The sequence below is a fragment of the Lolium perenne genome, chromosome 1 (assembly GCF_019359855.2).
Source record: "Lolium perenne isolate Kyuss_39 chromosome 1, Kyuss_2.0, whole genome shotgun sequence".
Lineage (NCBI taxonomy): Eukaryota > Viridiplantae > Streptophyta > Magnoliopsida > Poales > Poaceae > Lolium > Lolium perenne.
Genome location: NC_067244.2, coordinates 78218418 through 78290506, shown reverse-complemented (window position 1 = coordinate 78290506; position 72089 = coordinate 78218418). Strand labels below are relative to the sequence as shown.

At 45.2% G+C, this 72089-nt stretch overlaps 3 protein-coding genes across 3 annotated transcripts; 1 reads left to right on the top strand and 2 right to left on the bottom strand.

Moving 5' to 3' along the window:
• The first annotated feature begins 14324 nt into the window (after positions 1-14324).
• Positions 14325-19324, top strand: LOC127294041 (uncharacterized). Its single transcript, XM_051323787.1, has 12 exons — positions 14325-14501; positions 14859-14953; positions 16738-16795; positions 16944-17138; positions 17491-17567; positions 17877-17959; positions 18079-18130; positions 18216-18284; positions 18374-18460; positions 18529-18590; positions 18729-18865; positions 18993-19324. Exons 1-12 carry the CDS (start codon positions 14378-14380, stop codon positions 19064-19066), a joined length of 1113 nt encoding a protein of 370 aa, XP_051179747.1. The 5' UTR covers positions 14325-14377; the 3' UTR covers positions 19067-19324.
• A 167-nt stretch (positions 19325-19491) lies between these two features.
• LOC127294048 (zinc finger AN1 domain-containing stress-associated protein 15-like) lies at positions 19492-22022 on the bottom strand. The gene is made up of 2 exons (XM_051323797.2): positions 20643-22022; positions 19492-19938 (listed from the first exon to the last, which is right to left on the bottom strand). The coding sequence occupies exon 1, from the start codon at positions 21154-21156 to the stop codon at positions 20644-20646; it is 513 nt and encodes a 170-aa protein (XP_051179757.1). The 5' UTR covers positions 21157-22022; the 3' UTR covers positions 19492-19938; position 20643.
• A 33998-nt stretch (positions 22023-56020) lies between these two features.
• On the bottom strand, positions 56021-61713 carry LOC127294032 (lysine-specific demethylase JMJ18). The gene is given in 12 exon segments (XM_051323778.2): positions 56021-56378; positions 56380-56679; positions 56784-56981; positions 57076-57179; positions 57260-58145; positions 58239-58607; positions 58993-59154; positions 59269-59490; positions 59580-60080; positions 60167-60244; positions 60361-60411; positions 61442-61713. Coding segments are annotated over 12 exon segments (3060 nt in total). The 5' UTR covers positions 61583-61713; the 3' UTR covers positions 56021-56330.
• Between the last annotated feature and the right edge of the window lie 10376 nt (positions 61714-72089).

Here is a 72089-nt window from a genome sequence, read left to right as displayed (position 1 = left end):
GCCTCGCAGAGGCGGCTGTGACTCTTCGCGACCTATCCCCTGGAGCTTAGGTTTTCGGGACGAAGGCGTTCGCGAAGAAAAGGAGGCGAGAGGGGGCTGTGGGCCCCCTCCTCACAGGGATATGAGGTGGGCCCACCTCGGGTCCCCTCGGCTCCCCCTTCTGGCTCCCTTCGTCATCTGGAAAAATAGGATTTTTCATATAATTTCCGTCAACTGTTGATCTTCCGAAATATTGCATTCTGACGGTGCTTTTTCCAGCAGAATCCTGACTCCGGTGCGCGATCCTCCAATAATCATGAATCATGCAAAATAGATGAAATAACATAAGTATTATCCCCAAATATGAAATATATCAATGAATAACAGCAAATTATGATATAAAATAGTGATGCAAATTGGACGTATCAAAGATGTATTGCATTCAATATCCAAGACAACAAAATCAACGGGGACAAGGTTATTGTTAATCGTAATGTGAACATTATCAACTCTCCCCAAAGGTTTCTTTGTAGAATTATCAGCAAGATTAACATCCAAATAACAATTTTTCAATGGTGGCAAGTCAAGCATATTATAGATTTTCTTAGGCATAACAGAAATACTTGCACCAAGATCACATAAAGCATTACAATCAAAGTCATTGACCTTCATGTTAATGATGGGCTCCCAACCATCCTCTAACTTCCTAGGAATAGAAGTTCCAAGTTTTAGTTTCTCTTCTCTAGCTTTTATGAGAGCATTTGTAATATGTTTTGTAAAGGCCAAATTTATAGCACTAGCATTAGGACTTTTAGCAAGTTTTTGTAAGAACTTTATAACTTCAGAGATGTGACAATCATCAAAATCTAAACCATTATAATCTAAAGCAATGGGATCATTATCCCCAACATTAGAAAAAAATTCAGCAGTTTTATCACAGGCAGTTTCAACAGTTTTAGCAGTTTCAGGCAGTTTTTCACGCTTTGCATTAGAAGTGGAAACATTGCCAACACCAATTCTTTTACCATTAATAGTAGGAGGTGCAGCAACATGTGAAGCATTAGCATTACTAGTGGTGGTAATAGTCCAAACTTTAGCTACATTATTATCTTTAGTATTTTCTTCTTTTTCCCACCTAGCACGCAATTCGGCCATTAATCTTATATTCTCATTAATTCTAACTTGGATGGCATTTGCTGTAGCAAATGACTTAATATCATTATTTTCATTAGGCATAACTTTCGATTTCAAAAGATCAACATCAGCAGCAAGACTATCGACTTTAGAAGCAAGTATATCAATTTTCCCAAGCTTTTCTTCAACAGATTTGTTAAAAGCAGTTTGTGTACTAATAAATTCTTTAAGCATGGCTTCAAGTCCAGGGGGTGTATTCCTATTATTGTTGTAAGAATTCCCATAAGAATTACCATAACCGTTACCATTATTATAAGGATATGGCCTATAGTTGTTACTAGAATTGTTCCGATAAGCATTATTGTTGAAATTATTATTTTTAATGAAGTTCACATCAACATGTTCTTCTTGAGCAACCAATGAATCTAACGGAACATTATTAGGATCAACATTAGTCCTACCATTCACAACCATAGATATAATAGCATCAATCTTATCACTCAAGGAGGAGGTTTCTTCGACAGAATTTACCTTCTTACCTTGTGGAGCTCTTTCCGTGTGCCATTAAGAGTAATTAATCATCATATTATCAAGAAGCTTTGTTGCGTCGCCTAGAGTGATGGACATAAAGGTACCTCCAGCAGCTGAATCCAATAGGTTCCGTGAAGAAAAATTCAATCCTGCATAAAAGGTTTGGATGATCATCCAAGTAGTCAGTCCATGGGTTGGGCAATTTTTAACCAAAGATTTCATTCTTTCCCATGCTTGGGCAACATGCTCATTATCCAATTGTTTAAAATTTATTATGCTACTTCTCAAAGATATAATTTTAGCAGGAGGATAATATCTACCAATAAAAGCATCCTTGCATTTAGTCCATGAATCAATACTATTCTTAGGCAGAGATAGCAACCAATCTTTAGCTCTTCCTCTTAATGAGAAAGGAAACAATTTTAATTTTATAATGTAACCATCTACATCCTTATACTTTTGCATTTCACATAATTCAACAAAATTATTGAGATGGGCAGCAGCATCATCAGAACTAACACCAGAAAATTGCTCTCTCATAACAAGATTCAGTAAAGCAGGTTTAATTTCAAAGAATTCTGCTGTAGTAGCAGGTGGAGCAATAGGTGTGCATAAGAAATCATTATTATTTGTGGTTGTGAAGTCACACAACTTAGTATTTTCAGGAGTACCCATTTTAGCAACAGTAAATAAAGCAAACTAGATAAAGTAAATGCAAGTAACTAATTTTTTTGTGTTTTTAATATGGCAAACAAGATAGCAAATAAAGTAAAACTAACAACTAATTTTTTTGTGTTTTGTTTTAGTGCAGCAAACAAAGAAGTAAATAAAAGTAAAGCAAGACAAAAACAAAGTAAAGAGATTGGAGGTGGAGACTCCCCTTGCAGCGTGTCTTGATCTCCCCGGCAACGGCGCTTTAAAAGTCTTGATCTTTGGCCTTGTGCGATTAACGTGCCCGTTGGGAACCCCAAGAGGAAGGTGTGATGCATACAACGGCAAGTTTTCCCTCAGTAAGAAACCAAGGTTTATCGAACCAGTAGGAGCCAAGAAGCACGTTGAAGGTTGATGGCGGCGGAGTGTAGTGCGGCGCAACACCAGGGATTCCGGCGCCAACGTGGAACCTGCACAACACAACCAAGATACTTTGTCCCAACGTAACAGTGAGGTTGTCAATCTCACCGGCTTGTTGTAACAAAGGATTAGATGTATAGTGTGGATGATGATGTTTGCAGAGAACAGTAGAACGAGTATTGCAGTAGATTGTATTCGATGTAAAAGAATGGACCGGGGTCCACAGTTCACTAGTGGTGTCTCTCCCATAAGAATAAGCATGTTGGGTGAACAAGTTACAGTTGGACAATTGACAAATAAAGAGGGCATGACCATGCACATACATGTTATGATGAGTAGTGTGAGATTTAATTGGGCATTACGACAAAGTACATAGACCGCTATCCAGCATGCATCTATGCCTAAAAAGTCCACCTTCAGGTTATCATCCGAACCCCCTCCAGTATTAAGTTGCAAACAACAGACAATTGCATTAAGTATGGTGCGTAATGTAATCAACAAATATATCCTTAGACATAGCATTGATGTTTTATCCCTAGTGGCAATAGCACATCCACAACCTTAGAACTTTCTCACATCGTCCCTGCATTTAATGGAGGCATGAACCCACCATCGAGCATAAATACTCCCTCTTGGAGTTACAAGCAAAAACTTGGCCAGAGCCTCTACTAGCAATGGAGAGCATGCAAGATCATAAACAACACATAGATGATAGATTGATAATCAACATAACATAGCATTCACTATTCATCGGATCCCAACAAACGCAACATGTAGCATTACAGATAGATGATCTTGATCATGTTAGGCAGCTCACAAGATCCAACAATGATAGCACAATTAGGAGAAGACGACCATCTAGCTACTGCTATGGACCCATAGTCCAGGGGTGAACTACTCACACATCACTCCGGAGGCGACCATGGCGGTGAAGAGTCCTCCGGGAGATGATTCTCCTCTCCGGCAGGGTGCCGGAGGCGATCTCCTGAATCCCCCGAGATGGGATTGGCGGCGGCGGCGTCTCTGGAAGGTTTTCCGTATCGTGGCTCTCGGTACTGGAACTATTATCGACGAAGGCTTAAGTAGGCGGAAGGGTAGGTCAGGGGGCGCCACGAGGGGCCCACACAACAGGGCCGCGCGGCCAGGAGGTGGGCCGCGCCGCCCTAGCGTGTCGCCGCCTCGTCACCCCACTTCGTATCTCCTCCGGACTTCTGGAAGCTTCGTGGAAAAATAAGATCCTGGGCATTGATTTCATCCAATTCCGAGAATATTTCCTTACTAGGACTTCTGAAACCAAAAACAGCAGAAAATAGCAACTGGCTCTTCGACATCTCGTTAATAGGTTAGTGCCGGAAAATGGATAAATATGACATAAAGTATGTATAAAACATGTGAGTATCATCATAAAAGTAGCATGGAACATAAGAAATTATCGATACGTTGGAGATGTATCAAGTACTTGTCAGGAGACGAGGTTGAACAAGGTATAGAGATACCGATGATCAAACCTCGGACAAGTAAAATATCGCGTGACAAAGGGAATCGGTATCGTATGTGAATGGTTCATTCGATCACTAAGTCATCGTTGAATATGTGGGAGCCATTATGGATCTCCAGATCCCGCTATTGGTTATTGGTCGGAGAGAGGTCTCAACCATGTCTACATAGTTCGCGAACCGTAGGGTGACAACTTAAGGTTTGATTTCGTATTAGTAGTTATTGAATATATGGAATGGAGTTCGAAGTTTTGTTCGGAGTCTCGGATGGGATCCAGGACATCACGAGGAGTTCCGGAATGGTCCGCAGAATAAGATTCATATATAGAAAGTCATTTTATAAGTTTGAAAATGTTCCGGTGCATTTATGGAAGGTTATAGAAGGTTCTAGAAAAGTCCGGAAGAAATCACTATGGAAGGCAGAGTCCCGGAGGGACTCCACATAGCATGGCCGGCCAACCCTAGGGGGTGGAGTCCCAGGTGGACTCCACCAAGGGTGGCCGGCCACCCCCCTCATGGAAGGGTGGGCCACTTGAGGTGGGAATCCCACCTTGGGTAGGTTTCCCTACACATGGAAGGTTTTGGGTTGGGGTCTTATTCGAAGACTTGTAGTCCAACACTTGGGGGTTCCACCTATATAATGAGGAGCAAGGGGAGGGGGCCGGCCACACCAAAGCCACCTTGGCCGCACCCCTCATAGTGGCTGGCCACCCCCTCTCCCCAAACCCTAACCGCCCCTCCTCCTCCACCTCTCCCGCAACCGCTTAGCGAAGCTCCGCCGGAGATCTCCATCAACACCTCCACCACGCCGTCGTGCTGCCGGGATTCAAGGAGGAGCTACTACTTCCGCTGCCCGCTGGAACAGGGAGAAGGACGTCGTCTTCATCAACACCGAACGTGTGACCGAGTACGGAGGTGCTGCCCGATTGTGGCACCGTCAAGATCTTCTACGCGCTTTTGAAAGCGGCAAGTGATCGTCTACCGCAGCAACGTGAGCCTCCTCTTGTAGGCTTTAGAAATCTTCAAGGGTTAGTCTCGTTCATCCCCTCGTTGCTATCGTCTTCAAGATTGCATCTTGGCTTGGATTGCGTTCTCGCGGTAGGAATTTTTTTGTTTTCTATGCTATGAATCCCTACAGTGGTATCAGAGCCGTGTCTATGCATAGATGGTTGCACGAGTAGAACACAATTGTTTTGTGAGCGTTGATGCTTATGTTGTCTTTAGTTTGAGTACTTTGCATCTTTGTGGCATAGTGGGATGAAGCGGCTCGGGCTAACTTTACATGACCGCGTTCATGAGATTTGCTCCACGCTCGACATGCAACTTGTATTGCATAAGTGGATTTGCGGGTGTCTGTCTCTCCTACCATAGTGAAGATTCAATTTACTCTTCTATTGACAACACTAGTATCACCATTGTGGTTCATGTTCGTAGGTAGATTAGATCTTACTCGAAAACCCTAAACCACGTAAAATATGCAAACCAAATTAGAGACGTCTAACTTGTTTTTGCAGGGTTTGGTGATGTGATATGGCCATAATGTGATGATGAATATGTATGAGATGATAATTATTGTATTGTGGCAACCGGCAGGAGCCTTATGGTTGTCTTTAAATTTCATGTTGAGTAGTATTTCAAAGAAGTTGTAATAGTTGCTACATGGGAGAACAATCATGAAGACGGCGCCATTGACCTTGACGCTACGCCGACGATGATGGAGATCATGCCCATTGATGATGGAGATCATGTCCGTGCTTTGGAGATGAAGAACAAAGGCGCAAAGACAAAGGGGCCATATCATATCACATATGAACTGCATGTGATGTTAATCCTTTTTATGCATCTTATTTTGCTTAGATCGTGACGGTAGCATTATAAGATGACCCCTCTCACTAAAATATCAAGATAATAAAGTGTTCATCCTTAGTAGCACCGTTACCAATACTTGTCGTTTCGAAACATCTCGTGATGATCGGGTATGATAGATTCAACAAGTGTATACAACGGGTGCAAGCCAGTTTTGCACACGCGGATACTAAGGTTGCCTTGACGAGCCTAGCATGTACAGACATGGTCTCGGAACACGTGATACCGAAAGGTAGAGCATGAATCATATGATTGATATGATGAACACTTTGAGTGTTCGCCATTGAATTTACATCTTGTCTCGTGATGATCGGACTTGGTGTGGTGGATTTGGTTCGTGTGATCACTAAGACAATTCGAAGGATATTGTTTTGAGTGGGAGTTCACTTAGTTTTTAATTTTTTTGAATTAAAATTTGAACTCAATTTGTCATAAACTTAGTCTAAACTATTGCAAATATATGTTGTAGATATGGCGTCCCCAATCAATTTTAACCAGTTCCTAGAGAAAGAAAAGCTTAAGAGCAACGGTAGCAACTTCACCGACTGGTTCCGTCATGTGAGGATTTTCCTCGCTGGTGGAAACCTGCAATATGTGCTTGATGCACCGCTAGGTGACCCTCCTGCAGAAACTGAAACCGATGAAGTAAAGAATGTTTACGCGACTCGGAAAACTCGGTACTCTCAAGTTCAGTGTGCCATCCTATGCAGTCTGGAAGCCGATCTTCAAAAACGTTTTGAGCACCACGATCCTCATGAGTTGGTCAATGAGCTGAAAGCTATCTTTGAAACTCATGCGGCCGTGGAATGCTATGAAGCATCGAAACACTTCTTCGGCTGCATGATGGAAGAAGGCAGCTCCGTTAGTGAGCACATGCTCGCCATGACCGGGCATGCGAAGAAACTCAGTGACTTGGGAATAGTGATTCCTAACAGACCGGGGATTAATCGTGTCCTTCAATCACTGCCACCTAGTTACAAGAACTTTGTGATGAACTACAATATGCAGAACATGAACAAAGAGTTACCTGAACTCTTCGCCATGCTGAAATCTGCTGAGATTGAGATCAAGAAAGAGCACCAAGTGTTGATGGTCAACAAGACCACCAGTTTCAAGAAACAGGGCAAGTCTAAAGGCAAATTCAAGAAGGGTGGCAAGAAAGCTGCCACGCCTCCTGTGAAACCTAAGAATGGCCCTAAGCCTGATGCTGAGTGCTATTACTGCAAGGAGAAGGGACACTGGAAGCGTAATTGCTCCAAGTATTTCGCTGATCTGAAGAGCGGCCTTGTCAAGAAGAAGAAAGAAGGTATATCTGATATACATGTTATAGATGTTTATCTTACTGGTTCTCGTACTAGTACCTGGGTATTTGATACTGGTTCGGTTGCTCATATTTGTAACTCGAAACAGGAACTAAAGAATAAACGAAGACTATTGAAGGATGAAGTGACGATGCGCGTTGGAAATGGATCCAAGGTCAATGTGATCGCAGTCGGCACACTCCCTCTACATCTACCTTCGGGATTAGTTTTAAACCTCAGTAATTGTTATTTTGTACCTGCGTTGAGCATGAACATTATATCTAGATCTTGTTTAATGCAAGACGGTTATTCATTCAAGTCTGAGAATAAAGGTTGTTCTATTTTTATGAATAATATCTTTTATGGTCGAGCACCTGAAAAGAATGGTTTATTTCTATTAGATCTCGATAGTAGTGATACACATATTAATAACATTGATGCTAAGCGAATTAAATTGAATGATAATTCTACTTATATGTGGCACTGTCGTCTTGGTCATATTGGAGTGAAACGCATGAAGAAACTCCATACCAATGGATTACTAGAATCACTTGACTTTGAGTCACTTGATAGATGCGAAGCATGTCTGATGGGAAAAATGACTAAGACTCCATTCTCTGGTATTATGGAGCGAGCTACAGACTTATTGGAAATCATACATACTTATGTGTGCGGACCAATGAGTGTAGCCTCGCGTGGTGGTTATCGTTATGTTCTAACCTTCACAGATGATCCGAGTAGATATGGGTATATCTATTTCATGAAACATAAATCCGAAACTTTCGAGAAGTTTAAGGAATTCCAAAGTGAAGTAGAAAATCAACGTAACAAGAAGATTAAATTTCTACGATCTGATCGCGGAGGTGAATATCTGGGTTATGAGTTTGGCATGCATTTGAAGAAATGCGGAATACTTTCACAATTGACACCGCCGGGAACACCACAACGAAACGGTGTGTCCGAACGTCGTAATCGAACTCTCTTAGATATGGTTCGTTCTATGATGTCTCTTACTGATTTGTCGTTATCATTTTGGAGTTATGCATTAGAGACAGCTGCATTCACTTTAAATAGGGCACCATCTAAATCCGTTGAAATGACACCGTATGAATTATGGTTTAATAAGAAACCTAAGCTGTCATTCCTTAAAGTTTGGGGTTGCGAAGCCTATGTAAAAAAGTTACAACCGGACAAGCTAGAACCCAAAGCGGAGAAATGCGTCTTCATAGGATACCCTAAGGAAACTATAGGGTACACTTTCTATCACAGATCCGAAGGCAAAATCTTTGTTGCTAAGGACGGAACCTTTCTTGAGAAAGAATTTCTCACTAAAGAAGTGACTGGAAGAAAAGTAGAACTCGACGAGATTACTGAATCTTCACTCGTTGATCAGAGTAGCGCAGTACCGGAAGTTGTTCATGTGCCGCCTGCACCGGCAACAGAGGAAGCTAATGATAATGATCATGAAACTTCAAACGAGATAGCTACTGAACCTCGCAGATCGACAAGGGAACGTGCCACTCCTGATTGGTATGATCCTTGTATAAATGTCATGATTGTGGACAAAAATGATGAAGACCCTACGACGTATGAAGAAGTGATGATGAGCCTAGATTCCAACAAATGGCAAGAAGCCATGAAATCCGAAATGGGATCCATGTATGATAACAAAGTGTGGACTTTGGTAGACTTACCTGATAGCCGCAAGGCTGTCGAGAATAAATGGATTTTCAAAAGAAAAATAGATGCTGATGGTAATATTACTGTCTATAAAGCTCGACTTGTCGCAAAGGGTTTCCAACAAATTCAAGGTGTTGACTACGATGAGACTTTCTCACCAGTAGCGAAGCTAAAATCTGCGAGGATTTTGTTAGCAATAGCTGCATTTTTCGATTATGAGATTTGGCAGATGGATGTCAAAACGGCGTTCCTTAATGGAGACATTGAGGAAGAGTTGTATATGGTACAACCCAAAGGTTTTGTCGATCCTAAAAATGCTGACAAGTTGTGCAAACTTCAGCGTTCAATTTATGGACTGAAGCAAGCATCCAGAAGTTGGAACCGACGCTTTGATAAGGTGATCAAAGACTTCGGGTTTATACAGTGTCATGGAGAGGCCTGTATTTACAAGAAAGTGAGTGGGAGCTCTGTAGCGTTCCTGATATTATATGTAGATGACATATTATTGATTGAGAATGATATAGAACTATTAAGCAGTGTAAAAGGTTATTTGAATAATAGTTTTTCAATGAAAGACCTTGGTGAAGCATCGTATATATTAGGCATCAAGATTTATAGAGATAGATCAAGAAGTCTAATAGGGCTATCACAGAGTACATACCTGGACAAGATTCTAAAGAAGTTTAGAATGGACGAAAGTAAGAAAGGGTTCTTACCTATGTTACCAGGCAAGGTATTCAGTAAGACTCAAGGACCGGCTACGACACAAGAAAGAGAAAGGATGAATCAGATCCCCTATGCCTCGGCAGTAGGCTCTATCATGTATGCCATGCTATGTACTAGACCAGATATAGCACATGCAGTTAGTTTGACTAGCAGATATCAAAGTGATCCAGGAATGGAACACTGGACAGCGGTCAAGAATATCCTGAAGTACTTAAAAAGAACTAAGGATATGTTTCTTTGTTATGGAGGTGACCAAGAGCTCGTTGTAACCAGTTACACCGATGCAAGTTGGAACACTGATCCTGATGACTCTAAGTCTCAGTCTGGGTACGTGTTTATATTGAATGGTGCTGCAGTAAGCTGGGCAAGCTCAAAGCAGTGCACGGTGGCGAAGTCTTCAATAGAATTAGAGTACATAGCGGCTTCAGAGGCTTCATCGGAAGCGGTATGGATGAAGAGGTTAATTGTAGAACTTGGTGTGGTTCCTAGTGCATTGGACCCACTAGTCATCTACTGTGACAACATGGGTGTCATCGCCAATGCACAAGAACCAAGGTCACACAAGAGGCTGAAGCATATCAAGCTGCGTTATCATTCGATTCGTGAGTACATCGAAGATGGAGAAGTAAAGATTTGCAAAGTACACACTGATCTGAATGTAGCAGATCCGTTGACTAAAGCTCTCCCTATGGCAAAGCATGACCAACACCAGAATGCCATGGGTGTTAGGTACCTTACAATGTAATCTAGATTATTGACTCTAGTGCAAGTGGGAGACTATTGGAGATATGCCCAAGAGGCAATAATAAAAGTGGTTATTATATATCTTTGTGTTTATGATAAATGTTTATATACCATGCTATAATTGTATTAACCGAAACATTGATACATGTGTGTTATGTAAACAACAATGAGTCCCTAGTAAAGCCTCTTAACTAGCTTGTTGATTAATAGATGATTATAGTTTCATAATCATGAACATTGGATGTTATTAATAACAAGGTTATATCATTATATGAATGATGTAATGGACACAACTAATTAAGCGTAGCATAAGATCACGTCATTAAGTTATTTGCTATAAGCTTTCGATACATAATTACCTAGTCCTTTCGACCATGAGATCATGTAAATCACTTATACCGGAAATGTACTTTGATTACATCAAACGCCACTGCGTAAATGGGTGGTTATAAAGGTGGGATTAAGTATCCGGAAAGTATGAGTTGAGGTATATGGATCAACAGTGGGATTTGTCCATCCCAATGACGGATAGATATACTCTGGGCCCTCTCGGTGGAATGTCGTCTAAATAGCTTGCAAGCATATGAATGGTTCATAAGAGACCACATACCACAGTACGAGTAAAGAGTACTTATCAGGAGACGAGGTTGAACAAGGTATAGAGATTCCGATGATCAAACCTCGGACAAGTAAAATATCGCGTGACAAAGGGAATCGGTATCGTATGTGAATGGTTCATTCGATCACTAAGTCATCGTTGAATATGTGGGAGCCATTATGGATCTCCATATCCCGCTATTGGTTATTGGTCGGAGAGAGGTCTCAACCATGTCTACATAGTTCGCGAACCGTAGGGTGACACACTTAAGGTTTGATGTCGTATTAGTAGTTATTGAATATATGGAATGGAGTTCGAAGTTTTGTTCGGAGTCTCGGATGGGATCCAGGACATCACGAGGAGTTCCGGAATGGTCCAGAGAATAAGATTCATATATAGGAAGTCATTTTATAAGTTTGAAAATGATCCGGTGCATTTATGGAAGGTTATAGAAGGTTCTAGAAAAGTCCGGAAGAAATCACTATGGAAGGCAGAGTCCCGGAGGGACTCCACCTAGCATGGCCGGCCAACCCTAGGGGGTGGAGTCCTAGGTGGACTCCACCAGTGGAGTCCTAGGTGGACTCCACCAATTCATGGAAGGGTGGGAGTCCCACTTGAGGTGGGAATCCCACCTTGGGTAGGTTTCCCTACACATGGAAGGTTTTGGGTTGGGGTCTTATTTGAAGACTTGTAGTCCAACACTTGGGGGTTCCACCTATATAATGAGGAGCAAGGGGAGGGGGCCGACCACACCAAAGCCACCTTGGCCGCACCCCTCATAGTGGCCGGCCACCCCCTCTCCCCAAACCCTAGCCGCCCCCTCCTCCTCCACCTCTCCCGCAACCGCTTACCGAAGCTCCGCCGGTCCATCAACACCGCCACCACGCTGTCGTGCTGCCGGGATTCATGGAGGAGCTACTACTTCCGCTGCCCGCTGGAACAGGGAGAAGGACGTCGTCTTCATCAACACCGAACGTGTGACCGAGTACGGAGGTGCTGCCCGATTGTGGCACCGCCAAGATCTTCTACGCGCTTTTGAAAGCGGCAAGTGATCGTCTACCGCAGCAACGAGAGCCTCCTCTTGTAGGCTTTGGAAATCTTCAAGGGTAGTCTCGTTCATCCCCTCGTTGCTACCGTCTTCTAGATTGCATCTTGGCTTGGATTGCGTTCTCGCGGTAGGAAATTTTTGTTTTCTATGCTACGAATCCCTACAGTGGGGCGGCGTCTCGGTGCCAGGCTTCGTGCCCAACGATGGCACACGTCTTGGGGCCGTCCAGGCCAGTGGAGGTCGTGGCGGCGGCGGGATTTGTTGCTTGGGGCAGCGGAGCTTCGTGGTCGGGGCGGGCCAGGCCAACGGAGGGCCGTGGGGCGGCGGATCTTGGTGGTCGGGGTGGGCCAGGCCAATGGAGGGCCGTGGGGCGGCGGAGCTTGCTTCTCCGGGCTGCCGTGGGGCGGCGAATCTTGCGGGCGGCGCGCGGAGGGCGCTGTTGGGAGGGAGGCCATGGGGCGAGGTCGCCGGCGCGAGCTGCTACCCGGCTCTGCCCTTGCTTTGCTTGGGGCGGGAGGAGAAGGGTGATGGGGGGAAATGAAGGAGGAAAAGAGGTGGGGCGAGGGTCTGGGGGTGCCACAGCGTCGCCGCTACAGTGTATCGCGGGTTGAGCTCAGCCTGGGCAAGTTGTGAAGCTCGATTTGAGCTTCACAACCCGGTCTGGCTGAGAGACGTTTTTAGTATGAGGTGGGCAGTGCTGAGATGGCCCGACCCAGCCTAACAAACAACAAATAGTTGGTTGAGCTAGGTTGAGATGAGAATATCTGGGTTGGACCGAGCTACCAAACACACCCTTACTGTAGGGAGCCAACTGTTGAGGATACAAGGCGGCTCCTGTCTATCAACGGGTCTAGAGGGTTCCCATGAATGATTGGTAGCATAGATTCCATGCATTGGGAGTGGGAAAACTGTCCATTTAGATGGCAGGGTGCGTATAGCGGGAATGAGGAGGGAAAAATTGTCATTCTTGAAGCTGTCATATCTCAAGATTTATGGATTTGGCATTCGTTCTTTGGCATGACCGGTTCCAACAATGATATCAATGTGTTGCACCGATCACCGGTTTTCAACCGGCTCGTGCAAGGCAAAGCTCCCCGGGTGAGCTATGAGATCAATGGAAATGCATATGACAAGCCATATTATCTTGCTGATGGCATCTACCCTGGCTGGGCCACATTGGTGAAGACTGTCCGTAATCCAAACTCCGAGAAGACGAGGAGGTTTTCCAAGATGCAAGAGGCTCGCAGGAAAGATGTGGAACGCGGATTTAGTGTGCTCCAAGCTCGGTGGGCAATTGTCCGTCACCCGGCAAGAACATGGTCCCTGAAGACCATGCATGAGGTGATGACATGCTGCGTGATAATGCACAACATGATCGTTGAGAACGAGCGTCCTGATAGCCGCAATGAGAACCACTGGGAATTCCAAGGTGAGCTGGTGACGCCACTTCCTGGAGCTTCATCTTGGCAGGACTATCTACATATCAATGTAGAAGTCACTAACGAGAACGTCTCCAAACAGCTGCAGACGAATCTGATTGACCATCAGTGGACATTGGCTGGCCATGAAGATCATGCCTAGAGAAATACTATCTTATTTTCATGTAGAATTTTAAATATTTAAATATAAGAAGTATGACTTCGTTGAATTTCTTATTTTGTTGTTTCGAATGCAAACGCCGGAATGCGTCAGGCCGCTGGAGCCACCCCTAGGTGCAAACGGACGTGCGGACAAAAACGATCTGTCTCGTATCCGCCGCGCGACGCAAACGAACATTTCAGACGTCCGAAATGCATCGCGTCGCTGGAGATACCCTAAAATTCATCGAACTGTTGAAATATCTACTGTTCCCGTAAAATTTCTCCCCAGCACATGACCAATGCCAGCACGCCAAGGTCTACCCATGCCAACAGCACCTGACGAAATATCATCATCACGACTCACGAGACGCAACATCACGCGGTGCACGTGCACCAGTCGACGGAGGGACCAGACAAAAAAGCGACGTGGCCTCTCACCTCGTGCAGCGCAGCAATCAGAAGAGACCAAACCATGCGATAAAATCGGAATTGATTGTGTACCGTCCGATGGCTGATCAACGGGCGCGGATCAGCCGATCGACGCCTAGCACACAAGTGGTAGAAGCAGAACGAGCCGTTCCTTCTCTCTTCAGGCAAACGGAAAACCTTTGCCTAGGCGGGCAATGGCGGGCCTCCCTGGCGGCGAGTGGTGCTCCCGCAAGACCATGGTGGCGCTGGGGCTGGGCCAGATCGTCTCCCTCATCGTCACGAGCACCGGCCTCGCTTCCTCCGAGCTCTCCCGCCGAGGTAATCCGCCTTCCGGATCAATTCGCCACACGCCAGCTTTCTGATACAGTAGTATCTGACTATTTGTTAGAGTCCCTTTTCATTCATCGATAATGGAACCATCGGGCAGTTTGTGCTGCAAGTTTGATTTGTATTATTATCCGAGGTACTTTCAAGAAACAAGATGAATTTTATCCGGCCTGTTGTGTTCCTCTTTAGTCTTTACTTTGCTGTCAAAAGTTGTTGCTTCTTGGAACGGCTCTACTATCATTTCTTCCTGTCCAGATGAGCCCTGCAATTTGATCTTGCGTGATGTTCAGAGTCTCTTTCCAATCCCAATCCTCGGTTGACTGACGTGGCAGCGTTACTAATTCGCAGGCATCAACATGCCCACATCACAGTCGCTCCTGAACTACATGCTGCTTGGGGTCGTGTACGGGGGCATACTGATATGCAGAAGGAAGCCTCTGCAGGTAAGTAAAGCTAGCGATCTTCCCAAATGCATTTTAATACTACCTTCATCCCAAGTCGTAAGGTCTATATTTTTTTCAAAAAGTCAAACTATGTTAAGTTCGACTAAGTTTTTTATCAAAAATAATTAACATAAAAGTACAAAATCAATATCATAAGATAGATAATGAAATATATTTTCATATGGTATCTACAAAATATCTTATTTGTTCATAAATTCTTCTAAAAGTTTGGTCAAACTTTACTTCGTTTGACTTTCTAAAAAAAATATAGGCCTTAAGCCTTGGAATGGAGATAGTATATTTTAGAGAATGCGACTCTCTAGATTAGAGCATCTCTACCAGATACCTTATCCGTGCATACCGCATTGTGTGGATGGGGTTAAATGCATCGCAAAATTCGTGCGAAAAACATGAGCGACCGAACAATATTCTTGAACCGCAAACATGCGTAGTCGATTTTGGCGCCAGAAATTCAAACAAGATCTGTCATGCGCGCCGTGCGGGAGGAGGCCGAACCACGCGGGGGAGCGCGCCGCGACGGCGCCCTAGGTCGAAGATGCGCGTCCCGCGCTTGGCGGCCTCGATCACGACCCGCCGCGAATACTACCGCCGCCATGGTTGAAATTGGGCCGCGCCATCGAGGGAGGTGGTGGAGGGGTGGGTACGCGGCGGCCGGCGGCGGCGATTTGGCTTTGGTGGCTGGAGACGGCGGGGATCGGAGAACTGGCGGCGGGGGACGAGGAAATTGGGGTTTTTCGCTCCCCCCCCGCCCCCCACTCCCGCTTTTATACTGCTTTCAGGGGCCGCGATAGGGTAGTGTTGCATCACGTTTCACGATGCGAGCCAAAATGCGATGTCTGTTTGGCTATTTTTTGGGCCGAAACCGAGAAAAAATGCAATGTGGGAAAGGGATGCGGTATCTGATAGAGATGCTCTTATCTTATTCACCGTACCCTATTTGTTTCGGTGCCACTGAACTGAAGTTACAGGATGCCTTGAACTGAAGTTACCCATAACTAGCAGTAAAAGCTACTAAGTGAGGTGTGAACATCGGTGCTACCAGTGTTTGAAATTTGAACACAGCACTCTATAATGTTGAACCGTAACTTCTGAGGAACCAGTACTCGAAGAGCTCGTATACAGTGCTTGTCGGTTGTTTTCAATCTGACTCCCTTAGGCCTTATATTAGTTGTAGGTGCTATGTATTTTGCCTACACCAATGTGCGTGTGTTTGTGTGCGGCTGTGTCCATCATGGATACGTTAGAGACCTGGTGTGAACTCTCCATGCTTGTATCACCTAAAACGTTGACCAATAGGGGAAGAACCCCTCGCTTGGCTATACGTTGTTAGTAGAGAGATGAGACCTCTCCAGCGATTTTGCACGCAGATAGTACCCCTTTTAGTCCGAGCATGCTTCAGTTGCGAGCCTGTGACTCGAACCCGGGTGGGCCGGCTCAACACCCTGAGCTCTAAACACCAAGCTAGCGCTTGTATCACCTTGATGCGGCATTTCAGACTTTTTGATAAAAATGTCTTTATAAATAAATCAATCTGAGGGCTTAGATCAGTTAGTGTTTCGCCGCACTTCTCTTTTTCTTTTTAATATAATTGCATGCAGTACTCCTGCGTGATCATGTAAATAACACTATGCTTCTTTTTAAAAATTACATTATTATCTCTCTTTTCAATGGCTGCAAATTTTATCTTGTTGTTGCCATGCTACAAACTTCCATAGTTTCAATGGCCATGCTATCTGATTTTATGTGTGCTTTCATTTTTGTAGATGAAATGGTACTACTATTTAATACTGGGTTTCGTCGATGTGGAGGCAAATTATCTTGGTATGTCCAACCCCCACAAAGAGGCCCTAATTTCCTAGTCACCTGTTCAGAAATATCATGATAATTTCTTCTAAGAAGCGAATTCCTGCCTACTGAAATAGACAGATAATCCAGAAGTGCCATATTGACTCCCTTCTCATTTTTTCAGTTGTTAAGGCTTACCAATATACATCCCTGACAAGCGTTATGCTTCTTGATTGCTGGGCTATTCCGGCTGTCATATTCCTTACATGGATGTTCTTGAAGACAAAATACAGATTTAGAAAATGTAGTGGTGCGGCTACATGTGTCACGGGACTTGTGCTAGTTGTCTTTTCAGATGTCCACGCTGGTGATAGAGCAGGTAACAATGCAACTACATATAGTAGTTATGTGCCATCTTTGTTTTATTTGAATATTTAATTCACTTATCACAACTAATAGCAAAAATATCCTTTTGTTTCGCAAATAATGAAAAGTACACAAGCGTAATATGTCATTGATGCATATTAGCAGGACTGATTATTTCCATCTTAATGAATTAAAATCGAATATCATTGTGAAATGCACTACTAGCTGTGATGGATTTTATAAAATGCAAATATCAAGTTATGCTTTTGCACGGAAGTTTAGAAGTTCTGTTTACGATCAATCATGTATTTATGAACGAAGTACAACTAATTGGGCGGGGTTGATGGTCATCTTTTCCTATGAAGGGGGAACAAGCCCAGTTAAAGGTGATATACTTGTGATTGCCGGCGCCACCCTTTATGCCATCAGCAATGTCAGTGAGGTAAGGTATCGAGCTCATTAGCTCAATTGCATAGAAATGGTCCTCGTACAATAGTTTCAAGACCAATAGAACTGATTTTGTATGAATATCTTATACCAGAACCTATCCTAAATTTCACTGAGTAGCTGAAAGATTTAGTGGGTGGCTGCGGAAGGTGAAGATTTTAAGTTTATCCTATTACCCGTGTTATGACGATTTTCTCGTTTTTTTATTCGTAACTCATGTCGGCTCCTGGTTTATATGTACAATAACTTAGATCACTAGAGAATAGTTCCCTCAGTATGTATTTTCTTCTTCTTTTGGCTCCAGGAGTTTCTGGTTAAAGCTGGTGACCGAATTGAGTTGATGGGGATGCTGGGACTATTTGGCGCTATCATCAGTGCTTGCCAAATGTATCTGATACTTTTATTTTGTGAATATGCATCGTGATTTACCATTTTTGCTTTGGTAAGTTATCTTTTACCATTTTTTGCGTTGCTAAGCTGTGTTATTTCTGTAACTGCTTATCCAGAATCGTATTTGAACGCAACGAGATAAAATCAGTCCAATGGAGTACTGATGCTGTAAGTCTCCCTCCCTCTGTCAACGTACAAGTATTTTGTTCCAAGAACTAACACCTAAAAGCATCTAATACTGTTTTGTTGTCAGGTGGTACCGTTTATCGGGTTTGCAGTCGCGATGTTCATGTTATACTCTCTGGTCCCGATTCTACTGAAGGTACGTCGCGGGAAAAAAATTCAAGTTTCAGCAAGCACATGGTTGTAGCTCCTGATTTCCACTTCTCACATCTGTGCCACCAAGTGCAGATCAGTGGCTCAACACTGCTGAACCTTTCACTACTGACCTCAGACATGTGGGCTATTCTCATCCGTGTCTTCGCCTACCATGAGAAGGTCTGATCATCGGCCCCCCACAATTTGTCTTACATATAGCCAGCAATTAAGAGCAGCTTCCTTTCCAGGTCGACTGGATGTACTATGTAGCATTTGGTGCCGTTGCTGTTGGACTGGTTACTTATTCTAGGTACTCACTCACCTGTTTTACACCCAATCTTATCTCACCCAGCTATTTTCATGTGATCTTTGTGTTTGTGACAACACTTAACTTGTCTAAAACCTCCATTGTTCCCTTTTGCTTCCTAATGCTACCATATCAATGTAGCGATACAAACAACGACGAAGGACAGGGACATGTTGGCGAGGCTGGCCAAGGTGGAGGGGATCTGCCGGATGAGGAGGCTGCTAGCGATCCCCAATGCCTAGATGTTGCATCATCGAACAGCCGAAGATTCCAAGATGGTAAAATTTCCTACAACTGACAGTTCTAAACAGCCACCTGGTTGAAATGGTGGAGGAAATAACCCATGTTAATGGGAACTCCTTTTTTTTTTATCATAAGCTAACAGGAACTCTATCTGTGTTGAAGGCAAAGGCCATTATCATGCCCTCGTCAATGACGAGCATAAAGCACAAGAAGATACGAGAGTACCTCGGGAGTAACTAGGAAATGCAGCCTGGGACCGCAGAATGGCAGCAAATAATGGAGCTGGATGCAATGTAACATTTTTATCCTCTCTTTGTTCCTTTGGTTCCTACATACCACAGGTGCAAATAACCCTGTTGGGATTTCTTGTATGTAATTGGGCAAGGATGTAAGCGGAGCTCTAGACTGTTACACAGGATTTTTCCCAGACTGCCAAGGAAATTGAACTGTTACCAAAATCCTATTGTTGGAACATATAAGTCGAGATTTAGCCATGCCTTCTCAGTTCACAACATGAATCCTGAAAGAGCAGATTGAGATTTTGCAAGTGTCACGCCACTTCTGAATCTGATAGCATTCATGATTGGAAACTGAGATTTCAATCCTATACAGAATGTAACTTCCATCACGACAACACATCATTTGCTAGAACAAGACAAACTATAAAAGCAGATCGTATGAAAGCTGATTATCTTCAGCATGCACTTGACACGCTAATGTCAACAAAGCTTTCAGTAACACACAATTGCGTTGGATAGAAACTGAACAAGGTAAAGGAAGATTACAAATATACTACAATAAATCTTTGGACCCAATAAAATTATGACTGGACATTACAGGCTCCATCATCCGCGTTCATGGTAGCTTGAGAAGCTACGGAGTGAACCATAGACGGATGAAGGACAAGAATGAAGCATTCTCCCACAACAAACAACCCATGCTGGCATACTCGATGTAAGATTGTATGCTACCAAGAGCTTGGTTGTATGGGGAATGACTTCACAAGTTGGCAGTGATCATGCTAATAGATCAGCCTTGGAATAACAGCATGATTCACTTGCAGCATCTCCAGGATTTTGTCCTCCATATAGTTCTTACATGACATGATCTGCAAAGTTGCAAGCACGGGAAAAATTTAGGTCAATGAACTAAACATTCTTATATAGTATCTAGAAATGCCCATTAGAAAAAATACAAAATCATTGCTACAAACGCTGGCCATAGGGGGACTGCACATTGCAATTTAAACATTGAAGCTTTACGGTCAAGATTTTGGTTGGTTTTGCACACTGCTGCACCAGATTTGCTTGAACTTAATTAAATTGCCAATCTTTTTGTTAGGTATTTGGTTAATCTCAACAAAGAGAATCTTATGATTAAAAAAAAACTTGATTTACGTTACAGTCTGCTGATCTGCATCTGCTAGCAGAATGGTTTGCAAAAGGAAACATATCATCCATTTACAGCTAAGGCAACTGACATAACAGCTCATAGCTCAAGTGTCATCATGAGCACATCAGTAAAGCATCAATTTAAAGTGAATTCTGCAACTGGTAGCAAAATATATTTTGTGACAAATACTGGAATCCTGATTGAGAGCAAACAAGCATGCCCATCATCATGCAATAGTGTTAACAAGGCACATTACTACCTCGAATACCGTTAGAAGCCAAGCCTGGAACACCAGGCCATGACTTGATGCATATTTTAGTATGGCGATTTACATCTTATACAGGTAGTAACAAATATTAACAGAAAAAGTTGTACAAAATGGTATGCATTTTGCAGACCAGAAGCAAAACATTATTATACCTCATATCTTAATGACCTTTGCAGCCCTGATGAGAGGGTTGGCGCGGGCAATCTCCTCACGGCCCGCGGTTTTATAATCAAACGAGCAGTTGTGCGTCTCTGAATGCCGGTGACGCGGACAGAAGAGCTTCTCGCACCTGCAACGGAAGCCGGTCAAACCAACCCTCTTGCGGCAGACGTTGCATCGGTTAACGAAGAGCACCGGCGACAGCGGCTCAGCTGCCATTGACATGGCCACCACCGCTTCGGCACCGGCGACGGCATCAGCATCAGCATCAGCGCGTTTCCTCTTCTTGGAAGGGTCTACGAGAAGAACTTCACAGGGCCTGGACGAGAATTGAGCTGGCGGTGGTTGGGGTGGCGATTGTGGAGGTTGTGGTTCTGGTGTTTGGGTTGCTGCTGGTGGTGGTGGCGGTGAGGTTGTGGTTGGGGAAGGAGGCGAAGGTGCGGTGGAGGACGATGGCTTGAGGATCTCGGCCTCGTCCTTGTTGAGATCGCAGCTCTCCTGCGCCATTGGATTCGACACGGATAGACAAATCAGGCAAACGGAGAGAAACCTCGAGGTTGAAGGGTCAGATCAGGAGGAATTGAGCGTAGAAAGCGCACGAAATGGGGAATATCAGTGCAGGGAAGGAAAACAAAAAAGTCAGCACATGAACGGGAAAGGAATGGTATTGTCTGACCGAATCGGTGCAGGCCTAGGAAGAAGAATGAGATCTGGACAAGAACAGATCAGAGAAATCGGGTGGAGAAAAAAACTGGAGCTTTTTGTCAGACCGGGTCGTAAACCGTGGAAATGGGTAGAGAATTCAGCGGAAGCTTCGCCAAGTGGGAAACTTCTCCGCTGCCGATGCGTGCGAGAGGCCGAATCCCATGAGCCGGAAGAAGGAAGTACGCACAGATCAGCAGGAACACCGGCGACAACCGGCGGAGGAGGCGACGCAGTCTTGAGCTGAAACAAATTCGCGGAATTCTCCCTGACCGCCGCGTTGAGCTGACCGAGGACGCAAAATAGGAGTGGGAGAGTTTGCTGACCAGATCGATCGGGGCAGGCAGGAAGGAAGGCCAAAACCCCGCAGGAACGAGCCGTGCCGCGCCGGCGTGGATCGAGCTGACGCGGACAAAGCAGCCGTCCGGCCGGCCGGACAGACAGACGGAGCAAACAAGAGAGACGAAGCCGGGCGGCGCGGAGTCCCCGACGGCCGGTTGCCGAATTGGAAGAGATTCGGGGCGATCGGGCGGGCGCACCGCCGAATTGGGGAATTGGGAAAGCGGAGGAGGAAGGGAAAGGTGGGAGCTTTGGGTGGGGAGGCGACCTGGTGGTGGCCTAGGCCGCTCTTGAGGCGCCCGAAGAGGCAGAGGAGGGTGGAGCTAGTGGAGGGATGATTACGTTATACGGAGTATTTGATGTTTTTTGGTTGGCTATTGTGTGGTGTGGTGTGTGTGCGATGAAAGGTTGTCAAAAGTTGGAGGTTTATGTGTGGATTTTGGGTGTCACACACACACACACACACACACGAGGATTTCGCTTTATTTTTTTTCATTTCTTTCTTGTTCGCCTCGTATTGACCATATAACATTTTCGTTAAGCCGCCGGGGAACATTTCATTGGTTCCTTGGACTTTCTTGTCTGCTCGCTCGGCTATAGTGGCGCGATCAAAAAGGCGATCCAAGTCGTTTGATTTTGTTCGTTTGGTTCATATTCCGGTTACAAATTGGACCGCGGTTCGATTTGCTAGGCTAGTGCTTCCAGCGACGCGATCTATTCGGTTTGTGATGGCATATTGACTGAAAACAACGAATAAATTAAATTTAGATGAAAATTACAAGTATATGAAATTTTAGGAATATTTCATTCATTCAAAGATAATTTACATAGAAAACAAAACAAAAGGAATAACCTAAACCCTAGCAACAGATCATGGCGTGCTCCCTATGCAGGCATCCATGCACAGTCGCCTACTCGGCGTCTTTGTCCTCGGTTAGTTCGACCATCATGGGCGGTGTCTGTCGTTGCCTAATCGACGGTACCTCGGAGGAGGGATCCTCACGAGGGGGAGAAGAAGTAAGGGCCATAGGGTGGAGTGTCCTCGGGACGGTGGTACGCGATTTACCCAGCTTCGGACCACTTGCACGATGGCAAGGCCTACTGCTGCTTGTCTGGAATTATCTCGGCGCTTTCGCGTTGTTACAATGAGTTGTGGTTGTGCCTCTACGGCTCCCGGGATCCGGCTTATAAAGGCGCACGAATCTAGGGTTTACATGGAGAGTCCTAGCCGGATTACAGATTGCCTAACTACGGTACAATGTCTTGCCGTGTACGTCAAGGATCCGCCTTCCATATACGTCGTACTGGATCCGGGTTCCTCATGGGCCTCCCTGGATCCGACTTCCTCCGAAGGTAGGTTCGGATCCGGCTCACTGATCCTGGGCTGGACTTCATCCTTCATGATCAACAGCAACTGGGTCGCCCGATGGACCACATGCCACATCACCGTCTACGGGCCACCCGGGCTTGCCGGATCTAGGCACTGTCGATGGTACACCCATGAAGTATACCCACAACAGTAGCCCCCAGAGTTCTCCGAGTTTCACCTCCTGTTTCCGCCTTGCTAACGCTTCGTGAATTCCGGCAATTTTGGTAACGTGGAGAAACTTGAAGAACTCCAACTTCACATTTTCTTCTTTCCCAACTTTTGGTCGGAAAACACCCTCATCCTGCGGGACTTCATCCATCGACAGCATACAACATGTCTCCGGGTTACTCTCTTGCCTGCGGACAAGTGTTTGCTTATCTTCATGCTGCTACCCGGACCTTAAAAGATTCAAACGGTTCCGCCAATCTTGGCGCCATTTTCGCGCGATTTGAGCGGTAAACTTGCCTTAGCCGTTTTTACTGCCTAGGGTTTTCGACACGTGTCGCTCATCCAACGGTGCGACGCTTGCGTTCCGACCACAGGATGCGGAGCACGAATCTCTTCCCTCGGCCTATAAATATCCACCGTTTACCCTAATTACCTCATTCGCACCCCATTCCCTTCTCAGCGCAGCGCCGCCTCCGAGCTTTTCCTCCGCCGTACCGGAGTCTGCCGGAGTTTCGCCGGAGTCACTTCGCCACCGTGCGGTGTTCTTCCTGTTCTTAACTTCAGCGAGCCACCGCGCCAAAACCTCGTCGCCGGCGACTCCAACCACCGCGGACACCATTCTGGTAAGCTCTTGAGCTTCGTCTTCGCACCGTAGTTGGTAGGGATGAGTCTAGGGTTTCAGCTCTGGATCCGACTAAGTTAGCTTTTCCGCCATCGTTTTTTCTTCAGATGTCTTCTTCGACTCCGCCTCCTACATCCGAGCCAATCATGGCAACACCCCTTGATGTCTACGCACGCTTCTATTCCTGTAGACAGTATTGGGCCTCCAAAAGCAGAGGTTTGTAGAACAGCAGCAAGTTTCCCTTAAGTGAATCACCCAAGGTTTATCGAACTCAGGGAGGTAGAGGTCAGAGATATTCCTCTCAAGCAATCCTGCAATTAAGATACAAGAAGTCTCTTGTGTCCCCAACACACCTAATACACTTGTCAGATGTATAGGTGCACTAGTTCGGCGAAGAGATAGTGAAATACAAGTAATATGGATGAATATGAGTGGTAATAACAATCTGAAATAAATATGGTAGCAAGTAACATGTAGCAGAACTTGTTGGAAATGGTGCTAGAAAATAGCTTGCTGGCGTGGTAGGCAATTCTCTGTGGTGTAACTTTTCTATTCGGGAACAAGGCCTAGGGATCCTACTTTCTTAAGTGACATGCTACCAACATGATCTTGATCAATACTATTGTAAAGCATATGAGAAGAATGAAGTGATTCAAAGCAATGGTAAAGATAATGACTAAACAACTGAATCATATAGCAAAGACTTTTCATGAATAGTACTTTCAAGACAAGCATCAATAAGTCTTGCATAAGAGTTAACTCATAAAGCAATAGATTCAAAGTAGAAGGCATTGAAGCAACACAAAGGATGATTAAGTTTCAGCAATTGCTTTCAACTTGTAACATGTATATCTCATGGATAGTTGTCAACATAAAGCAATATAACAAGTGCAATAAGTAAAACATGTAAGAATCAATGCACACAGTTGACACAAGTGGTTGCTTCTAAGATAGAAAGAAGTAGGTAAACTGACTCAACATAAAGTAAAAGAAAGGCCCTTCGCAGAGGGAAGCATGGATTACTATTTTTGTGCTAGAGCTTTTATTTTGAAAACATAGAAACAATTTTGTCAACGGTAGTAATAATTCATATGTGTTATGCATAAGACATCCTATAAGTTGCAAGCCTCATGCATAGAGTACCAATAGTGCTCGCACCTTGTCCTAATTAGCTTGGATTTACATGGATTAGCATTGCATAACATATGTTTCAACCAAGTGTCACAAAGGGGTACCTCTATGCCGCCTGTACAAAGGTCCAAGGAGATAGATCGCATTTAATTTCTCGTTTTTGATAGATCTCAACTAAGGACATCCATACCGGGACAACATAGAAAACAGATAATGGACTCCTCTTTAATGCATAAGCATTCAACAACAGATAATATTCTCATAAGAGATTGAGAATTAATGTCCAAACTAAAACTTCCACCATGATTCATGGCTTTAGTTAGCGGCCCAATGTTCTTCTCTAACAATATGCATACTCAAACTGTTTGATCATGATAAATCACCCTTACTTCAGACAAGACGAACATGCATAGCAACTCACATGATATTCAACAAAAGTGTAATAGTTGATGGCGTCCCCAGAAACATGGTTACCGCTCAACAAGCAACTTATAAGAAATAAGATACATAGCAACATATTCAATACCACAATAGTTTTTAAGGCTATTTTCCCATGAGCTATGTATTGCAAAGGCAAGGAATGAAATTTTAAAGGTAGCACTTAAGCAATTTACTTTGGAATGGCAGAGAAATACCACATAGTAGGTAGGTATGGTGGACACAAATGGCATGGGTTTTGGCTCAAGGTTTTGGATGCATGAGAAGTATTTCCTCTCAGTACAAGGCTTTGGCTAGCAAGGTTGTTTGAAGCAAACACAAGTATGAACCGGTACAGCAAAACTTACATAAGAACATATTGCAAGCATTATAAGACTCTACACTGTCTTCCTTGTTGTTCAAATACTTCACCAGAAAATATCTAGACCTAGAGAGACCAATCATGCAAACCAAATTTCAACAAGCTCTACGGTAGTTCTTCATTAATAGGTGCAAAGTACATGATGCAAGAGCTTAAACATGATCTATTTGAGTACAACAATTGCCAAGTATCAAATTATTCAAGACCATATACCATTTACCATATGAAGCATTTTCTGTTTCCAACCAAATAGCAATTAACGAAGCGGTTTTCAACTCCGCCATGAACATTAAAAGTAAAAGCGAAGAACACTAGTGTTCATATGAAAAAGCGGAGCGTGTCTCTCTCCCACAAAAGCATGAGTTTATTCAGAGAATGAAAATAACAAAACAAAAATAAAAACACAGAGACGCTCCAAGTAAAGTACATAAGATGTGATGGAATAAAAATATAGTTTCACTAGAGATGACCTGATAAGTTGTTGATGAAGAAGGGGATGCCTTGGGCATCCCCAAGCTTAGATGCTTGGGTCTTCTTGAAATATGCAGGGATGAACCACGGGGCATCCCCAAGCTTAGACTTTTCACTCTTCTTGATCATAGTATATCATCCTCCTCTCTTGACCCTTGAAAACTTCCTCTACACCAAACTCGAAACAAACTCATTAGAGGGTTAGTGCATAATCAAAAATTCACATGTTCAGAGGTAACACAATCATTCTTAACACTTCTGGACATTGCACAAAGCTACTGAAGGTTAATGGAACAAAGAAATCCATCAAACATAGCAAAACAGGCAATGCGAAATAAAAGGCAGAATCTGTCAAAACAGAATAGTCCGTAAAGAGGAATTTTTCTGGGGCACTTAACTTGCTCAGATGAAAAAGCTCAGATTGAATGAAAGTTGCGTACATATCTGAGGATCACGCACGTAAATTGGCAGATTTTTCTGAGTTATCTACAGACTGGGCTGCTAACAGCAAGAAATCTGTTTCTGCGCAGTAATCCAAATCTAGTATCAACCTTACTATCAAAGACTTTACTTGGCACAACAATGCAATAAAATAAATATAAGGAGAGGTTGCTACAGTAGTAACAACTTCCAAGACACAACAAAACAGTAGCAAAATAAAAACATGGGTTATCTCCCAAGAAGTGCTTTCTTTATAGCCATTAAGATGGGCTCAGTAATTTTAATGATGCTCGCGCAAGAAATAAGAGTTGAAGTAAAAGAGAGCATCAAGAAGCAAATTCAAAACACATTTAAGTCTAACCCACTTCCTATGAAAAGGAATCTTGTACACAAATAAATTTATGAAGAACAAAGTGACAAGCATAAGAAGATAAAACACGAGTAACTTCAAGATTCTCAACATAAAGAGGGGAAACTTAATATTATTAAGATGCATATAACCATGTTTCCCTCTCTCATAATAACTTTCAGTAGCATCATGAACAAACTCAACAATATAACTATCACATGAAACATTCTTATCATGAGCTACATGCATAAAATTATTACTCTCCACATAAGCATAATCAATTTTATTAGTAATAGTGGGAGTAAAACTACCATAACCATCATTGTAATCATCATAAATTGCAGGCATGGTATAATCATAATAACCTTTATCCTCCATAGTAGGTGGCACCAAAATACCACTATCATTATAATCATCATAAATAGGACGTAAAGTATCATCAAAGAAAATTTTCTCCTCAAAACTTGGGGGACTAAAAATATCATGCTCATGAAAACCAGCTTCCCCAAGCTTAGAATTTTCCATAGCATTAGCAACAATTGTGTTCAAAGCATTCATACTAATAACATTGCCATTAGCATGCATATAAAGTTCCATGGGTTTTTTTAATTCTCTCTTCAAACACATCATGTCCTAATTCAAGATAAAGTTCATAAAGATCTCTCATTTTTTGCTTGTTTTCCATTAAGCCTAACTAGTGAAAACAAGAAACAAAAAGATACAATTGCAGGATCTAAACGAAATATCTTCGAGCACTCACACACCGGCAACAGCGCTAGGAAATAGCTTAGTAGTCGGAGGATGTGAATACCTTTTACCTTACCTCCCCGGCAACGGCGCCAGAAAATAGCTTGATGTCTACGCACGCTTCTATTCCTGTAGACAGTGTTGGGCCTCCAAGAGCAGAGGTTTGTAGAACAACAGCAAGTTTCCCTTAAGTGAATCACCGAAGGTTTATCGAACTCATGGAGGTAGAGGTCAGAGATATTCCTCTCAAGCAATCCTGCAATTAAGATACAAGAAGTCTCTTGTGTCCCCAACACACCTAATACACTTGTCAGATGTATAGGTGCACTAGTTCGGCGAAGAGATAGTGAAATACAAGTAATATGGATGAATATGAGTGGTAATAACAATCTGAAATAAATATGGCAGCAAGTAAACATGTAGCAGAACTTGTTGGAAACGGTGCCAGAAAATAGCTTGCTGGCGTGGTAGGTAATTCTCTGTGGTGTAACTTTTCTATTCGGGAACAAGGCCTAGGGATCCTACTTTCACTAGTGGACACTCTCAACAATGATCACATAAATAAATAACTTCTCTTCCTTTGTGCTACATACACTCTCTTGTTGGATAACAAACACCATTCATTGTGTAGGGCTACAAGAGCTCCCTCAAGCCGGAGTTAACAAGCGCCACAACATTCGGTGTTCATATTTAAGTAACCTCTAGAGCATAATAGACCGTTGCAATTTAGACCGAGTACTAACATAGCATACACACTGTCACCTTTAAGCTATGAAAGGGGAAATAGATCACATCAATACTATCATAGTAATAGTTAACTCCATAATCTACAAGAGATTACAATCATAACCTACGCCAAGTACTACATGATGCACACACCATCATCTTTACATCATGAAGGAGGAATAGACTACTTTAATAACATCACTAGAGTAGCACATAGATTAATAGTGATACAAAGCTCATCATATGGATCCCAATCATGTAAAGCAGCTCATGAGATCATTGTATTGAGGTACATGAGAGAGAGATTAACCACATAGCTACCGGTAGAGCCCTTAGCCTCGAGGGAGAACTACTCCCTCCTCATCATAGGAGACAGCAGCGGCGATGAAGATGGCGGTGATGTCGATGGAGATGCCTTCCGGGGGCACTTCCCCGTCCCAGCGGCGTGCCGGAACAGAGACTTCTGTCCCCCGAATCTTGGCTTCGCGATGGCGGCGGCTCTGGAACTTTTCTCGTATCGTGGCTTATTCCTTTAGGGTTTTCGCGACGGAGGCTTTATATAGGCGGAAGGGCAGCCTCGGAGGAGTCCTGGTGGAGCCAAACCATAGGGGGCGCCCCCCCCCCCTTTGGCCGCGCCGCCTTGTGGGGTGGGGCCCCCCTGGCTCCCCTCTGGCCCCTCTTCGGTGCTCTGGAAGCTTCCGGGAAAAATATGATACTGGGCATTGATTTCGTCCAATTCCGAGAATATTTCCTTTGTAGGATTTCTGAAACCAAAAACAGCACAAAACAGGAACTGGCACTTCGGCATCTCGTTAATAGGTTAGTTCCGGAAAATGCATCAAAACGATATAAAGTGTGAACAAAACATGTAGGTAATGTCATAAAACTAGCATGGAACATAAGAAATTATAGATACGTTGGAGACGTATCACCCCTCTCCTCCGCTCCTCCCCCCTTTGTCCCAGTTCAGCTGGAACCTTCCAAGGATTCCGGCAAGAACATCGAGGGAAGATCTACTAATCCGGAGAAAGCCTCCGGAGCAGATCAAACGGAGCAGAAGGCGGAAGAAGCGGCCGCCAAAAAATCCAAGGCTCACCAGCGAGACAGCAAAGCCAAGGGGAAATGGTGGCCCTGCACCACCACCGAAACAGAGCTCAACAACCTCGAAGCGGAGGGATTCCTAAAGCCCGGATCTTGGCGGACAGTTCCGGGTTCTCTGGCTCTAGCTCCCAAAGCCAGAGAGATGGTGGTGACGAAGGCACTCGTGGAGCGTGGCTTCTCATTTCCTCCGAGTGATTTCTTCTCGGAAATCTTGAAGGAGTATGGGCTTCAGCCCCACAACATATCCCCAAACAGTGTCTTGGCGATCAGCAATCATGTTACCCTTTGCGAGGGCCATCTCCGGATACCTCCAAAACTTCCTCTATTTCAGTAATATTTCTCCGTCAAGAAGGAGAAAATTCCTAAAGCTTCCGAGTTGGCCACCTGCGGGTCAATAACCTTTATGCTCCGCCCTGGCCGCATCTACCCTCCAACCGACCGCCACGAATCCGCACGATATTGGTCGGGGGGTTTCTTCTATTTGAAGGACGTTTCCGACCCAGCGAGCGAGAGGGTGCTGCCGCCCTTCAAAAATAGCCCCGCCAGCGAGAATCCGGCCTGGACGCAATGTCCTCATCTTTCCGAGTCGCCCCAGCTGACTCGCGCAGTTCGGCGGATCTGCAAGCTGACGGAGGAAGGTCTGTCAGGGAAGGACCACACCATGTCCTGGTTCACCAAGCGGATCCAACCACTTCAACATCGGGACCGCTTGATGTTCCAATACACGGGGCGCGACGATCCTATGCGCGCTTCTAAGGACAACCTCTCCACCGACGCCATCGACAAACGGATCCGACTCCTCATCAAGATTCCGCGTGATCTTCATATTCACGTGTGCAACAAGGACATCCACACCAACGGCTCCGGGACCGCGGTACGTCACCTTGACCCACCTGTCGATTCCTTTATACTCTGAATTTTGTCTAAATATTGGCTTGGTAACAAAGCTCGAAGCCCTCGAGGAGGGCGAACTCGGAACTCTCCTCCGGGTCCCCTGATGTCTACGTTCCCCCTCCTTTCCTGTAGACAGTGTTGGGCCTCCAAGAGCAGAGGTTTGTAGAACAGCAGCAAGTTTTCCCTTAAGTGGATCACCCAAGGTTTATCGAACTCAGGGAGGAAGAGGTCAAAGATATCCCTCTCATGCAACCCTGCAACCACAAAGCAAGAAGTCTCTTGTGTCCCCAACACACCTAATAGGTGCACTAGTTCGGCGAAGAGATAGTGAAATACAAGTGGTATAAATATATATGAGCAGTAGCAACGGTGCCAGAAAATAGCTTGCTGGCGTGTAGTTGATGGTGGTAGTATTGCAGCAGTAGTAACACAGTAAAATAGTAAACAAGCAGTAGTAACGCAACAGTATTTAGGAACAAGGCCTAGGGATTACACTTTCACTAGTGGACACTCTCAACATTGATCACATAACAGAATAGATAAATGCATACTCTACACTTTTGTTGGATGATGAACACATTGCGTAGGATTACACGAACCCTCAATGCCGGAGTTAACAAGCTCCACAATAATGCTCATGTTTAAGTAACCTTATAGTGTAAGATAGATCAATAGACTAAACCAAGTACTAACATAGCATGCACACTGTCACCTTCATGCATATGTAGGAGGAATAGATCACATCAATATTATCATAGCAATAGTTAACTTCGCAATCTACAAGAGATCATGATCATAGCATAAACCAAGTACTAACACGGTGCACACACTGTCACCTTTACACACGTGCAGGAGGAATAAAACTACTTTAATAACATCACTAGAGTAGCACATAGATGTATAGTGATACAAAACTCATATGAATCTCAATCATGTAAAGCAGCTCATGAGATTATTGTATTGAGGTACATGGGAGAGAGATGAAACACATAGCTACAGCGGAGCCCTCAGCCTCGGGGGTGGATTACTCCCTCCTCATCATGGAGGCAGCGATGGCGGTGAAGATGGCGGTGAAGACGACGGTGGAGATGGCTCCGGGGGCAATTCCCCGTCCCGTGAAGTGCCGAAACGAGTTCTGTCCCCGAATTGGAGTTTCGCGATGGCGGCGGCGCCCACAGTCTTTCTGGAGTTTCGTCAATTGGTACTGCGTTTTTAGGTCGAAAGGGCTTTTATAGGCGAAGAGGCGGCGCGGGGGCACACAGGGGGCGCCACACCCTAGGCCGGCGCGGCCAGGGTCTGGCCCGCGCCGCCATGTGGTGTGGTGGCCCCCTGGCCCCTCTCCGACTCTTCTTCAGTGTTCTGGAGCCTTCCGGGAAAAATAGGAGGTTTGGCGTTGATTTCGTCCAATTCCGAGAATATTGCCCGAACAGCCTTTCTGGAACCAAAAACAGCAGAAAACAGCAACTGGCCTTTCGGCATCTTGTTAATAGGTTAGTTCTAGAAAATGCATAATAATGATATAAAGTGTGAACAAAACATGTCGGTATTGTCATAAAACAAGCATGGAACATCAGAAATTATCGATACGTCGGAGACGTATCAGCATCCCCAAGCTTAGTTCTGCTCATCCCGAGCAGGTAAAACGATAACAAAGATAATTTCTGGAGTGACATGCCATCATAACCTTGATCATACTATTTGTAAAGCATATGTAGTGAATGCAGCGATCAAAACAATGTATATGACATGAGTAAACAAGTGAATCATATAGCAAAGACTTTTCATGAATAGCACTTTCAAGACAAGCATCAATAAGTCTTGCATAGGAGTGAACTCATAAAGCAATAATTCAAGGTAAAGGTATTGAAGCAACACAAAGGAAGATTAAGTTTCAGCAGTTGCTTTCAACTCATAACATGTATATCTCATGGATAGTTGTCAATGCAAAGTAATATAACAAGTGCAATATGCAAATATGTAAGAATCAATGCACAGTTCACACAAATGTTTGCTTCTTGAGGTGGAGAAAGATAGGTGGACTGACTCAACAATAAAAGTAAAAGAATTGTCCTCCATAGAGGAAAAGCATCGATTGCTATATTTGTGCTAGAGCTTTGATTTTGAAAACATGAAACAATTTTGTCAACGGTAGTAATAAAGCATATGTATCATGTAAATTATATCTTATAAGTTGCAAGCCTCATGCATAGTATACTAATAGTGCCTGCACCTTGTCCTAATTAGCTTGGACTACCGGATCATCACAATGCACATGTTTTAACCAAGTGTCACAAAGGGGTACCTCTATGCCGCCTGTACAAAGGTCTAAGGAGAAAGCTCGCATTGGATTTCTCGCTATTGATTATTCTTCAACTTAGACATCCATACCGGGACAACATAGACAACAGATAATGGACTCCTCTTTTATGCATAAGCATGTAACAACAATTAATAATTCTCTCATTTGAGATTGAGGATATTTGTCCAAAACTGAAACTTCCACCATGGATCATGGCTTTAGTTAGCGGCCCAATGTTCTTCTCTAACAATATGCATGCTTAACCATAAGGTGGTAGATCGCTCTTACTTCAGACAAGACGAACATGCATAGCAACTCACATGAAATTCAACAAAGAGTAGTTGATGGCGTCCCCAGTGAACATGGTTATCGCACAACAAGCAACTTAATAAGAGATAAAGTGCATAATTACATATTCAATACCACAATAGTTTTTAAGCTATTTGTCCCATGAGCTATATATTGTAAGGTGAATGATGGAATTTAAAGGTAGCACTCAAGCAATATACTTTGGAATGGCGGAGAAATACCATGTAATAGGTAGGTATGGTGGACACAAATGGCATAGTGGTTGGCTCAAGGATTTTGGATGCATGAGAAGTATTCCCTCTCGATACAAGGTTTAGGCTAGCAAGGCTTATTTGAAACAAACACAAGGATGAACCGGTGCAGCAAAACTCACATAAAAGACATATTGAAAACATTATAAGACTCTACACCGTCTTCCTTGTTGTTCAAACTCAATACTAGAAATTATCTAGACCTTAGAGAAACAAAATATGCAAACCAAATTTTAACATGCTCTATGTATTTCTTCATTAATGGGTGCAAAGCATATGATGCAAGAGCTTAATCATGAGCACAACAATTGCCAAGTATCACATTACCCAAGACATTAATATCAATTACTACATGTATCATTTTCCAATTCCAACCATATAACAATTTAACGAAGAGGAAACTTCGCCATGAATATTATAAGCTAAGAACACATGTGTTCATATGCAACAGTGGAGCGTGTCTCTCTCCCACACAAGCATGATGTAATCCAATTTATTCAAACACAAACAAAAATAAAAGCATACAGACGCTCCAAGTAAAGCACATAAGATGTGACCGAATAAAAATATAGTTTCAAGAGAAGGAACCTGATAATTTGTCGATGAAGAAGGGGATGCCTTGGGCATCCCCAAGCTTAGACGCTTGAGTCTTCTTGATATATGCAGGGGTGAACCACCGGGGCATCCCCAAGCTTAGACTTTTCACTCTTCTTGATCATAGTATATCATCCTCCTCTCTTGACCCTTGAAAACTTCCTTCACACCAAATTTCTCATAAACTTCATTAGAGGGGTTAGTACATAATCAAAAACTCACATGTTCAGAGGTGACACAATCATTCTTAACACTTCTGGACATTGCCCAAAGCTACTGGAGTTTAATGGAACAAAGAAATCCATCCCACATAGCAAAAGAGGCAATGCGAAATAAAAGGCAGAATCTGTCAAAACAGAACAGTCCGTAAAGACGAATTTCTAATAAATACTTCCGTTGCTCAAATCAGAAAACTCAAAACTAATGAAAGTTGCGTACATATCTGAGGAACACGCACGTAAATTGGCATATTTTTCTGATTTTTCTACAGAGAGAAAATCCTAGATTTGTGACAGATAGAAATCTGTTTCTGCGCAGAAATCCAAATCTAGTATCAACCTTCGATTAGAGGCTTCACTTGGCACAACAAAACACAAAACTAAGATAAGGAGAGGTTGCTACAGTAGTAAACAACTTCCAAGACACAAATATAAAACAAAGTACTGTAGCAAAATAACACATGGGTTATCTCCCAAGAAGTTCTTTTCTTTATAGCCATTAAGATGGGCTCAGCAGTTTTAATGATGCACTCGCAAGAAATAGTATTTGAAGCAAAAGAGAGCATCAAGAGGCAAATACAAAACACATTTAAGTCTAACATGCTTCCTATGAAAAGGAATCTTGTAAATAAACAAGTTCATGAAGAGCAAAGTAACAAGCATAGGAAGATAAAACAGGTGTAGCTTCAAAAATTTCAGCACATAGAGAGGCATTTTAGTAACATGAAAATTTCTACAACCATATTTTCCTCTCTCATAATAACTTTCAGTAGCAACATGAGCAAACTCAACAATATAACTATCACATAAAGCATTCTTATCATGAGTCTCATGCATAAAATTATTACTCTCCACATAAGCATAATCAATTTTATTAGTTGTAGTGGGAGCAAATTCAACAAAGTAGCTATCATTATTATTCTCATCAAGTGTAGGAGGCATTGTATAATCACAATTAAATTTACTCTCCATAGTAGGTGGCACCAAAAGACCACTATCATTATAATCATCATAAATAGGAGGCAAAGTATCATCAAAGAAAATTTTCTCCTCAATGCTTGGGGGACTAAAAAGATCATGAAAACCAGCTTCCCCAAGCTTAGAACTTTCTATATCATTATCAACAATGGTGTTCAAAGCGTTCATACTAATATTACTACCAGCATGCAAATAAGGTTCCATAGGTTTTTTAATTTTCGCATCAAACAATCCATGTTTTAAATCAGGAAACAGAAATAGAAGCTCATTCTTGTCCATTATGCCAAACTAGTGTAAACAAGAAACAAAAAGTTGCAATTGCAGGATCTAAAGGAAATAGCTTCGAGTACTTACAGCGCCGGGAAATAGCTTGGTAGTCGAGGTCCGGAGTGTGAGTACCTTTTACCTTTCCTCCCCGGCAACGGCGCCAGAAAATAGCTTGATGTCTACTTCCCCCTCCTTTTCCTGTAGACAGTGTTGGGCCTCCAAGAGCAGAGGTTTGTAGAACAGCAGCAAGTTTTCCCTTAAGTGGATCACCCAAGGTTTATCGAACTCAGGGAGGAAGAGGTCAAAGATATCCCTCTCATGCAACCCTGCAACCACAAAGCAAGAAGTCTCTTGTGTCCCCAACACACCTAATAGGTGCACTAGTTCGGCGAAGAGATAGTGAAATACAAGTGGTATAAATATATATGAGCAGTAGCAACGGTGCCAGAAAATAGCTTGCTGGCGTGTAGTTGATGGTGGTAGTATTACAGCAGTAGTAACACAAGAAACAAGAAACAAGCAGTAGTAACGCAGCAGTATTTAGGAACAAGGCCTAGGGATTACACTTTCACTAGTGGACACTCTCAACATTGATCACATAACAGAATAGATAAATGCATACTCTACACTTTTGTTGGATGATGAACACATTGCGTAGGATTACACGAACCCTCAATGCCGGAGTTAACAAGCTCCACAATAATGCTCATGTTTAAGTAACCTTATAGTGTAAGATAGATCAATAGACTAAACCAAGTACTAACATAGCATGCACACTGTCACCTTCATGCATATGTAGGAGGAATAGATCACATCAATATTATCATAGCAATAGTTAACTTCGCAATCTACAAGAGATCATGATCATAGCATAAACCAAGTACTAACACGGTGCACACACTGTCACCTTTACACACGTGCAGGAGGAATAAAACTACTTTAATAACATCACTAGAGTAGTACATAGATGAATAGTGATACAAAACTCATATGAATCTCAATCATGTAAAGCAGCTCATGAGATTATTGTATTGAGGTACATGGGAGAGAGATGAACCACATAGCTACAGCGGAGCCCTCAGCCTCGGGGGTGGATTACTCCCTCCTCATCATGGAGGCAGCGATGGCGGTGAAGATGGCGGTGAAGACGGCGGTGGAGATGGCTCCGGGGGCAATTCCCCGTCCCGGCAGGGTGCCGAAACAGAGTTCTGTCCCCCGAATTGGAGTTTCGCGATGGCGGCGGCGCCCCTGGAGTCTTTCTGGAGTTTCATCAATTGGTACTGCGTTTTTAGGTCGAAAGGGCTTTTATAGGCGAAGAGGCGGTGCAGGGGGGCACCTGGGGGCGCCACACCCTAGGCCGGCGCGGCCAGGGTCTGGCCCGCGCCGCCATGTGGTGTGGTGGCCCCCTGGCCCCTCTCCGACTCTTCTTCGGTGTTCTGGAGCCTTCCGGGAAAAATAGGAGGTTTGGCGTTGATTTCGTCCAATTCCGAGAATATTGCCCGAACAGCCTTTCTGGAACCAAAACAATAAAAACAACAGAATCGGCCTTTCGGCATCTTGTTAATAGGTTAGTTCCAGAAAATGCATAATAATGATATAAAGTGTGAACAAAACATGTCGGTATTGTCATAAAACAAGCATGGAAAATCAGAAATTATCGATACGTCGGAGACGTATCATCCCCCAAGCGGGCAACACTGACCCGGAAGCCGCATCTGAGGCGGAAGCCCCCGAAGCTCCGCGCCTCTCCAAGAGGAAGAGAGCTGCTCCCTCCAGCCCTGTAGCCAAACGTGCCCGCGAGGTGCCTAGCACCGCGGCTACCCGTAAGGCGGAGGCGGAGAAGAAACGCCTCAAGCTCATCGACACCAGCAACCGTGCTCAACCCAATATTCAACAATTTTTTATACCAACTGGGTAAGCGTCTGGTTTCCGTCAAAAGATCTTGTTGCTGCTGTGAATCAACATACACTAACTTGTTATGCCTCTTTTTCTTATATTGCAACAAAAGCTCCGGAAGCCAGGCCCCCAAGATCACCAAGAAGAGGGTCAAGCCATCTCCGGCTTCTGTGCCCGTCACACCGGAAGTAGAGGTTCCGCCCAAGGCCTCCTCAACCGCCAAGCCGGATCCCAAGGATGTCATCAACATTGACGATCTTCCGGAGGATCCAACTGTCGAATCTAACAAGGGCGATTCCGGCAAGGGCGCATCCTCATCTGCACCTCCGCCTGAGCAGCCCACTGCTACCTCAACTGACGCTCCGGCTGACAAAGTCGAGAGAAAACTCACCTTGAGCGGCGCCACTGGAACGCCCCAGACTCATCCTCACTTCTTCCCAATTCTGCAAAAGGTCCCCCTTTCACAGCGCCACGCGGAGATCTCCGCCATGATGGATCAGGTGTGGGGGCCTACGAACACGGAAGAGCAAGAACTGACCGAGCTTGAGAGTGGCATCAAAGATTTTCCGAGTATTGGTTAATGCATTTTTTCTGAGTAACATGTATGAGCCAATGTCTTAAACTGTAGGTTGTAGCGGAAAATCAAAATTTTCACATGCTAAAGATTTGAACTTCCGTCCAGCCCCCAAAAGTTTGAATTTCTGTCTAATCCTTAAACTGCTTTCACAGAACACGCGGAAGCTGCACGATGACTTGCGCACCCATGTGCTGGAGCAGAAGAAGGAGATTGAACTGCTTCAAACCAGGGACGCGGATAGTCAGAAAGCCATCGCGCAGCTGGAAACCCGCCTCAAGGGTTATGAAGGTAATAACTCAGAGTGAGCCCCCAGGATCGTCAATGTAACTATACTATTTGGACTAACTATGTTGTTGTATTTCCGAGTCGCAGAAGAAATTGCCAAGCGCCCCACCATCGACACCCTTGCCGCCAAGGTCGAAGTTCTTGAGGCGGAAAATGAATCCCTCAAGAAGTTCCTGAAGGAATCCTCCGAGGAGGAAACCAAGAAGAAGAAAGATCTCTTGGAGAAGCATACCCAGGAACTATCGGATCTTGCGGAAAAACTTAAGAAAAGCCAGCAAAGGATCCAGACCTTGGAAGCAAAGAACAAGAATTACGAGGCGGAGGCGGAGGCTATTGACAAGATGATCTTCCGTAAGGACCTCTTTGTGTTTCTTTTTGACTCCGACTTCCTCAGATTTTTGCTTCTGTTCGCGGAAAAAAACTAATCACATTTTTTCGCAGCGAGCCTTGGCTTTGAGTGGTCAAAAGATGCAACTCTCAAAAGGACTGAAGCGTATGAAGAGGCGCAGAGCTCCATTGATAACCTTTTTGAGGCTTGTCGTGGGGTCGCCAAATCGCTGTCCCTGAAGAGAGCCGGAACCACGGTGATTAACACCATGACCAAGCTGATCAAGCAGGTGCCGGAACTCATCAAGGACTGGCAGGAGTCTTCCGCCCGCGGAGTCGCTTCCCTCGTGTTGGCAACGTGCAAGGCACACTTCCCAACCATGAGCTTTGCTGATGTTGCACGCGGAGCCCCCAAGGGCACCAACATGAGGATCCTTCTCGCGAAGACCCAATGGTATGACCGGCTATTTGTCGGACGGGTGAACCACTCGTTCTGGTACAACAAGCACGATCTTCCCGGGGGATTCTCTGACGCGGAGGATGACGATGAAGATGACTACCCCGAAGATCTTGTGGGAGAGGGCTCCGGGTCAAGCGCGGATCATGACGAAGACAACTCCGGCGACGACTCTGGCGATGGCTCCGCCTACGTAGCGTCTGATGAGGATCATTCTTCCGAATAGAAATCCTGTGAAACAATCAAACTGCTGTATTATTTTGGCCCCATAGTGGGTTTGTAAGATAACTTAAATTTTTAAGTAGCTAGGGACGAAACAGTTATGCATGGGCGGAAACGACTTATCCTGCTATCCTTTAAGATTATTTGCATGTTTCGTTTATTGAAAGCAAGTGCTGATTTTATATTTTCCGGCTTGCCCATTTGACCTTCCACGAGCCGGAAAACTTTTAGCCAGAAATGCTCGCCAGCGGCGACGAAGCCCAATGGCAATCCGTCAATAACCGCGGAAACAAGCCCCCAGCCCAAGTGCCGGAAGTCGCTACCAGGAATCCATGAGTTTGCAACAGAAGATATTTCCACCAGAAAACTTAAGCTTACGTCCTAAAGGACGATTTTGAAAATCACAACTTTCATACACGCCTAGGCGGAAATATCCAGCTCTGCGGTTTTAGTCGGAAAACATACATGATCTAAAAATGAACAAGTAAAGGAGGTAAAAGACTCAAAGAGTGAACCAAAAGCTTTATTTCATTGATCATGTATAACTGTTACAAAGTATGTAATTCTATGCTAAGTGTGGAACGGACGTAGCTGTGCAATGTTCCAAGGACGTTCTGTTTCATCGTAAATGTCATCCGGATCCTCCCGCTTGCGTTTCCGGTACCAATTAGCAGGTCTATCCTTTAGCTCTCGGAAATCTACAAGGTAGTACGATCCGTTGTGAAGCACTTTGCTAACGACGAAGGGTCCTTCCCATGGAGATTGCAACTTGTGATCTTTCACCTGACGAAGGCGGAGGACCAGGTCCCCAGCCATGAACGAGCGATTCCGAACTCGACGACTATGGTAGCGTCGGAGCTTCTGCTGGTAAATGGTGGAACGTTGGTCTGCTAAGTTCCGAGCTTCTTCGATCATGTCCACAGATAGCTGTCTGGCCTCATCAGCAGTTTCTTCATTATAGGCGGAGACTCGCGGTGAATCGTGGATGATGTCGGAGGGGAGCACAGCTTCGGATCCGTATACCAGGAAAAACGGAGTGAATCCTGTTGACCTGTTGGGGGTAGTTCGTAAACTCCACAGGACGGAGTCTAACTCCTCAACCCAAGCTCCGGCTGCGCGGCGCAACGGCTCTTCAAGGCGTGGTTTTATTCCGGATAGGAGGAGTCCGTTGGCTCTTTCGACCTGACCATTGGACTGTGGATGAGCCACTGATGCCAGGTCTAGTCGGATCCCAACGTCATGGCAATAATCCTTCAATTCTCCTTGGGCGAAGTTTGTGCCATTATCTGTGATTATGCTGTGCGGGATGCCGAATCTCGTCACAAGGCTGCAGACAAATTTGAGTGCCGTAGCACCATCGTCTTTTCTCACTGGCTTTGCCTCGATCCATTTACTGAACTTATCAATAGCGACCAGGAGGTACTCAAAACCGCCAGGAGATGATTTCTTTAACTTTCCAACCATATCAAGCCCCCAGACCGCGAACGGCCAGGTGATAGGGATGGTCTTCAGCTCTTGGGCTGGAGCGTTTGGTTGAGTAGCGTAGTACTGGCAACCTCGGCAGGTTTTTACCAACTTGTCAGCATCTTCTTTAGCCGTGAGCCAGTAAAATCCAAGCCGGAAAGCCTTGGCAACGATGGACCTGGGGGCGGCATGATGCCCGCAATCCCCAGCGTGGATCTCTCTGAGGATTTCAATGCCGTCTTGATTGGAGACACATTTGAGAAATACTCCAGTTGCACTTCGTTTGTAGAGCTGTCCGTCAACTATTGTATAGGACCTGGCTCGTCTGATGATCTGTCGCGCGAGGACCTCGTCCTCTGGCAACTTCTGATCAATGAGGTAATCCAGGAAAGGCTGCGTCCAGGCCGGAATGATGATCATCACTTCCTTTGCCGGAGATACTGCCACCTCTGGGTTTTCCGGGTTAGCGCCCTTGATTGAGGGTATCCGTAAGTGCTCCAGGAAAATGCCAGGCGGAATTGGTTTTCTGCCGGATCCGAGCTTGGATAGCATATCTGCCACTGCGTTATCGTCTCGTCTGACGTACTTGACTTCGTATCCGAGGAAACATTTGGCGATCTCGTCAACTTCATCTCTGTAAGCCGCCATGACGGAGTTTCTGGCGTTCCAGGTTCCGGCTACTTGTTGTGCCACCAGGTCGGAATCTCCGCAGCATATAATGTGCTTGATCCCAATTTCCTTAGCGATGCGCAGACCGTGTAGTAGAGCCTCGTATTCCGCCATGTTGTTTGTAGCTTCGAAGTGAATCTGCAAAACGTACTGCAGTTCTTCTCCGGTAGGGGACTTCAGGGTGACTCCGGCTCCTGAGCCTTGATGCTGCTTGGATCTATCGAAGTGCATGACCCATGTTTCTGGTTCCGGCTCCAGATTTGCATCCGGAGCCTCTGTCCAATCTGCGACGAAATCTGCCAAGACTTGGGATTTAACCGCAGTCCTGGCTTCGTAAGCGATGTCGAAGGCGGATAATTCGATGCCCCATTTTGCTGTGCGTCCTGTTGCGTCAGCGTTGTTGAGAATCGTCGACAGTGGAGCCTTGCTCACAACTGTTACTGGGTGCTCTTGGAAGTAGTGTCTCAGCTTCCTGCTACCTAGGAACACGCCGTAGGCTAGCTTCTGAAAGTGAGGATATCTTTGCTTGGATTCCGTCAGTACCTCGCTAATATAATAGACAGGCCTTTGGACTCCGTATTCGTGACCTTCTTCCTTTCGCTCTACCACGATGACGAGACTGATGACTCTGTTGGTAGCTGCCAGGTAAAGGAGCATGGGCTCTGACTCTACTGGAGCTGCCAAGATAGGTGGGGAGGTGAGTATTTCCTTCAGCCCCTGAAGTGCTGCGTCTGCTGCGTCGTCCCAGGCGAATTTGTGTGTTTCTTCAGCAGCTTGTACAAAGGTAGCGCCTTCTCGCCAAGACGGCTAACAAACCTACTGATCGCTGCGACACAACCAGTTAGTCGTTGCACATCTTTGAGACAAGTTGGCCTTTTGATACACAGGATTGCCTTGATTTTTTCCGGGTTAACCTCAATGCCTCTGTGAGAGACTATGAAGCCAAGGAGTTTTCCGGCTGGCACGCCAAAGACGCACTTCAGCGGATTCAACATCATCTTGTACCGACGGAGATTTTCGAAGGTTTCTGTGAGGTCGCTGATCAAGTCGGATCCTTTCCGGGTCATGACCGCGATGTCGTCGACGTAGGCATGCACGTTCCGGCCAATTTGGTCCTTCAGGCACCGCTACATCGTACGTTGGTAGGTGGCACCTGCATTTTTCAAACCAAAGGGCATGGTGACATAGCAGTAAGTGCCAAAGGGGGTGATGAACGAGGTCGCCTTTTGGTTGGACTTCTTCATCCGGATCTGATGATACCCGGAATATGCGTCAAGAAAACACAGAAGTTCCGCCCCTGCCGTCGAATCAATGACTTGGTCAATGCGCGGCAAGGGGAACGGATCCTTTAGACAATGCTTGTCCAAGCCGGAGTAATCGATGCACATTCTTAGTATTTCAGTGTTCTTTTTGGGTACAAGGACGGGATTTGCGACCCAATCAGTATGGATAACTTCTACTACAAAACCTACCTCTAGTAACTTAGCTAGTTCCATTCCTATGGCGTGGCGCTTCTTATCTCCAAAGCGTCGCATAGCTTGCTTCACCGGTTTAGCCCCCGGATTTATGTTGAGGTAGTGCTCGGCGAGTTCCCTAGGTACTCCGGACATGTCAGAAGGTTGCCATGCGAAGATATCCATGTTAGCGCGGAGGAACTCGATGAGCGCGTCTTCCTATTTGGGGTCCATGTTGGCTCCGACTGAAACCTGCTTGGAGCCATCTCCTACGATGAGGTCATGCTTCTTGGTTTCGATCGCGGCCTTGAAGGAGGTCTTCTGTTCGGAGATCTGCTTCTTGGTGGTCTGCATCTCAGTTGGATCCACCGCGGCTCTATAGCCCTGCAGCTCCTCTCCAGATAACACAGACTCTGCGAAGGCGGCTTTGCCTAACTCACATTCATGAGCCTTCTTGTAGTCTCCGGATACAGTAATCATACCTTTTGGACCCGGGATCTTGAGCTTGTTGTAGATGTAGCACGCTCTTGCGTGAAACTTGTGGTAGGTGGGCCTGCCGAAGATGACGTGGTAGGAGCTCTTGAAGGGCACGACCTCAAACGTGATCATCTCTTGGCGAAAGTTATTTGCATCGCCAAAGGCCACGGGAAGTCTGATGCTGCCCAAGGAATTTGCCTTTTTACCCGGAACCACACCATGGAATTCGGTGGTGCTGTGCTTGAGCTGTTCCTTGGTAAGGTTCATCCGCTCCAAAGTTTCCAGGTACATGATGTTCAGGCTGGCTCCGCCGTCCATGAGGCACTTGGAGAAATCATACCTGTCGATGCGGGAACTTACAACCAAGGCATAGCACTCTTTCGGAATGACAGTAGGATGATCCTTCCTATCAAACGTACACGGAGTTTCCGACCACCTTACATACTGCGGCACAGCGAGAACTGTGGCGTTCAGGATCCGGAGAGCTGATATGCTTGCACGGACTATTGGAGTTCCAAGGAAGGTGTGGTACGCGCCCGCACTCTTTTTATCGAAGGGGTTGGGTTTAGCTGCGGATCCGGCTTTGGGATCCGGCGAAGCATCTTCCTCATCCATCGCCTCGGAACTGTCTTCCTCCTTGTCCTTGTTCTTGCCCTTTCCTCCTTTGCCGCGTGGGCGGTGCTTCCGGGCCCGCTTGTATCATGCTTCCGGGTCAGATTTGAGATCGTTGACCCACTTGCAGTTGCGGTTGGTGTGAGTGGACTTCCCTGTAGCCGGATCCAGATGGGCCAGGCAAGGCATGTCTCTGTATTCTTCATAAGTTTGGGGGCGCGGGTTCTGGCAGCGGTGACCTCATCACCACGCTGCTGGCCCCTTCCAGCTCCGCCTCCGCGGCCGCTGCCTCTTCCGCCTCCTTGACCTCCACGCTGGAAGGCCATGGCGATCAAGTCGGATCCGCCACTCCTTTGGTCATCAGGGGGATTTTTCCGCTTGGTGCCGCTGCTGCTACCGTTATCACGGTTCTTCTTTTGCTGATGCAGGGGAATTGCTGTGGCTGCTAGATCTCCGCCTGCGTCGTCATCGGCGGCAGTATGATCGCTGGCGATGGTGATCATGTCATCCAATGTCAGTTTATTTGCATTGACCAAGCAGGTTAGCTTGTGCCGCAGCAGTCCTCCTCGCTGCAAGCCACCAATAAAGGCATGCATTGATGTGCGGTTATCGACGTTCTCGCACTCATTCCTGGTTTGCAACCATCGGGTGAGGAAACTCCTTGATGTTTCACCCTTCTTCTGGATACATGCCTGTAGGTCGCTTGTCGTGGCAGGTCTCTTGTAGGTGCCCCTGAAGTGTTTCTCGAAGGCGTTCTTCAGGTCAAACCAGCAAAAGATGGAGTTCTTCTCGAGGTCACTGAGCCAGATCCGGGCTGGACCTACAAGGTACAGTTGAAGCATGCGGCAGGCGATATTAGGGGTTCCTCCGGCAAAGGTTACTGCATTATAGTAATCCTCAATCCAGGTATCCGGCCTTTCCGTGCCATCATAATTCTTCAGGTTTCCGGGTAGCTTGAGGTTCATCCTTGGCTTTGGTTCCTCTAGAATCATCCCGCCGAAGCACTTTGGGCCAATGTAATCAGTTTTGTACTCATTGAGGCGTTCTCGGGCATCACGTGGGCCGCCGCCCGGGGTTTTTGAGTGGGAGCGAGATCTCCGGCCACCGCCTCCGCCTCCGCCACTTGGTGGTGGTTAAGGAGATCTGCGAGGGGGCCTGTGAGATTTTTTGCTTCCGCCCTCGGATTCCCGGTGGTCTTCCCGCGGCTCACTCCGGCTCCGGTGGCTACCTTCACCTTGGTGATATTCTCCTCCGTCGTTCCGGCTTCGGCGGGGCTCAGGCTCACGTTCCGTGTTCCGGCTCCTCCTGGACTCAGGCTCGCGATCGTTGTTCCGGCTCCTTCGGGGCTCGGGTTCATGATTGTTATTCTGGTTCCGACGTGGTTCCGGCGTACGCTCCCTGGTTCTCGACGGCGGCATGTCACGGATGTTGATTCCACCGGTCCCATGGGGTCTGGTGTTTCCGACTGGACTGCGGCGGCGAGGAGGCGGGGGACGCGGGTACCCGTTAGGCGGAGGTGACGGGTTCCGGTACTTGTTCCTACCAGCGTACATTGCATCCTTTCCCTTCTTCGGATCTGACGGAGATGTCTTTGATGGTACGGGGATCGGATTTGGGTGCTCCCTGGTTTTTCTTCTGTGCTCCGAGGATCTGGTGCGCGATTCATCATCGGGATGGCGATTGACGTGGGCGTCCTTCTGCGCGGTAGAGACACAGTGATCCGGATTGGATTCCAACCTGCGCGAAGTATCTGCCTTGCTCTGCTGTTTCATTGCTGAGGCAACGAGCGTACGAACATAGTCGATGTCAATCTCCTCGTCCTTCTTTTTCAAGATCTCCGCAGCCTTTTTCATGTTGTCCTTTGGGGTTGCAAGTGGCTGTTGCTCAGTGGGGTCGCGAAAGTGATCTTGCGAGGGGGTATAGCCTCCCGCCTGATTTGATCGACCTCCTGCTGAAGCTCGGTGACCTTGTCCTTCCAGTGCTGTTGGAGCTCCTTGACTTTTGCGAGTTGTTGGTCAACCTCTAGCTCTCGCTGTTGGAAACCTTCCACGAACTGCGTGGCTTCGTTCCTTTCATCCAGAATTGCTGCTGCGATTCGAGCGGTTTTCTGGGCTGTTGCCAACATCTCTTGCCTCTTGGCTTCTAGAGCCTCCGGGTCTGCAGCTTCCTCGGGAGTTATTGGTTTGTTGAGGATCGCCGAGTGCGCTATTGCATCGATGCCTGCCTGCGCAACTAACTCTTCTAGGGACAAGATTTCCTGACGCGGTCGTTCCCGCGATAGCGGAGTACCTGCATGGGATGGCTGTGGGTCGGAGGTGGTGTGCTCGTCTGCCGATTCTTGCTGATCCAGTGCTGCTAAGGTTGCGAGAACCTGCTTTGGCTGGGCGGAATCTACTTCCGGCTGCTCACCGTATCCGAATTCCTTCACCTTGCGATCGAACTCGTCAGTATCCATGGAGGGGGTATCCCCGGAAATTGGGCTGAGGTTGCCCAGGATCGAGTCTTCACCTGGATCGTTGCTTTCTCCGACAGCTTCTTGTTGATCCGGAGCAACGTTATTTTTCGGTTCCTCAACCTGCACGGGGTCAGCTCCGGCTATCTGAGGGGCGGCTCCGGCGGTATGGGCTATGAAGTGCACGAAGTGACACCTTTGCTTCTCTAACACACAGGAGACCGGGCGGATCTCGCATTGGTCTTCCACCTTTATTTCCGCTCAGGCGGATTGGGTGGGCTTTGATTTTTCCGGATCCAAGGCGAAATCTTCCTTAGGAAATTCCTGCGACTCGTATCGGATCTTCGCGATCGCGTCCTGCTCAATGCGGTCGCGTCAGCGTTACTTACCAGTGCGTTCCCGTCGGAATCGACGGTCTCGCCGATGAAGATGTGTATCCCGCCAATCGGGATGATGGAGAGCTTGACGGGGTTTGTCTTAGCCGGAATCCAGCACTCATCCTCAGGGACGATCGGGAAGTTTCCGGCGTACTTGACGCGCCCCACGACGATGGTGTCGCCGATGCCTCCGAAGGTAGAACCCTCCCGGTTCTGGCCTCCAGACGCCGCAGGCCCCACGGTGGGCGCCAACTGTCGTTGCCTAATCGACGGTACCTCGGAGGAGGGATCCTCACGAGGGGGAGAAGAAGTAAGGGCCATAGGGCGGAGTGTCCTCGGGACGGTGGTACGCGATTTACCCAGCTTCGGACCACCTGCACGATGGCAAGGCCTACTGCTGCTTGTCTGGAATTATCTGGGCGCTTTCGCGTTGTTACAATGAGTTGTGGTTGTGCCTCTACGGCTCCCGGGATCCGGCTTATAAAGGCGCACGAATCTAGGGTTTACATGGAGAGTCCTAGCCGGATTACAGATTGCCTAACTACGGTACAATGTCTTGTCGTGTACGTCAAGGATCCGCCTTCCATATACGTCGTACTGGATCCGGGTTCCTCATGGGCCTCCCTGGATCCTGCTTCCTCCGAAGGTAGGTTCGGATCCGGCTTACTGATCCTGGGCTGGACTTCATCCTTCATGATCAACAGCAACTGGGCCGCCCGATGGGCCACATGCCACATCACCGTCTACGGGCCACCCGGGCTTGCCGGATCTAGGCACTGTCGATGGTACACTCATGAAGTATACCCACAACAGTGTCCATGGCCCTTCTATGGCCACGGAGGATACGCCAGTGGCATGTGTTGCGGCGGAGGCGGCGGTGGAACCATATGCTCTTCCCACGAGGCATGTGGCGGCCGTGGTGCAGTGTGTGGTGCAGGTTGTTACAGCGCCGCCTTGTGCTCAGTCACCATGAACCGGACTACGTCGTCCAGTCCCTCCTAGGCCCACTTGGCCTCGTTCGCCACCTTGCTGAGGTTGAGGTGCCAGCCGTCGGGAAGGGAGATGTCGTTGTGGTCGCACGGGTCCACCTTTGTCCACCGCCACTCTCCAGCACTAGGACGTAGAGGCGGTTGCGATCTCATCGAGGTTTGCGACATGTGATGGGCCGGCGGCCGGTGCCACAACGGTGTGTGGCCGGAGGAAGTTTGCGACATGTGATGTGCTAGCGGCCAGCGCCACAACGGTGTGTGGCCGGAGGAAATCTGTCGCGCGTGGAGGCGGCGACAGATTGCGGGTGAAGCGGGCACGTGCTTACGCTGGCGCTAGATGTGACGAGCGGCGACGACGGCCCAAGGATGAGCCCGCCTCGTTGTCATTCCTCGCCTTCTTCAGCTAGGACGTCATCTTCATCGCCGGTGGTGGCGGTGGCAGTGTTCTGGTTTTGGCAATGGCGCATGCTGGGGGAGTAGGGGAGACAGGGGGCGGAGGCCAGTATAAGAAACCCTAGGCATCAATGCTCGCTCAGGTTTCAGCAATTGCAGCATCAATGTTGACGTAGGAGTTCAGACGTCGTCGCAGCGGTTAGCGACGGCCATGATGTCCATGGCGTCGGCCGTCGAATCTCTGCCATGCAGGCTCGCGATAGACGCATGAGGACCCGCGCGCTGTGGCACGTTCATGTAGACGCATCCGTTCCCTAAATCTAATGGAACGATTGGTTGTGTCGGACATGCCATTTCGTTTAGGTCATGCTATTATAGCTGGTTTGGGATAAACGTTCGAGCTTTGGAAAGCACACATGCTAATTACTACTCCCTCCGTCATGTAGTTTAAAATTATATCATTAAATTTTTTTTACATACGAATCTAATGATATATGTTTTATAGACATATACTATGTTGACCAAATCAATGACCAAAGTTTATCTTAAACTATGTGCGTACAGGTTAAACCGAGAGGGAGGAGTTGTAATTACCGCCATACAATTTCGAACGTCTTGTACGCAGTGATGAGCTGGCCTGTGATAAGGAGGAGGCATGTGACGAGAGCAAGTCTGGGCTTCTGCTGGAACGATACTTGAGAATCTAGCTATCTCTGCGCGAGATTCCGGTGCTGCGGACGCAACTTGAGCGGAAAGGGTCGAGCAGCGGCTACGAATGATCAATCAATCGGAGTTTGTTTATTTTTAAGAAGAAAAAGGAAAACGAGGTACAACCTGCGCCTGGCGCTCCTACCGCCGGTGGCAGCGACTGGCATAGTAGGCTCTACGGCGCCTGCCCGTCCCATCCCTTCCACTGCACGGACCCGCCATTCGAGGCTGTCATCCTGCAGCCTTTTCCCTGTTTAATTAATCCCGATCGCAGGCGCTTCCAGGCGCTGCCGCCGCCCGCCGTCCGATCTCGGCTGCCCCCGCCCCTCGTCGGCGCACCCATCCTGAACAGGACTGTAGCGACGCACGAGCAACGGTGAAGCCAGGATACCACTGGAAAGACTCTGGCCTTCCCGTCATTTTTTTTAAAATAACATACTCTTTTAAAAGTCCAGCATCAATGAAATGAACTGATCTACTTTTAAAAAAATACTGTAACTCTTTTTATGAAGCCGTGGGTCCAACCAACATACCGTACACATCATGCCTTCGTGGCGTATGCATCATTCCCACGATTTTAGCAGCCCCGTCTCCAGGATATGTGGATCCCGGTGCGACTTATAAAATAGAGTTAATTTTTATTATTCAAACCCAATAATTAGTAAAATAAAATCAACTTAATTTATATAAGTTTTTTTTTGAAACGAGGCAAAAGCTTTGCCTTTTATTGATATAGGAGAAAAGAGTTGGCCCGTTTATGAGGAAAACTGGCCGAAAAACCGTTACAACACGACACCACACGCCAGCCCCGAGGCTGCGCTCCACACGGGTCGACGACCAAACAGGTCGACACCACACCTCAACGCAACAGGCGGAGGCGAAAGACCGGAGACATCGCTCCCAACTACCACGCCGGCCCCGAGGCCACGCCCCTCCTGGCCGAAGACGAGCCCGCCTCCGCCGAACCACCAAAACACTCCGCAAGACCCTCAGTCCGGTGGACGTCCAAAGCGCGGCCCCAAGAGGCAAAGCGACACAAGAGCGCCGCCCACGCCCGATCCCGCTAAGGATCTAGGGTTTCCCCCGGAGAACCCGGGCGGAGATCAGAAACACCCGCTTCGACGACGCCTTCAAGAAGGAAGCGGCGCCCACGGGCGTCACCGTCGTCGGTCCTGGCCTTTCGCCAAGACAAAGCTTTCGCCTAGCAGGGAGTCCCAAGACCTCGCGCCCGCCCAAACAAGGACCGGCACAAGCCACCAACTGCAACCACCGCAACGCGACCCCCGGAGAGACGCCGCACGTACCCCACCTCGCAGCCTCAAAAAGCTCGACTCCTCGCAGCAACTTCATGGCCAACCCCTAGCCGCCGTCGCGCAACACAACCTGTAGCCATCGGAGAACCGCCGAAGAGTGCCGTGGGCGCAGCCGGAACGCCACATAGAGGGGACGCCGACCAACACCGACACGAGGCCTGAAGACGAACGCCGAAGACCGCAGACTTGCGCAACGAACACAACCACATGGCCGCCACCCCGCCATCCAGAACCACGCCCTCCCCAACAGCAACGACGGAGCAGACCAGGAAGAAGAGCCACGCCGCATCCCCGGCGACCACGACCGAGCCCGCGCGAACAGGGGGTGAACCCGGGCCAGCCGCCGGAGCCCATCCGGGCCCGAGCGCCCGCCGCAACGCATGCGCCGCCGCACCACCGCCAAGCTCCGCCACGCTGCGCCGCTCCCGACCGCGCGTCGTCACCACCGCGGCGCCCGGCCCACCAGAGCCCATCCGCCCGAGCGCCGCCGCTCCACCGCCGAGCTCCGCCACGCCGCGCGCCGCAAGCCACCGCCGCTCCGCGACCGCGCGACGTCCTGCCGCGGCGCCGCCCACCGGACCCGGCGCCGCCGCCCCGCCCCGCCCCGCGCCCGACGAGCTCCCCCTCGCCAGGGGACGCGGGGGGAGAGGAAAAACCGCCCCGCCGCCACCTTCCCCGGGGGGCGCGCGGCTTTGCCGGCCCCCCTCCGGCGGCGGCGAAGCAGGGAGGAGAGGTGGCGGGGGTTAACTGGCGCGGCGGCTAGGGTTTCCCCCCCGGTCGCCAGAGGAGGGCGACGCGGGGGGCGTGAGAGAGAAGCTTCCCCGTATCATCAACCAAAAGAGGAGCTCATTTATATAAGTTTGATATGTACTATTCCATACAATGCTCAAATCTATATCAAGTTTTTATTCTAAGAGTGAAATATAACACTGAAGTAATAAACGAACCTCATGTTGTACCGAAAAGCATCATTCATCTCGTATTTCTTGAAGTAAAATCTTCAATCTTTGTTCTTCTTTTCAGCACCGGATAGACACAATATGATCATCTAATCTCTTTCTTTTCTTTTTTTCTTTTCAGCACTAGATAGACACTTTGATCTTCTCATGATTTTTTATGTTTAACAAATTAACAAAATAAGGGGGCATCATAAGTTCGTGACTAGTTGTTGACAACACAGCGTTAGTACACACTACTTCGTGGCTGCTCTACAAATTTATCAGGGGTTTCTCAATTGAAACAACAGCAATTTCATGAAATTTAGATTTGTTTAATAACAATTGAATCTGTCCTAGTCCTTACAAGAAATTCAGGCCATGGTAGATTGGTACAAACGAAACTACTAACAGTAAGACCAAGTGATGAAGTGAAGCGGAAGTTGCATACAGACTCCTGTACAGTACACTACTAGTCTAATACGTGGTCGCTTATTAGGATTGACTCAATCCGATTAAGGAAGTGAGAATCAGGCTGGACACTAGACATGAAAACGCCAGGTTGCCTACAAGGAGCCACCAGAAGGAAGGATCGGATCAGCAGGAGGCGGGTACACGCGGCTACGCGGCTACGCGGATGGCGGATGCCCACGCCGGCGCAACGCGGAACAGGAGCTTTGGAAACATCGTGGAAACGATCTGTATCTCGATCGTGATCGGAAAGGCGAACTGATCGGTCGCGACAGGATTTTTGCTGGCTCTGGGCTGCTGGGCTGAACAAAAATCAGGGGCTCCTGGAATTTGGGGACCTGGATCAATCGATCTCTTCGATCGTGGTCATGGATGAGGCTGGATTTTAGTAGGAGTTATTTATCTTTTGATTTTTGTGTGCATGCGATGTTTACCTCGTGATGTGCATCCAATGCTTGTTTTGTGACGTGAGATGTCGGATCAGTTTCTTAGACTCAGTCTCTCAGAGGTGCTCATAGGAGCAGGGCGTGGGTGCTTTGATGACTGTATGTACGTATGTGTAAGCGTCTACGTCTGTACGATGTTTCATAAAAAAAATACTTGGAGCTCATTTGATTCATATGGTTCGTATAGAAATTGACCAGGGTTTGGATCCTAGGTCAATTTTCTTACATCACGTGTTCATTCATAGCTGATGTCTCTCCTCTTTTGCCCGGGGCGACAGAGCTAACATAATTGAATTGGCCTAGGCTTCTCCAAGTGAATGAGAACATCCCCCGGCTCTCTCTCACCACCATATAACCCAAAGAATCAACAAAATCATCAAAGGTGCCTTCAAACTTCTCGGTGACTGTCATCCAAGTGCTGGTGCGAACATCATCATGAATGTACACTGCGCAAAAGACTTTTCGGCTCACCTTGGGATAGTAGTCCTCCTTGAGGCGCACAAGATCAAACAAGTCCATGCTCCTCAAAGCTTCATCAACATGTCTGATGCACCGGTCATAGACCGGAATCCACGGGGTGTACACAAAAGTCTATTGTTGTGTAATTTTTTTTTTGTCAAATTGTCTCCAGTACTCGTGCAAAACTAACTAGGAAATGTAGTGGAGACCATGAATGGGAAATACATTTGTACAGTTTGTAGGTGAGAGAAATCTTTTTGAGCCATTTCTGTAATTTTACACAGCATGTGGGTCCTAGCAGAATAGTCAAAAAGTCCCCCGACACGCCTTTTACACGCAGGATTCGCGGGACACCCCTATCGCACCCGGTCCCTCACCTCTGGTTCTTCTCTCTCCCGACACTGCTTCTTCCTCTCTCTCCCGTCACACGCCGTGTCGGCGGCTGTGGTTATTCTCCACCATCCCCTCCTCCACTCCTTCCTCCCCTAGCAGCACCATGTCGCAGTCTCGTCTCCACAGCTGCGACGCATCTGCGGATCTGCCTACCGCTCCGACGGCGAATCCAGCGACTCGCTGGTGAAGGCGCACGGCGGCTGCTCCGGTGGCGGAGCTGGCCATGCATGGGAGTCACCACCGCAGCGCGCAGCTAGGAGGAAGACGTATCCAAGCTGCGCTTGCAAAATCCAAATGGGTGAGGGCCTTTGGCTCTTCCCGGTGACCGCTCAAAAAACAAAAAAACAAGAAATCCAACTGGGTCCTGGGAGGCCGAGGCGGCGGCGGGACACGGCGAGCCAGACAGCATGCGCCCGAGCCTCTGCTGCTTTTCCGCGCATCCATTGAGATCGACACAGCAAATGGCTAGCAGTTCATGGAACATAATACGCTGTAGCGTACATCCTGCCTGAGTACATCACACATGAGTGTTCCAAAACTATCTGCTAACTGTTACATAGCTAGCTAACTAAAACTGAAACAAATGATAACATCTCCACCAGTACAAATCTTGGCTTCCACACAGTAATGCATGCCAGCCTTCTAGGGGCCATAGCACAATGATTACCTTTACTATGTGCACGCTGGGACTGCTACATTTTTACACTGAAAAATGAAATTGATGGGTCGATGGACACCTACCATGATTTCATTTGAGAACGTCCCAGCACAAAATGTATCTGATGGCTTGCTGAATCAAGGTTTCTTTCAAACGGCAGTTCCCAAACGATGTCACCAAGCTTTACTGAGAGAGCTAGCTGATAACAAGGACGAATCAAAAGAACACCCAAGTATAGTCTTGCCTCGGTACAGAGTTTGGCTTCCAAAACGTCAGAAGAAAGAGTCACCGTCCTCAAGCGGCAGCATCATGGATGCAAAAAATTACTCGCCGCCGACGATGTATGTTATCCACTCCATGCTCCGGAGTCTGGTACACCGCCTTTAATGAAGTTGAACTTATTTTGTTTCTGGAAAAACTGTACCCAAATGGAAAGATGAAGGAGAAAAAATGTCCCCGCGCCCTCAACTGCGTCCTTTCAGGGGACCGACAAGGACGCCCTCATCTCAGCTTCGCCGCGCCGCCGCGCAGCGGCCGCTTGCTCCACATTCGCTCACCGCGGAGATGTACCCATCAGAGAGAAGTGGCAAGAGCAGAGATGAGCAACAACCTATCTTAGCTGAGGAAATTGGTATAGAAATCGAATGCAAAAATCTATGAATTATTGTGAGAAAGAACCAAGTCTTGGATTCAAGAACAATATCTCTCATCTGAAAGAGTGGTCTCACAAAGAATGGTTCTCCCCTATACAAGTGGAATCACACACGAAAAACTGACAAAATATCTCCAATGAGTAGAATCAAGAGAAACAACAAATTCAGGAAAGAAATATCAAAACTCGAACAGAAAAGGCCTCATTGCCTCCTTTCCATGCGCCGCTAGGCCACTTCGCGCTAGAGCACGATGTTCGGTCCGGGTGCGCCGTCGCTTCACCGGCCGCTCCGGTCGACGCGCAGCGGCCACGACCCTCTGGCCTAGACCGTGCCCAGGATAGTCCCTCGTCGCTGCCGCCCGCACGCCTCTGGAACGATGCGCCGGAAAACGCAGCCAAAGGCCGTCGCATCGTCCGCTGCTCCCTTGCCGAGTGCCACCGCCTCGCCTACTCCTCCATAGCGCCACCGCGCGCACGAGCCCGTAAGTAGAGAAGCGCCGGGAGGAGGTATCAGACTATCAGCGAGCCGATGTACTCGGGTACAGAAGCGACGGCGCACTGTACCTGCACGAGAGCGGTGGCGCGGTGGAGATGGCGCTAGGCCACGCCAGGCGTGGTGGAGTTGTCAGGCCTCCCGGCGGCGCGGTGTGCGTCGCCGCAGCTGCCGCGCCCGCAGAAGATGGCCAGCGGGGAGAGCACGAGGAATCCTGCGCGAGAGCGGCAACGCGGTGGAGATGGCTCTATTCCAGCCTTCCAGGCCTCCCAACGGCGCGGTGGAGCTGACAGGCCTCCTGACGGCGCGGTGGACGACCGAGCAGCCGCCGCGCTCGGGGAAGATGGCCGGCAGGGAGGAAATCAGGAATCTTGGCCGGCGGCAAGAACACGATGAATCCGTGAAAAAGGGTGGAGGAATGGAGGACCGGTCCCCTAATGATTTTGGGAGAGAGCCAGCGGCAGCGTATTCACCTAGGGATACTACCCGACATGAACAGAGCCTAGGCTCAGGCAGCGGGTCGCACGGAGAAAAAGCCAGAGGAAAAGGGGCTTATGATGCGACGGGAAAAATAAGGAAGGGATAGAAAATGTTCAACCCTGCTGTTCCTTGCGTAAATCTCGAGGTCTGAACGAACGGCAAAGAGTACACCCACGCAAGAGTACACCCACACCCATGCGTGGGTGTACAAAATCCACACTCACCATGAATTGAATTTGTTGACCTGCAATTGCACTGGGTCTAGCCTTAAATACTCAAATTCACATATATGTAGCAAAATAAGCTTATGGATTTCAAGAAGGGGGAGAGGGAACAATTATTTACCCACAAAATGATCCCCGTGCCCTAACTCGGTGATGGGAAACTTCTATAGTCCACTTGAATAAACTATGACCCACTTCCTTTGTAAGCTACAGTTGGTATCATTTTGCAATCTCCAAACAACCCTATTGCTACACTATTCATATGTCCATGAAACTTGGTAACACTGACATGTTGCTATGTGCCTGTGTCGTGCTGATGCTGTGTTTGTTTAGTCGTGGTTCAGCCAGTCTTGTGAGTGATGTGCTTGTATATTGTTGTACACGAGGAATGTTTAGTTCTCAATTTTATATTCTCCTGGTAAGAAGACTTTGAAAATATGCATGGAGATATATCGGGAACATCTTTTCCTCAACATTTCCAATTCCAAAGAGCCTTTGAATGATGTTTTTTAACTGTACCACAGGCCGCACTTGAGAAACTGTATCAACCATCATAATTTGGTGGTATTAACAAAATCATCAAGGATAAATAAATCAAGCAAACGTAGTGACTGATTCCCACGTAACAACGAAATGTGGTCTGGTCCACTTAATCCATTTTTTTATGACGGAAAAAGAGTATCCATCACAGACGAAGTGGCACTAGTGCACCATGCAATCAAATCAATTTTCTTCATTTCTTCTTCAATTTCCAGCAACAAGATTTTGTACATGTAAACTTTTGAGAACTGAATGATCATCTTGTTAAATAGGTTACCATGAACCTGGCTAATCAGGAGACTATCAGAGAGTAAAATAACTTGTTGCCAAGTTAGAATAAATCGGGATGATCTAAAGCTTAGGGGAATGCAATCCTATAAGAATGCAATTCAATGGTGGTTCTAGGTTCAATTCTAATGGAATGGTTCCCTAAGGAAAAGCTTTCTAGGATGAGTTATTAAAATGGCTTATCTATTCAGAGCACTATTTATCTACATTATTCTTCATCTCATCCTGCAGATTGCCGGCTGCCACTCCAAATGCTGCTGCCAATTGCTTTATTCATGACAACTAATTCCGAGTCTTCTGGGAGTTCAGCCCTCTTCAGGAACCTACCCAGTTTAACCTCCTCAGCACAGGAATTATTGCTGAAACTGGATTGTTCAGATTCCTTGCTGGTAATATCAACCCCAAGTAACTTTATGGGGGAATTATTAGTGCCGTCAACCGTTGCGGCCATCATAGACTCCAAAGGGAGTCTTTTCAAAGGAGGCGTACACTTAGACAACCAATAGTCTAAGCACTTGTGATTGGGATCTAGAGCCTCGATTGCCTGTTAAACAACAAAGAGCTTCTTAGTAAAATTCATAACGTGTTCTAATGAAGTGACCACCTCCTCTCAGAGAAACAAAACCTATATATTTATTGAAAAATTACCTGAATGATTGGTGGGGAAAAGAAACCAAACATTTCAAGTCCGTCTACAGAATCGGTGGATAATAAAGCAGGAACACCGGATTTTCCAGCCCTGTGTTGTTTTTTTATTTCTTCATTTACCCTGTCTCTCACACTGTCCCAACATTGAATTGGTGAAGTGTGAGTAAACGAAATCTCCGGAAGCTCTTCTACTGCCACCTGTTATTAGATTTTGAAAGAAAACCAGCATGTTACCACAACAAAACAAATGATTTTAAGACTGAAAATAGGAGGTATTTGGAATCATACATACCCTAAACAATGGTCCGAGAAGTCCAGCATCAAGAACTTTTGAAATGTAGCAACATGTCCTTGTTGGATCTAGTACATTGTGAAATGTAACTCGACTCCTAAATCCTGCAAAGACACCATTTTCTCTTAATTTTAACATTTTTATGCACCATGGAAATACTCATTGCAATATTTAGTGCATGTACCTTTTGGAAAGATAGCTTGATGATTGCACCAATTTTTGCCAACCATCACTGTTCCATAGTCAAGTGGCTCAACCACATGCCTTAATATTGTTGCCCGGGAGACTTGATCAGATTGGATTGAAGAAGGCTTGGCCACTTGACAAACCTGGGAATGCAAAGCCTTGGCCACGCCGTATTCAATGTCAACACCAAACAGTTTCTCAGTAGCTTTGGAGGCTGGGGTGGGATTTTCTGTTGGTGTTCCAGGAGGACATGATAGGTCGAATGAATGACTAGTTGGATTACTTGTCCCCAGAGACTCACAATCGATGACCATCTTGTCCTTGTCAAGCTTTTCTGTGCTAGAACTACAGGTTAGCTCTTCTTTTATTCTACAACTACTTGATGGATCTTCTATGTTCAGATCAACACATTTATTCTGAACTACCTTCTCTTTCGGATATCCCACTGGCTTGTCAAGATCATGGCAGCCATCAAAGCTGCAATCAATGTCAGCATCTATTACAGGTCCAGATAATTCTGCGCTTTTACTGAAGTCAATCTTCTGCTGCATAGAACCAGATTGGCAAACTAAGTCTGCATTGTACTGTCTCCACTGGTACATTGCAGCTGCATCTCCCTCCAGAGCTGCAATAAGAGCATTCAGCTCCTCCATACTGTATCGGTATAGCACAAATTTTTTGTCCGGTTCACATGAACATAGAAGGTTTGCATGGTTTAAGCAAGCAAAGCGATTTGGCGAGCATTGGCAACTGACAGCAGATAAATGGAGATCATAGAAGCATGAAAAGCATTCCCGGTCTGTTGAATCATAATCTTGATCCATCTTCTTACATTGCAAAAGAGCATTTGCCTCACGTGCTGCACCTTCCATTTTAACCCTTGTCTGAAATGAGGAATGAAAAGTGTAAGTAACACTTAATTTCTTTGAGTAAGAACTGACAAATAATAAATTCCTATAATAAGAATTAAGAAGTACCTGAACTGCACTTGTCAACACTCCATTTATTCCACGGCTATCAAGCCATAAATATTTTTTCTGACCAGTCTTAGAGTTGTCAAGGTTCATCCAAAGCTGTGTGAGAGCTTCTTGTGCAGTTTCAAGTAACAACTTATCATGTGATATTGATGTCTTTCGCCGCTGATCTCTGTAGAGCTCAACGGCACATTGTCCATGGGGCAGCCAATCCACAGGAGCGACATTTACTGCCTCTGCACAGTTGAAGCCACAGTTGAACCCAGAATGATAAGCTCGCGGTAGTGTTAGAACAAACTCGCCTTGATTCTGAACAACACGGTAGACAGGTATTCCTTCTGATTTCAGAACAGAAGGGGATAACTGTGTAACCTGCACAAAGAAAATTCAGAATGAAACTGGGTGAAGATGCAATTATATTTTTATAATGCAGGAGCATATTGAATATTATGCTGCATGCTTGCACAAATTACCAATAAAAAACAGCTCTGCCAGAATGGTTGTCCTACTATTAATGCAATAATCATCATGAGTCCTAAAATTCCTAAAATTTATGATCAAAAGGATGCAATGATACTGAATAATGCGATGGTACTGAATAGTTTCCAGTTCACTTTGATTTTTTTGAAGCATGCTAAATAGTTTCCAGTTTGCATGAACTCTTATAGTTCCAAAAAAACATTTAACTAGGTTACTTTGTAAACATTGAGTTCATTTTATCAGAGTCACTAGGCCATTACACAAAATAAAATGTTACCAGCTCATGCAGGAGATCAGGCTGTTCTTCAAACAGTCTTGGCAAGTTCCTTCTCATAGCTTCTTCCAGCTTCACTGCATTATCACCAGGAACACCATACCATACTTTTTGTTCACCAAAATGCATGTAATTCAGAGAATAAAGGAAATGATCTTCCACATGCTACAGCAACATACAAATTAGGATATATGAGAATAAGAGCCATAAACAACATTTATATATTAATTATCCACATTTTACGAGATGAATGAGAAATAGAACAATGAAAAATCTTACCCAGCAAAATGATGAGAAACACATCCCAACATAAAGCCAAGGGACTACAACACCAGATATATCCTCAGTTTCAAATGAAAGAACAGACCCAGGCTGTCGTCGCAGATTATTCAAGTTCCAACCAGATGAACTATGTGGATCTTGCTTATTTGAGTCTAAAACAGACGGTTTAGTAAATCCACTACCAAACGTTGCGGTGTCCAGATCAGCACCGTAATCCACCTATGCCAAGAAAGTGTGATGTCTATCAGTACAAATGAAAATCCTAATAAGAACGTAATCTACATGTAAAGAAATAAGCAATCAAGTACCTCAACTTCATCATCAGGGCATACAACTATCCGCCAATATTCTCCTTCAATTTCCTGAACTGATGGTCGCCAATTTTTTTTGCCACTTTTAATTTCAGAAAGAGACATTTCATCAATTCCCTTCATTCCAAAATATTGCTGCTTGAAGTCGTCGGCATATTTCTCGAACTCGTCGAGTGTAAAATCTGAGCCAGACTGAAAGCCGAACTTCTCGTCGGAGTCTTTCGCGCTAGGTCGCCTGCTAGACATCCCAAACCTCAGTTTCTTTCTTCTCTTTCTTTTCTTCTGAACTGGAGGTTGGGTTTTTTTTTTTGTGGGTTCTCGGTTTTGAAGCTTGTCAACTTGTTGAACTCGGGTGTTGAACTCTGTAGAGTCCCAAAAACTCTTCTCCTTTAGAGGGCAAGGTGGTTTCCAAGAAGATGGTGGAACAATACGACAAATTCCATACTTCTCGACTTGAGGACCGATGCTCATAATGTACCCAATTGCATCTTTGAATTCCTGATGTGAAAGAAGATTATACACTATTATCAAAAACAGCATGTCACATAATGTAGTTCTGCTACTGAAGAAAATAGTCCACAAACCTCTTCAGTTGGGGTAAAAACAGGAGCATCACCGATTTCAGGTCTGTGTGATTCCTCCGGGTGCCACTTTCCACATGTCTGTCCATGAATTGAAGACAAAGAGGCAAACAAATTAGGCACAGAAAAATCATGTAACTGTAGGGGATGGAATGCTAGCTTTGTGGCAATGAAGTTAAAAGCTTTCAAGCACGTACAGTTGTAGTTCCAGCACCGTCTTCCTCGCAACTCCTTGATGAGAGGAGATCCTGAGACAAAGAGTAACCATCATAAGATCAACTTTCTAGATTAATATTTCACTTAATTAGAAAGTAATAAAGGATTAATGTCCTCATAGTATGCAGAAATTTATACCTCAAATTACAAACTTAATGATTAATAATAATGTAAAATAAGTAATTTCAATAGTGGCACAGTTCATCATATTTTGTTCATGTATCGGAATCTCTGATGATTTTTTTTTATCTGTAGATCTTGTCACTGGTTGAAAACTCAGTGAAATCATTTCAAGGTTGAGATCTATATCTTTGTATAACTTATCCATAGATTTGCTGATTCAATTGCACAGAGAAAGTACCCAATCGGGACAGACTAAACAAATTGTATCCCTAATAGGGCATGGACCAATTTGAGCAGGCCAGATCCGCCCGAAGTATGCGCCGCAATTTCTACAATCAACATGATCTTTTTTGGGGCATTAGATATTTTCCTCGCAAATCAACACAAACAATTATTACTAAGGAACGCATGCCCACTGGTCGCGCTATCCAAAATCGCTGACCTATTCTCGATCCCGCAATTGTAAGAACAGCTTACAGATCGGTCAGGGGATCCAAGTAACTTGTAACCTCGCCCCACAATTCTAATTTGCGCGAATCCCACCCCAACCCTCACCCCCTGTTGGGTGATTCAACCAATGTTTTCCCATCTATAGCCAGGCCCAAGAACAAGCATCAAACACATCCCCTCCACAAATCCCATCTCATTGCTGCATAGATCCGACCAGTTAGCATTGCCCTAGAATTCATGCATGACCGATACATCGAAGTTTCATACGAGGAAAATCATATGGATAGACATAATGATAGAAATTACATCGCATCAATCAAACGAAACCGTGCTAGTGCTCCCGAACCAAACAAGAGGGACGAGACTTTACTTTCACCAAGAACAGTTTTTTTTCTCTAACAGAGGAAGAAAGAAAACAATCTATCCATGGTATCGAATAATAATAGCCTGATCTACAAGCATGTAATATCCGGGAGGGGAGACCCGTACCTGCGACGTCCCGTCTGCAGAAGCCGGCTCCGGCGAGGCAGTGCTGCCGTGCATTCTCCTCTTCTCGGCGCGGCGCTTGGGCCTGCCGGAGCCGCCGCCGCCGCCATCCTCCTCCCTAGGGGAGGCAGGGGAGGAAACCATGGGCGGGCGAGATGTGTTGGTGGTCAGAAGGAGGAAGCTATCGCAGAAAGAAGTCCTCACCCCTGCGTCGCGGTTTTGTTTTACGGGGAGGTAACGACCCTTGCACGTGCCTCTGAACCCGGGACCCCTCAGTCGGGGTGGCGAGGCAGGCTGCTGTATCCTACTCGGTCTAGACTACTATACTCTTCTTCTCTCAACTAAAATGTGTTTCTGAAGGAGAAGAGGGGTAGCAGTAGCCGGCTAGGGTTTGGTTGTCCAGGAGATGGATGATTTGAGGAGGGTGAGAGGGTTTGCTTGGGACTTGGGAGGAGAGGGCAGGCACAATGGGGTTTTATAGCTGAGCAAAGTTGGGTCGAATTTAATGCCAGAGGTGCGTTTTAATTCGGGACGCGCCGATACACCGTATTGATTCGAGATATAGGTACTAATAAACGAAAGATTGCTCGGCTGCGTATATTTGCGTATATTATACATTCAATGTACACCACCAAGTACGCGGCGTCGCTACAGTCATAAACCCCCGCCAGCAGACGCGGCTGGCGTTACTGGCTAATTAATGCGTGCCACCGATATACACGGAAGAACAAGGGCGGGGGGAGATTTCTCGAGGTGGTTGGCGCGTACAACCAATGTGCGTATCTAAAAATGCATTTATCTTTCCCCGAGCAGATTTTAATCATTGATAATAAAGCAATTAAGGGACAAATGCAGCTTGACCAGGTGTTCGGTCCTGAGGCAATGGGTGATGAGCCTTAAGAAATGCTATAAGGAAAGAAATCTTCTAGAAGATTAGATATCACTATTAGATCATTTAGTAGTAAGGCACTACTAAATGATCTAAAAGGATATTCTTTTAGATAATTTAGTAGTACTAGACCATACTATGTGTGACACAAGTGGTGCTTTTCATCTGGGTTGCCCTTGAAAAAGTTGGTGCAAGAATATATTGCTAATGCTTTGTTAGGACCCTTTGCTCAAATCCAAAGAAATCGCTGAAGACCCTTAAATATGTTATCATCTTAAAATGTTGAAATTGCAAAACTGCGAGAGTGTATGGAGGTAAATTATATCTTCATCTCTCCCTTGTAAGTACGAAACATAACTTACTCAAGCAAGTCATTCGAAAGCAGTGGAATACATGCTTGTTTAAAAATTTAGTGAATGACAACATTGTGCATGATTCTACACATGCTAAAGTAACTTACCCAAGCTACGATCTTGCGAGAACCAAGCTTGAATAGATCAGCAAAGAAAAGAAAAAATGCAATTTTCAAAAGAGAGTGTGAGAGGTGGTTACCTCCCCAAGCTTGATTAAAGCAAGAGTGATGCATTTTACCGTTGAGGTACGAATAACCTCTCTTTCATAAGACAAAAACCTTTGCTTCAATGAACATTCTTTGATAATGTCGATTTCCTTCCCAGAAAATCTGCTTGAAACTTAAAAATAAAATAAAATAATTTTCTGCTTTTCGAAGCATGGGGTTAGCTCACAAGTGATGAAACCCTAAGTCTCACGAGGTCGGTTCATTAACCTAAGCACCACGCTTAAGTCAACAAACTAAGTCTAAGAGTTGTACAAACTCTTGGATTTGATGAAGTGCAAATGAGACAACATATGATACACTAGTGTGAGGCCCTATGTGCTTGATTAAAAAGGAGATATCTCACTTAAGGCAGAAATCTCGCTACTAGAAATTTATTGAGCAAGGTTCGAGTTGGAAGGTTTTACCATACACTTGTTGTTGCAGCGTTGAGTTGAAGCAACCAAGGGGCTAGTGTGGGCGTTGATAGCGGTTAATAGCAACGCCAAAAAGAATCTTGATACGTTGGGACTTCAAGTGCAGAGTGTGGTATCAAGGAAGTATCTTCCCCACAAGGATGATCGAGGGTTTATATCGAACTCTCGGGGAACTGGATGGAAGAGTATTCTCTTCTCTCTACTTCAAGCAATCCTACAGGTAAAGTAAATGCCTTGTGTTTCCAACTCCACTGTGTGGTTGTCAATCACAAGGTATCACGTAAGTAAAAAAACACAATAGTAATAAAACAAGTAGAAATTAAACTAGATAAAATAACTAAGTAAAAACTGTAAAGAGATTGATTATTTTTAGTGTTTGGATGCAAATAAGAAAAGTAAATATTTTGTATGTTTGGATTAAAATAGTGCAGCAAATAGAAAACAATAAAAGCAATATAAAGGTGTTTCTTATGATAAAAATGGATCGGGGTTCATGGGTTCACTTGACTATTCTCTCGTAAATTTGTGGTGGACAAAAATTAATTCATCAATGAAATATGAAGGTACAGATAATATTATATGTAAGATCAGAATTAATATGTGCATCACGTCCTAACATAGAGATGATGCAACACATCTCTCTTATGCTCCACAAGAAAGAAACTTCATCAATCTTGTATTAAGAATTAACAGAGCATAGCAATAAGTACTTTGACATGAAGTTTGAATATCAAATATGCTACCTTGAACAAACAAGATCATCATTGTTGTCACATGATGAACATAGCACATGCATTCACTTTATCCCTAGTGAGGTAGCAAAAGAAAGGCAAAGACATAATAGATCATGAACATATTGTCACTATTCAATCACTAAAACATGTTGCTCCATCTAACACACACATCACCCCATACACGCTCTTGCATATATGTTGGGTCAGAACATAAACTTAAGAACGGGGTACATAATATGCATCTATCAATACTTCTCACAATATAATAAGATCAGATCTCATAAAACAATATCATGGAACAAGGATCCACCACATAGGTATTATAAATATGGCCATAATGATGATAGGCAGCTCATATGGCACTAAGTACTATGAAGAACATGAGAGAACTAGATCAAGCTACTGCCACAAACCCGTAGTCTAGAGGTGGACTACTCCCTCTTGGTCATGGTGATGATGATGATGACGACGTTGGAGAAGGTGGAGATCCCTCTGGCGGTGATCCCGGCGGAGTTTCCCCCTCCAATCTTCTCTACGGCAGCCACCGTTTTGGTGTTTCTGTCTTTCTGCGACGCTCTCCTCCCGAGAACTCTTCGAGGCCTATATATAGTGGTTTTTAGGGGAAAATACGCCGGTTCGTGAAAGAATTAGGGCAAACGGGCGATCGACGGCTGAACGGAGGTGGGTGGCGCGGCCAGCCTTCCAGGCCGTGCCACCTATGCTCTTTCGGCCCTCGGGCCTCTCCAGGTGTGCTTCAAGGACCCATGTTGTTCCTCCCAATGAAAAAATGATGCTTCAAAAATCCCAGGTCAATTTGACTCTGTATAGGTCTCTGAAAGTGAAAAATACGTGAAACAGGGTTTTCCTGTTCTGCAGGGTTATAAACCAAATAAAGGAGATCATTGGTAAATCCCCATAAATCAATGTAAAACATGGTAATATCATCATATATGTTGCAAATATGTGGTAATTCAATATGATAAAGGACAAAGTTCACGTATGCATTTTACATGCATCAGGCGTTTGATCGGTTGGCACATATTGTCCCTGCAAAAATAACACACGAAGTAAAAAAAAAGCAAACGATTCGGTGTACGAATGGATTTCGTTCACCCAACCGTAAAAACAAAAGAAACAAAAAGAGATATTGAAACACTACAAAGAATTATAGGTTGGGGAGTTTCGAAGGTAGGTAAATGATGGTGTGTGCTCGTCGTATGCAGACACGCTGTTGGGGAAACTCAAGAGGAAGGTGTGATGAGCACAGCAGCAACTTTTTCCTCAGTACGAAACCAAGGTTTAATCGACCAGTAGGAGAAAGGCGTGACTTCTGAAGGTGTTGCTGTCTGACTAGTGGCAGGGCGCACTACCGGCATCAGCAACAACGTGGAACCTGCACACAACACAACCAAAGTACTTTGCCCCAACTTACAGTGAGGTTGTCAATCTCACCGATTTGCTGAACACAAAGGATTATACGTATCGAATGGAAGGAGATGTTTGCAGAAAGTAAACAGAACATGATTGCAGTTGAATTTATCAGTAAAGGAAATAGGATCGGGGTCCACAGTTCACTAGAGGTGTCTCTCCATAAAGAAAATAGCATTTTGGGTAAACAAATTACAGCTAGGCAATTGACAGAATATCAACCATACATGACAAGATTACTATGATATTTGGTATTGGGCATTACAACATAATACATAGACCGTAATCCAACTCCGTCTATGACTAATAATCCACCTTCAGGTTAGCGTCCGCACCCCTTCCAGTATAAAGTTGCAAGCAACAGACTATTGCATTAAGCAATGTGTGTAAAGTAAACAATATAATTACTCTTGGATAAAACATTGTTGTTTTCTCCCTAGTAGCAACAACACATCTACAATCTTAGAAGTTATAAAGTCACTCTCCCAGAAAACTAGAGGCATGAACCTACTATCGAGCATAAATACCCCCTCTTGGAGTCACAAATATCCACCTGGCCAGAGTTTCTACTAGCAACGGAGAGCATGCAAGATCACAAATAACATATGACATGAATATATAAACAATCTCAACATAGTATTCAATATTCATCGGATCCCAGCACACCAAACATATAGGATTACATAAAGATGATCTTGATCATGTAGGGCAGCTCACAAGATCGATACATGAAGCACAAAGTGGAGAAGACAACCATCTAGCTACTACTGTGGACCCATAGTCCAGGGATGAACTACTCACGCATCACTTCGGAGGCGGGCATGGCGATATAGATGCATCCGACGATGATTTCCCCCTCTGGCAGGGTGCTGGGAAGAGCTTCAGAACCCCCGAGATGGGTTCTGCGATGGCATCCGCGACGGAAATTTTCGTGGATGGAGGCTCGGGTATCCAGGGTTTTCCCGCGAAGATGTATAAATAGGCGGAGGATTTATGTCGGTGGGGTGCCTGGGGGGCCCACACCCCTCCTCGACGCAGGCCAAGGCCAAGCCGCGCCAAGGGTGGGTCTGGCCGCCCTGTGGCACCTCTTCGACCCCCCTCTGGATTTCGTCTCCATTTCGATAAAATATTGACTTCGGCTTTTGTTTTGTCCAATTCCGAAAATATTTCCTGTACAACTTTTCTGAAATACAAAAACAGCAGAAAACATGGAACTGGCACTGTGGCATCTTGTTAATAGGTTAGTGCCGAAAATCATGTAAAAGTAAAACGAAGTGTAAACAAAACATATATGAATTGGTGTAAAATAAGCATGAGCATAAAAAATTATAGATACGTTTGAAACGTATCAAGCATACCCAAGCTTAACTCATGCTCCTCCTCGAGTAGGTAAGTGATAACAAAATAATTTTTGAGGTGACATGAAGCCAACACAATCTTGATCAAGCATGTAAAGCATTGTGAGCTGGGATCCAAGTACTATAACATAGGCATGATAGGTATGATTCAATTGAACTTAGCAACTATGTTTTAACATGAAGAGTAACTCAAACAAAGGATCATGAATAACAGTGCATTGAAAGAAACTGTGTGTTTATAAGCATAGAGTAAACATAATAAATTAGTACTCAACATGTCCTTATGAAATAACAAAACATAAATGCAAGGACACCTTCAAAGTTCGGAGGGTGACTAGATACAAATAATTTAAGAGCAAGAATTAGCACAATCATGAATCAATCAATAATAATTTTGGGACTATGCACATTGCACTAAGAATGACAACCATGCTCTCTTAATCGATGCATAAAGTAGAAGATGAAGACTCAACATGAAAGTAAAAGAAAGGCTCTTCGCAGAGGGAAGCAGGGATTACCCATGTGCTAGAGATTTTTATTTTAAAAGCAATAGGAGAGTTGAAAATATTTATTTTGAGAGATGCAACTCATGTCAACGGTAGTGATAAATAGTATAGCTTATGCATAATTACTTCCTATAAGTTTGCTTGCCTCATGCATAATATACTAATAGTGCTCACACCTTGTCCTAATTAGTTTGGACTTCCATGGATTTTCATCACATACATATGTTTTAACCAAGTGTCACAAAGGGGTACCTCCTTGCCTCCTGTATAAAGGTCCTAGGAGATGAATCTCATTTGATTTCTCAATTTTGATGAATCTCAACTTTTTGAACATCCATACTGGGAAAACAAGGACAACAAATATTTGGACTTTTGCCAAGCTGAAACTTCCACCATGTGAACATGGCTTTAGTTGGCGGCCCAATGTTTCTCTCTAACAATATGCATACTCCAATCTTTGCAGCTCATGGTAAATCTCCCTTACTTCAAACAAGATGAGCATGCATAGTAATTCACATGATATTCAACAAAAGCATATTGATGGTGTTCCCCATGACAGCATGTTTATCACACAACAAGCAACTTATAAGAACTAAAAATATATAATACATAATACCTACCACAATAGTTTTTTAGACTACTTTCCCATGAGCTATAAATTACACAAAACATGTGATAATTTTTGAAGGTTTAAAGGTAGCACACAAGAAATCTACTTTGGAGTGGCGGTAAAATACCACATATAGGTAGATATGGTGGAGACAATTGGAAACTTTGGTTTTTGGGTGGTTGGATGCACGAGTAGAGCTTATACTCAGTACATATGAAGGCTAGCAAAAGACTGAAAGCGACCAACTAAGAGAGCAATAATGGCCATAATCATGCATAGCGACAAAACATTATCAATCAAAGCATAAAGTGATATTACAAATCAAAAACTAAATGATCATAGAGCCTTTAGTTGACTGGTTATAGTCATTACATGTTACAAGCATGCACCAAGTCAACCCAATAAAGCATCAAAGGAGAATACCACAATATCATGCTTTTATGATAGAAACAACACATGATTCTTTCAATTACACATTATGCACTCTCAGCCATTTGAAACAAGTCATGTTAAACAATAAATACTAAGCATATGACAAGAATAGCATCCAACATGACATGCCACAGTCTAGGCAAGCTTCCATTTGCATCACTATAGTCATGAAATATTTTACTCGTATCCAACACCAATCAACTTATTTGAAATAACACTCAGAGATGAAATTCATTATGGAACAGAGGGCTAATCATACACAAATAAAGAATACTAATGTTCTCTGAACAAAATTCAAGTGAAATAACAAAAGCTAAACGTAGTACCAGAAAACTAGAACACTCGCAGAACAATAACTGTGAAAACTAGAGTGTTCTATGCAATTAAAAAGGAGCGGGTCTTTCTCAAAAAAAAATGCCGGGATCCAACATATGCTACAGAAAACAAAACTAAAAACAAAAATAAATACACTCCAAGAACAACACGTAGCGTATGAAGCAATAAAAATATAGCGCATAGAGAGATGACATGTTGCTTTATTGATGAAGAGAGGATGCCCAAGGCATCCCCAAGATTTGACACTAGTACATCTTGAATATGTCTTGGGGTGCAGGGGCATCCACAAGCTTGAGATTTTGTTCATTCTTCATCTCATCACATCATTCTTCTCTCCCTACACTTGAAAACTTCCTTCATACAAAAACTTCGCAAAATTCTTCATTAGCAGCATTAGTACAATCAAAATAAACAAATCCACTTGTGTTCAGTACTAACATATATCAAACATCTATTTAATCATAAGATACTGTAGCAACCTTTTAAAAAGCTCTTTGATCAAAAGAACTCAATAAGAAAGATATTTAAGAGGCAAATACAAATAGTACAGAAATAGTACAGAAATCTGTCAAAACAGAACAACAAGTAAAGATCAAAATGTTTGAAAAACCTCTGTTGCTTATCTAGAAACATGGTCAACTAACGAAAGTTAGATAATAATCTGGATCATATGCATAAAAAATGGCAGCTCAAAATTACGCTCTGAATATTTATAGGAATTTTTACGGTAACAGCACAGAATCTATTTTCAGGACAGCAACTTCCCCAAACATTACTTTCTTCCTATTAGAGGCTATTTTTGGCACAAAAACGAAATAAAAATGATAAAGGGGTCATTACATAGTAATAACTTCCAAAACTCAACAAAAAGGAAAAATTACTGTAAATAAAATATGGGTTGTCTCCCATAAGCGCTTTTCTTTAACGCCTTTCAGCTAGGCGCAGTTAAAATGTGAGCATCAAGTATTATCAAGTGAAGAAACATCAAGATCAATAACTTCATATTAAACACACCTTGTTAAATAGGCACTTTAGATACCCCTAGAGATGATTCAACATGTAAGCCACTCTTAGTTGTACTAAAAAATTATCAATTTTAAGCATATTATGGGGTTTTGGTTTAGGTGTCTTGGGAATACACATAAATTTTTGCTCTTTTCCCACAAAAGCTTTCTCCTCCTTAAACCCAAGAGAAGAAAAAGATGATGCGGCCCCGCTCAAGGACGAAACTACATCATGGCCAACTTTTCCCCCAAGTGAACCAATGACCCGAGCCCAAGTGCAAGCCATACATGATAAGGTGAATTCACTCCTTTCTACACTTGAACTCGTCATAACCTTGGACGGATTGCTACCTCATATCTATGTCTATGTGTCATTAGGTACCAATCTCGCCAAGGACCCGAAGGAAGCGTCAAGGAGCCGAGGAGAGGGAAGCCACATGGTTCAAGGAAGAAGAAGGGAAGACCGAAGAGAAGAAGGAGAGGGGCTCCAGCCGCCGGCCACAGCACCAGGCCGGCACTGCCGCCCCACCAGGCCGGCACTACCGCTGGACGCACCCCGGCACTGCCGGCCAATCTTCCCCGGCACTGCCGGCCCCACCGGCACTGCATCCCAACCGTCTATTTATCATCTATGGTCAGAAATACTTTATTGTAATTCCCCTTCTACCCCTGGACGGATCTGGGCCTATATATATCTCATCCCCCACCTCAATTAGGGTTTAGACAAGATTTGGCTTAAACTACTTTGAGCTTTGTCTCCCTAGAACTATGTTCTTTGTATCAAGGCACTCTTGAGGGATTTCTACTCTACATGGATGATTCAAGGCTTCTACCTCTTTCATCCAAGTTCTAGTTGGATCTCCATCACCAATCTCTCACTTCTTAGATTCTACCCAAGGGTCTCTATAAGAAGTGGTTCTATTGGCTTGGTCTAACCTACCAAGGGAGTAAATTTGGTTTGTGTTGGGTTGTGTGTGTTTTGATTTGTGTTTGTGTGTGTTCTTCCCCTTTCCCATCTCTCCCCATCCACACACTTGGTCAAATTCGTGAGATCTGGGCACACCCTAGCCCTTAGGCCTCATCAAAAGTTGAACTCAAAGTTTTCATAGCCTCCTCTAGCTTATCAATCCTAAGATTTATATTATCATGAGACGTATCAGTAAATAAGGTAGAATATAACATGTTGAAGGTAACCCACTAAACTTAGCTTGTTAAAAAAAGTTTGAGTTTTTTTTTCAATTGACCATGTCCCTCCTGCATGATCTGGCCTCCTGGTACAGGTGGGCGATACGGGCAGATGCGTCCGTACAGGCGCTCGCTATTTCTTCTGCCAATTCATCAAATTTATGCGTCGGGTGGTGATGTTGGTAGGGCGCACGTTACGCCGCGTCCCGCCGTACCGACAGCCGCTATCCCTTTTGTGAATTCTCTGGAAACATTTCTGGTTTCTTCGTTGTGTTGTAGGAGCGGTACAAGCGGGTGGTACGGGCAGATGCGCCCGTACTGATGCTCGCTAAACTCTCTATATCGTCAAAACCACTCATTCTTCTCCAGAATTCACTAAGAACCTAAAACATTAGTACAATATAAAAAACACATACATATACTATTGTGGAGAAATTTTAACCAAGATATGCAACACATGATTTCAGCAATGACCAATTCTACCTTTTGAAATAGTCCCAAGCCATCTCTAATAGGAAATCATGCATATATACAAGTTCCAATGCATCATGAATGCAACTAGACTCAAGACACAAAACTAAGAAAGACACCTAATAACTTCCGGGTTGCCTTCCGGGAAGCGCTTTCTTTAAAGCCATATAGCTAGGCTTTGATGCTTCATTATTATTTCATTAATAGTTTTCCACTAGAGAAGTTTTTAGTTTTACCTCATATGGAGGTATGGAACACTTAAATCATAGCCCGGTTGAAGTCCCACCCGCTTACAGTGCATAGGATTTTGGTATATAAATAAATTATTACTTCCAAATAATGATGGATATGTCATGAATGGTGAGAACGCCTCCATAGATAGCTTCATAAACAGGATTAGAGACTTACATATGAATTCAAATGTTTTACCTTGGTTGGCATCATAAGGATATAATTCATAATACTCTTCCTTAGTAGCACTATGACGGGAGAACACCTCATAGTACTTTTCTTTTGTAGCGGAGAAAAACTCAAATGTGTCTTGCTCTTCTAGTTCATCATACTTGCTAGCAAGTTCATCAATTCTAGAAATATCAAGCCACTCACAAAAGGAAGCATCATCAACAAACATATCATTTGTAATGTGCTCTTCTTTTCCCTGCACAATAGTACTACAAGAATCCATCTCTAGTTCATCATTATTAA

What these genes read in the sequence shown, in the direction of transcription:
- LOC127294041 (XM_051323787.1), top strand. Translation starts at nt 14,378, where the DNA reads ATGGCGGGCCTCCCTGGCGGCGAGTGGTGCTCCCGCAAGACCATGGTG. An exon ending in CCACGCTGGTGATAGAGCAG is followed by an intron (nt 17,139 to 17,490) that starts GTAACAATGCAA and finishes TTTCCTATGAAG; the next exon opens with GGGGAACAAGCCCAGTTAAA. An exon ending in GGACTGGTTACTTATTCTAG is followed by an intron (nt 18,591 to 18,728) that starts GTACTCACTCAC and finishes ATATCAATGTAG; the next exon opens with CGATACAAACAACGACGAAG.
- LOC127294048 (XM_051323797.2), bottom strand. Translation starts at nt 21,156, where the DNA reads ATGGCGCAGGAGAGCTGCGATCTCAACAAGGACGAGGCCGAGATCCTC.